This window comes from Myotis myotis, unplaced genomic scaffold, assembly GCF_014108235.1.
Source record: "Myotis myotis isolate mMyoMyo1 unplaced genomic scaffold, mMyoMyo1.p scaffold_m19_p_35, whole genome shotgun sequence".
NCBI classification, from domain to species: Eukaryota; Metazoa; Chordata; class Mammalia; order Chiroptera; family Vespertilionidae; genus Myotis; species Myotis myotis.
The window spans coordinates 399,922-460,869 of NW_023416341.1; the positions used below are offsets into that span (position 1 = coordinate 399,922).

The following is a 60,948-nucleotide window of genomic DNA, read 5'->3' on the forward strand; positions in this document are numbered from 1 at the left end:
CTTGGGCCGCGGGGGTCAGAGGTGGGGCTGTAAGGTCCAACCCTGCACTCATGCCTGGGTCCTTCTGGGCCCCGGCCCGGCCTGGAGCGTAGGAGCCCCTTGCTCCCCACTCATTGGCGCACAAGAGCCTCCCGTGCCCAGCGAGCCCGGGGCTTGAGGAGTGGGCGCCAGAACGGGACAAAGACCGAAAACATATTGTATCTACAGGCCCCTTCCCCGAACACCACGCTGCGTCTGTGAGAGCCGGTCCGTGCACACTGTGTATCTACGGGGGGAGCGTGCACCCCAACAGAGACGTGCGCAGACGCTCCGCCTGGAACTGCGGCCTGAGCCCCGCCACCTCCCAGCGCCCGGACCGCGTGGTGCGGCCTCTCCATCGCCCAAGGGTGGGCACCCTCGTTTCACAGAAGGGGCTCCTCGCAGAGTCAAACACAGACTCGCCACGTGGCCCAGCACGTCTGCTCCTGGGACCCGGGTGACACGCAGTCGCGTCCACCGCAACCGGGGTCACGGCACAGCAGCCGGGGTCACAGCATAGCAGCCGGGGTCACAGCACAGCAGCCGGGCGCCCCCCCGCACAGTGCGGGAGTCAGTCCCCACTGTGAGGAGAGGGGACCCCACACAGGCAGCACCGGGCTGACCCCTGAGGTGCTCGGGAAAACGAGCAGACACAGAGGAACAGCCCCGCAGGCTCCCTTCTGTGAGGTCCCTCGCGCAGTCAGATCCGCAGGGTCAGGGAGCAGATTGGAGGTCCCAGGGGCTGGCGGGGAGGGGGACTGCTAATGAACTTGGGGTTTCATGTGGGGGGTGAAATGTTCTGGAACTAGACATAGGGGCTGGTTGTACAACGTTGTGAGTGTAACATACAGGTGATGTGTTACAGGGTTGTACGCCTGAAACCTAAATACTTTTACGAATGTCACCCTGATAAACTCCATAGAAATGCAAAAATAAGTAAACAAACCAAAAAAGCACACTGTGAATGTACTAAACGCTGCTGAGAGAGACCGGCCCCCCCAGCCCGGACGGAGCCTCCCAGCAGACAGACAGGCTCCCCGGCCCGCGGCCCGCGCCCCCATCAGTGACCCCGCAGACCCCAGCCTCCTCCCATGCTGTGCCCTGCGCAGCCCGTTTACCTCTCTTCTTTTTTTAAAAGAAATTTTATTTTATTATTTTTGTTGTTGTTGTTCATCCTCAGCCGAGGGTGTTTTCCATTGATTTTTAGAGAGTGTGGAGGGGGTGGGGGAGACAGAGAGAAACATCCATGTGAGAGAGACACATGGATCGGCTGCCTCCTGCACATGCCCAACCGGGGCTGGGGATCCAGCCTGCAACCAAGGTCCATGCCTTTGACTGGACTCGAACCCAGGACCCTTCAGTCCACAGGGTGACGCTCTATCCACTGAGCCAACTGGCTAGGGCTCTTCTACTTTCCTTACACTCCCCTCCCCCCACTGCACACCCCAACTGGCACCATGTAAGGCTGGGCCTGGCCCCACCCCCGGGATGTGGAGTGCCAGCCCCTTCAGGTGAAAGATAAGGTCGCAGGCGCCAGGAACACCCAGGCCCCTTCCCTGCTCTCAGCCGGGGGCCGGGAAAGTGAATTCTGGATCCGTCTTATCCTAACGGTGCTGGCATTTAATCTGCCTTTTAAAGGCCTCCTGTGGGCAGGGGCCTCGCTCTGCACTTGAGCCAGGTTTTGGCTTCTGTCCCCTGAGCCCCTGGCATGTCACTCGTGGGGCATTAACGCATCTGGCTTTCCAGGCCGTGGGTGGGGCGCCGTGTGTTAGGGTCTCAGGCGAAAAGCAAGGTTTCCTCGAGGGACTGGAGGGGGTGCGGGAGAGGAGCCGGAGCCGGCCTTGGAGAGAAACGAAGCAAGTGCCCCACGCCCCGCCCCCACCCCGGCGCAGACCTCAAAGAGCGAAGGCAGGTGCCAGACAACGCCTTATGCCCCGTGTTCACCGCAGCGTGACCCGCAAAAGGCGCAGGCCACCCAGTGCCCATCGGCGGGCGACCAGTGAACAGACGTGCTCGTCCGCACGCTGCAGTGTCACTGCCATAAAAAGGAACGGATGACATCTTTTTAAAAAAGATGTCCTGGGTTTGAGTCCAGTCAAAGGCATGGACCTTGGTTGCAGGCTGGATCCCCAGCCCCGGTTGGGCATGTGCAGGAGGCAGCCGATCCATGTGTCTCTCTCACATGGATGTTTCTCTCTGTCTCCCCCACCCCCTCCACACTCTCTATTTAAAACTCTCTATTTAAAACGGATGACTCTTCCATTTAAAACAGGCAGAGGCCCTAAATGGATGTTTCTCCAAAGGGGACATTCCGTTACGCATGAAAAGAGGCTCCCCTCACTCATCACAGGGAAATGCACATCGAGACCACAGTGAGGGGAGGGGAGCGGCCTCCCCCTGCCCGACTCGCACCCTAACCAGCGGCTTCAGGGGCCCGCAGGACGAGGACGCAGCACCCGCTGTTCCCTGCCTCTCTCTCAGGGGTTTACCCGGAGCCAAAGGTGCGCAGCCTCAGCAGGGCCCTGAGCACCGGCCTCGGCCCCTCCTCTCTCAGGAGAGCTGGAGCTGGAGTGTGAAACGGACATTCCTATGGAGCCCAGGACCTTCTGGGGCGCCAGGTGACCCTCTCTTGGCGCCATAGCTGCAATTCCTTGTATGGAAAAAAGGCCAGATGCGGTATCACCTCACACCTGTCAGAATGGCCACCATCAGTGAGTCAGCAAACACGTGCTGCAGGCTGTGGGGGAAGGAGCCCCGGGCACTGTGGGTGGGACTGTAAATTGGTGCAGCCACCACGGAAAACAGTATGGAGGTCCTTCAAAAAATTAAAAATAGACCCAACTTATGATCCAGCCATTCCGCTTCTGGGTATTTATTCAAAGAAAATAAAAACACCGATTCGATAGATGCACCCTTATGTTCACTACTGCATCGCTAATAATAGCCAGGACAGGGAAGCAACCCAGGAGTCCATCGATAGATGAATGTCACACACACACACAATGGAATATGACTCAGCCATAAAAAAGAATGAAATCTTACCATTTGTGACGACGTGGATGGACCTAGAGCAGTGGTTCTCAACCTTCCTGATGCCGCGACCCTTTCATACAGCTCCTCATGTTGTGGTGACCCCCAACCATAAAATTATTTTCGCTGCTACTTCATAACTGTAATGTTGCTACTGTTATGAATTGTCATGTAAATATCTGATATGCAGGATGTATTTTCATTGTTCGCGACCCACAGGTTAAGAACCACTGACCTAGAGGGTATTAAGTGAAATAAGTCAGACAGAGAAAGACAAACACCATATGGCTTCACTTATATGTGGAATCTAAAAAAACAAAATGGAAACAGACACACAGATACAGTGAACAAGCTGCTGTTTGCCAAGGGGAGGGCGTGAACCACTGAAACACGCTACAACACAGATGCCCCCTGAACACGTGATGCTGAGCCACATAGCATGTGACTGACTCGTCCAGAACAGGCAAATCCGCCGACAGGGGGTGCACAGTGCTGGCTGGGGTGGGGGTTGGTGCTAATGCAGGGGTGGGCAAACTTTTTGACTCGAGGACCACAATGGGTTCTTAAACTGGACCGGAGGGCCGGAACAAAAGCATGGATGGAGTGTTTGTGTGAACTAATATAAATTCAAAGTAAACATCATTACATAAAAGGGTACGGTCTTTTTTTTTTTTTAGTTTTATTCATTTCAAACGGGCCGGATCCAGCCCGCGGTCGTAGTTTGCCCACGGCTGTGCTAATGGGTACGCAGTGTCTGGGGATGAGGAAAATATTCTGGAATTAGATGGTGGTGGTGGGTGCATCGCATTCTAAATGTGCTAAATGCCACTGGGTGGTTGAGTTTTAAATGGTTAATTTTACGGTGTGTGCATTTCATCTCAATTTTTTTTTTAAAGAGAAGAACCTGGTAAAATCCATTTGTTTTGAATCATGAAAAAGTGGCAGCAGAGGGAGGTGGGGGTGGCGCGGGGCTGGTGTGTCTCCCGTCCCCTCTTCGGTCCCCGTGCCGGGAAGGAGGCCCCGCGGGGGAAGGTGCCCTCGCCCCACACAGGTTCCCCCTCTGCGGGCAGGTTCTCAGGACATGCCTGACTCTGACCATCCGGACAGGGGCAGGCCCCTCTGCCCTGAGAGGCTGCAAGTCTCCCTCCCTGCCCCTCCCGGCACTGAGGCCTCCCTGCCCAGGCGTCCGTGGGAAGCCGGCCTGTCCTGACTGTGACGGGGCGGGACGGGCGAGCGAGGGTCCGGGGAAGGCACTCGGAGAGGAATGAAGGGCTCGGGGGCGCTCGGGTGTGGGTGTCTGTGCATGTGCTCACGGTGTGCATGTCTGTGTGTTCACATTCATGTGCACGTGTTTACGTGTGACTGTGTGCATGTGTGCTCCCAGAAGGTGGGCTCGTCCAGAGGAAATACGATGTGGGCCACAGTTCTCCTTCAAGTTTTCCAGTAGCCACACACTCAACGAGTAAAAGGGAACAGGTGAAATAACCCTAATAATGCATTTCATTTCAGCCGACGTACCTAAAGCGTCACCGTCCGCCCGTGAGGAAGAGAAAACGTATTAACTCGCTATTGTTTGGGGGCTCAGTCTTCTCGTCGGGTGTGTGATTTGCACTCAGGGCGCCTCCGTCCGCACCAGCTGCGTCTCTGGGGCTCGGTGGCCGGGAGCGGCCAGTGGTGCCGTGGGGGCAGCGTGGCTCCGGGAGGCAGCCCGCCACGCTCACTGCCGTGTGCCCAGCTCCTCCTGGCGTGCCTGGCACAGGGGAGAGTGAATCAGCAAGTCGACCGACAGCCCAACGAGTCAGCCCACGGCCAGCACTGGCCCCGAAGGTGACGGTGCCGTGAACGACAAATAACTGTGCAAACGGCCGCCATGGCTCTGGGCAGGCGTCCTCGTGAGCCACATCCTCTGAGCCCGTGTGGCAACCCCTGAGGCAGCAGGGAAGACAGGGCGACCTGGGAGTCCAATACGCCCTTAAGGGCACCCGGCTGCCAGGCGATGATCGAAATGCCTCCCTGTGGGGGCGCCAAGGCGGGCCCCAAGCAGGAGCCGCAGATCCGCACGCCCCGCGGGGAGGCTGTGGCGCTGATGGGCAGGACTCCGTGACGCCAAGGCCATCGAGGGCCCCGGGGAGCAGCGGCTCTGGAGGAGCTGCTGCCTCCTCCTCCCGGGAAGGCGGGCTGCGTGGCCACCAAGAGGACCTCACTGACGTCAGGGACACGCCGCCGGCCAATGAGGTGCCAGCTGCCGCCTGTGCTGGTGTCATCGCCCCGGGGAGTCCTGCGCAGCCCTGACACTGGACGGGCGGAGCAGGCTCCTTCTCGCAGGCCTTAGGGCACCATTGAAACCCCAGTGCCGTGCAGCTGATCACGCCTGGGGACGAAGCCACGCCACTGGCCGTGCTGAGCAGCGCCCCTCTCCTTGGGCGGATCATGACCATGGCGGGGTCACAGCCAGAAGAGCCTGGCATCTCAGGGGAATCCCCGCTTCCTGGAGGCATCCGCCACGTTGCCAGCGAGTCTGCCGATTGGTGACCCAGCTGTGGCATCGGTGCCCCATTCTATCGTCAGTGGGTACACGGGTCCTGGCTTTGTCTGTGGAGACGGATCACACCTTCCACTGGCGGCCGCGGTCAGGCCTTCCTGGCAGATCGTCTGCATCTGTGCAGCTGCTCGCGCTGCCGCCGCCGCCCCGGCCAAGGTTGAAGCAAAGGAAGAGTCGGAGGAGACGGACAAGGATAAGGGACTTGGCCTCTGACTAATCCCAGAAAGCAACCCGTTCAGCCAGCTTTACTTGTGAAACAAGGAAATAAAATGATTTCTCTTTAAAGTAAAAAAAAAAAAGAAGAAAGAAAGGAATGGCCGTCATGGTCTCACCCCGAGCCCCTGGGGCAGCCAGGCCGACCACACATCACTTGCCAAGTTCCTCGGTCCAGGCCTCTGCCCCTGGGACTTCCCTGGTGTCTCCTGCGCCCAAAAATGTCTACGGTATTTGGGCAGCAGCACCAAGAAACCAACGAAACTGCCCATTAACTTTCCTCCCGCTGCCAAGCGACACCCTTTGGGACATTAACGTTCGGGGAGGGGTGGAAGGAGCGCCTTCGCGGGGCATCTGTGTCTGCAGCCGCGGCCAGCCGCGCCGCAGGAAGAAGACGGCACAGAGAGAACCGACAGGGTCTCCATCCATGGGAAAGTCAGCTCGTTGTGACCAGGTCGTCTGGCCACGATGCGCCCCGACCACACATTCCTCTCGACTCCAGGGGACCATGCACTCAGATCTGCCTGCAGAGGCGTCTGCACCGTCCGAACAAAGCACAGAGACCGCCCTGCAGCCGCCGTCCGGACACAGCACAGAGACCGCCCTGCAGCCGGCTGTCCGCACACAGCACAGAGACCGCCCTGCAGCCGGCTGTCCGAACACAGCACAGAGACCGCCCTGCAGCCGGCTGTCCGGACACAGCACAGAGACCGCCCTGCAGCCGGCTGTCCGAACACAGCACAGAGACCGCCCTGCAGCCGGCTGTCCGAACACAGCACAGAGACCGCCCTGCAGCCGGCTGTCCGGACACAGCACAGAGACCGCCCTGCAGCCGGCTGTCCGGACACAGCACAGAGACCGCCCTGCAGCCGCCGTCCGAACACAGCACAGAGACCGCCCTGCAGCCGCCGTCCGGACACAGCACAGAGACCGCCCTGCAGCCGCCGTCCGAACACAGCACAGAGACCGCCCTGCAGCCGCCGTCCGCACACAGCACAGAGACCGCCCTGCAGCCGGCTGTCCGAACACAGCACAGAGACTGCCCTGCAGCCAGCTGTCCGGACACAGCACAGAGACCGCCCTGCAGCCGCTGTCCGAACACAGCACAGAGACCGCCCTGCAGCCGGCTGTCCGAACACAGCACAGAGACTGCCCTGCAGCCAGCTGTCCGGACACAGCACAGAGACCGCCCTGCAGCCGGCTGTCCGAACACAGCACAGAGACCGCCCTGCAGCCACCATCCGGACACAGCACAGAGACCGCCCTGCAGCCGGCTGTCCGTACACAGCACAGAGACCGCCCTGCAGCCGCCGTCCGAACACAGCACAGAGACTGCCCTGCAGCCGGCTGTCCGGACACAGCACAGAGACAGCCCTGCAGCCGGCTGTCCGGACACAGCACAGAGACCGCCCTGCAGCCGGCTGTCCGGACACAGCACAGAGACCGCCCTGCAGCCGGCTGTCCGGACACAGCACAGAGACCGCCCTGCAGCCAGCCGTCCGGACACAGCACAGAGACCGCCCTGCAGCCGCCGTCCGAACACAGCACAGAGACCGCCCTGCAGCCGGCTGTCCGAACACAGCACAGAGACCGCCCTGCAGCCGGCTGTCCGGACACAGCACAGAGACAGCCCTGCAGCCGGCTGTCCGGACACAGCACAGAGACCGCCCTGCAGCCGGCTGTCCGGACACAGCACAGAGACCGCCCTGCAGCCGGCTGTCTAGACACAGCACAGAGACCGCCCTGCAGCCGGCTTTCCGGACACAGCACAGAGACCACCCTGCAGCCGCCGTCCAAACACAGCACAGAGACCACCCTGCAGCCACCGGCTCCTCCTGCCTGTGGATGCTGAGCTTTAAACGCGATTCATCTAAGCTGCTGTGACATATGGGGGTGAGGCTGTCTGAAATTTGCTTACGGTTTCTGCTGCATTCCACATGGAAGTTAATTTAAAGACACGGCGGCTCTGGCACCCACTGCAGCCAGCGGTCTCCCCCAAGGGACCTGAGCCCGTTTTCACGCAGCGACATCTTTCCTCTCTTGCCGTGACGCAGTAAGAAGTAACAACTGCCTGCACAGCAAAGGAAACCATCAGCAACACAACTAGAGAGCCCGCTGCCTGGGAGACCATATCTGCCAATGTCATCTCCATAAGGGTTTAATCTCCAACATTCACAGGGAACTCATACAACTTAGCAAAAGGAAGATAAACAACCCAATCAAACATGGGCAACGAACCTAAATAGACACTTTTCAAAAGAGGACATACAGAAGGCTAAGAGACATATGAAAACATGCTCAAAGTCACTAATGCACATCAAAATGATAATGAGATACCACCTCACACCTGTCAGAATGGCTATCATCAACAAATTGACAAATGACAAGTGCTGGAGAGGATGTGGAGAAAAAGGAACCCTCATGCACTGCTGGTGGGAATGCAGACTGGTGCAGCCACTGTGGAAGACAGTATGGAGTTTCCTCAAAAAGTTAAAAATGGAACTTCCATTTGACCCAGTGATCCCACTCCTAGGACCATATCCCTAGAAATCAGAAATACCTATCGGAAAGGATATATGCTCCCCTAGGTTCATAGCAGCACAATTCACCATAGCTAAGATTTGGAAACAGCCTAAGTGCCCATCAGCAGATGAGTGGATTAAAAAACTGTTGCACATCTACACAATGGAATACTATGATGCTGTAAAAAAGAAGGAACTCTTACCATTCACAACAGCATGGATGGACCTGGAGAGCATCATGCTAAGCGAAATAAACCAGTGGGAGAAAGATAAATATCACATGATCTCACTCATTTGTGGAACATAACAAACAACATAAACCGATGAACAAAAATAGATCCAGAGACATAGAAGCATCGAATAGACCATCCAACCTCAGAGGGAAGGCCAGGGCCGGAGGGGCGGGGGGGTGCGGGGTGAGGGGGCGGGTGAGAGGGAAGGGGTAAGAGATCAACCAAAGGACTTGTGTGCCTACATATGAGCATAACCAATGGACACAGACAGTAGGGCGTGTGCTGGGGGTGGGGTTGGCCGGGAGAGGTCAATGGGGGGAGGGGGGAAGAGACATATGTAATACTTTAAACAATAAAGAATTTAAATTAAAAAAATCATAATAAATAAAAATTAAAAACAGGACTTTATTGTTTGCAAAAAAAAAAAAGAAGAAAAAGAAGCAATAACAACTGTTTTAAAATTCAGCATCCACGCACAGTGGCAGGAGACAGCCGCCTATCAAAACCAGGCTTTGCTAAAATGTGGCTGGTTGGAGACAAACTTAATTCTTATCTAGCTGCAAGGGACAGCCCGTTAACTCTGCGAAGAAGAGTGAGAACTTGGGAGGCACCAGAAGAGACAGATTCATGTCTTTTGTTCTACCAGCTTTACAGCCGCAAATCCTAACAAGCTCTGGGGAGAACAGAAAACCACACACCCAGACGCAGAGCCCGAGGCCCAAAGCTGTCGTGACTTGAAAGTGGGAGCGCAGTCACACGTGCAATCAGAGCAGAGGCTCAGGAGGCAGGAGCACATCACGGCCTTCAGCGCATGAGCAGCGCCGGCGCCGGTGCCGGGAGCGGGCCACGTGAGGCTGCGGAGCAGAGCAGGCGGGGTGGGCGGCGGGGCTGAGAGGCATCTAATGTTATCTGGCTCCTTTCCAGCAAGAAAATCGAATCCATCATTTTCTCCGGGTGAAAGCTCTTAATGAAAATGTAGAGCCTGTGACTGAAGTGTAGGCTTCCCCGGGGACTCTGCCGGGAAGATGTCTGCAGCCTCGCTGAGCTCACTCCAGCCGCACCCGCCGAGAGCAGGGCTGCGTGTGCCGCCGTGAGGTCGCAGGATGGCTCTTGTCGTCGCAAGAAACATCCCTGAAAAACAGGCCAAGATGCACTCACAGTTACGTCTCCCGGCATCCTCCTGGCCTGGGGAGGAGGGGGTCTCCTCCAAAACCCCACTTTGCAACTCTCAGTCCGAGGAGCCAGGTGGGAAGGGGGGACAGAGAGAGGCAAATTCTTGGCTTGGCCCCTCAAAGCCATACACTGTCACGGCGACACCACCGTCAGCATCCTCACTGGAAGGTGGGGAAGGAGGCTTGCTCCTCTCTGAGGTGTGAATACGTCTATCGAACCACCCCTTCTACCTAGTTCCAAACATTTCCACCCATTAGCCCATTAGCAGGCCCTCCATTCCCCTCCCCAGCCTCTGGGAACCACTGGCATACTTGCATCTCCATGGAGTGGCCTGTTCTGGACATTTCATATAAGTGGACTCAGACAAATATTGGCCCTTTGTGTCTGGATTATTTCACTTAAAATAATGTTTTCAAGGTCCGTCCACATCGTAGCATGTCAGTGCTTCTTCTTTCCCCGCTGAATAATATTCCACATCCTGCTCATCCATTCCTCCATCTAGAGACACTCGGGCTGTGTCTGCCTTTAGCAGCTGCCAACAATGCTGAAATGAACAGGGGCCCCCAAGTACCTGTTCAAGCCCCTGTCTTCAATCCTCTCGGGTGCACACCTACACGCGGAATTGCTGGATCATATGGTAACTCCCTGTTTAGCTTCTGTAGGAACTGCCAGACTGTGTTCCACCGAGCGGCTGTTTCGCATTCCCACACGGGGTTCACTTCTCCGTGTCCTCACCAGCACTTGTGATGTTGCATGTTGTGTTACAATCACCACAGTGGGTGTGAAGTGGTATCTTGTGATGGTCTTGATTTGCATTTGCTGAGTGTCTTTTTTTTTTTAATATGTTTTTATTGATTTCAGAGAGGACGGGAGAGGGAGAGAGATAGAAACATCAATGATGAGAGAGAATCACTGATCAGCTGCCTCCTGTACACCCCACACCGGGGACCACGCCCACAACCTGGGCATGTGCCCTTGACCGGAATCGAACCTGGGACCCCTCAGTTCACAGGCCAACGCTCTATCCACTGAGCCAAACCAGCCAGGGCAGCTGCGGAGTGTCTTTTCAGGTGCTTGTTGGCCATCTGTCTATCTTCTTCAGGGAAGTGTCTGTTCAAGTCCTTGGTGAAGTTTCTAACTGGGGTGCTGGTCTTTTTGTTGTTTCCACTCATCTTCCTTGAGCCCCTGAAAAGCACAGGCTCCGGCGGCCCCTCCAGGGTCCGGATGTGGGGGGACCTCAGAGTTCAGTGGGAGGCTCACAGGGCCCCCACACAGCCCACCCCTGGAGGACGGCCGGCTGCCTGAGGGCACCAACCTTTGGTGGGTGTTTGAAAACCGATGGGAGGGGCGACCTTAGCCTTTTCACGTTCTCTTGGGCACCCCCTTGTTAAGATCATTTGATCAAAGGACATTATTGTCCAGGACGTTTTATTTCTGAGAAAAGGGCCCCAGTCATCACAGAACGTAAGGAAGGACCTGGCGGCCAGGTCGAGACCTCGAGCCGGTAAAACGGCGTCAGCCAGTGCTTCCCACCCGTCAGAACGCAAGCCCACCGCAACCTTAAAACCCTGGGGAGGGTTTAAGAACCAACATGCACCCTCATGCGGAGGGAGGAAGGTCACGGCCTACGCCAGGCAATGGGGCGACACCAGACGTCACCAGTACACAAAACAGAGGCAAACGGCAAAAGCAAAAGACGCCTTCGCCCGTTTCAAGGTCGAGACACCACGTCTGTTCCCCGCACGGCGGGCTCACTGTTGCTTTAATTTTCTGCCCGGGGTTAAACAGGCCATTTTGGACTCATGACCACAAAAGCAGGGCCCACGTAATGCTCAACAGATGCCCTCTCGGCAGGCGAGACGTTAAAGAGCCGCGTCAAACACTTTGCATTTTATTTTTTAAAATATATTTTTATTGATTTCAGAGAGGGAGGAAGGAGAGACAGAAACATCATTGATGAGAGAGAATCATTAATCGGCTGCCTCCTGGACACCCCCTACTGGGGACTGAGCCCGCAACCCGGGCATGTGCCCTTGACTGGAATCAAACCTGGGACCTTTCAGTCCACAGGCCGACGCTCTATCCACTGAGCCAAACCAGCTGGGGCAAACACTTTTGCATTTTATTTTTATTTTTATTTTATTTTATTTTTTTTTTAAGGAAGGCAGACTGCCACGTGCAGCGCCTCATTTGGATGTGTCTGGAGTCTTGGAAGCTTGACTACCCTACGTTCTCCTACAAATGGACCTTGAGAGCTTGTTTGGAGGTTCTAGCAGGGGAGCGCAGCTACTCGTATACCCTTGACCGAAGACCGGTCCTCTCCTCGGGGGGGAAGGCCGTCCTCTTCGACCGAGCGCGCAGCTTCGGGAGGGACGCACATGGATCGGTGAGGGAGGAGGGGGACACCCGCCTAGCCAGCCAGATCAGCCGAATCAACCCTGGCGATCAATGGGGTGACAGATGTCGCAGCCAGATCGCCCTCACATCCCACTTTTGCATTTTAAATCTAAAGTGTCTCTCCCTGAAAAGCCAGCCTGATTTCCAAGGAGCACCCAAGATTCAGAAACCTTGTTGTTCTGTATCTACATGGAAATACGGGTTCCTCACCATAGCGACCTAAAAACCAAGTTTCTAATGCTAGAGCCCTGTCAGCACACCTCCATCCGTACAGAGTGCAGCCTGCGGCCAGCAGGAGGCGCAAGAGGCGGCCTGTGTGCAGGGCTCCAACCTGCAGCTCCCTGAGGCCTGGCCTCTCCGGGGGCCCAGGCAATGAAGCCCAGGTTCATGCTTCTCTCTGAGAACCAAGGAGCTGACAAGTGTGGATGCCGTCTGGCACACAGCACCCCCCCTTCATTTCCTGCGTGGGACATTTGAACCCAACTAATACCAAAAACAAGAAAAAACTAATAAAAAAAAACTTTTTGTCCTCTAGCTGGAGCGACGGAAGACCATGATGAGTCGCCTGCCCCAGGGCGGGTCCTGCCCCCCCTCCAGAGGCGCCCTCTCGCCTTCACTGGGGCCTCTTTCTCACTCACCGTCACATGACAATGCTTCTTTCCTGATGAAAAGCACCATTTCCTCTCCCGGGGACGCCCCCTGGAGGGAGAGCCTGGTTCCATCACGTCTCCTCAGGCCCTGTTAGTTCCAGGTTCCGTCAGGTTCTGTCCGGTTCCATCAGAGAACAGAACAATTGCATCAGCTGAAGAAATTTCCAAATTTCACCCTTCCCAACCTCCGCAGCCCTTGTGTATTTGGGACCCAGATTGTCCCTCCCACCCCAAATCCTCGCACGAGAAACACCTGCCCCTCCTCCCCACCCTCCGCAGCTCCCTAACCCTCAAGCACCTGGGGCCAGACCGCCGGCAGGAGGCAGGCAGCACCACCACTCATTCTGGTGAGTTTTACAAACACGATGTCACACACTGGGGAGCAGGGACAGATGGAGGGTGTGGAGGACCTCCAGCCCCACTCCCTCCACCCCCATCCCATCACCCACCCCATTTCTAGCAGGTCGGGAGCCTCCATGGTGAAAGAGGGCTATGGGGAAGAAAAATCTTTTCCTGTACCCTCTTAGGTTCAGTGACGGGGCCTGTGGATTAAGCAGACAAGCAACAAATTAACAGAAGAAAAAAGTTTATTCATAGGCACATGGTAGCCAACAAAAGTAGCTGGCTGAGTAAATGGTTTCAATTAGATGCTTATATACATTATCAGGGGGAGGGGAAGGGAGAAGAGGGTTCTTATGGGAAAAACAAATGCTTTTCTTTAGGAAAGACAAGTAAGTTTTAGGAGAACAACAGAGGCCTAAGAAAGTTGTGATCATGTTCGCCTGCACCGGTGTGAGGGGTCTTCCCACCTCCTTCAGGGCCACACGACTTCCCCAGAGGAGGGATCTGCGATGGGTTCCTTTCCGGCCCTCCACTGGGCGGGGACTTGCTGAGAAGGAACTTACACCAGCCTACTTCCCAGAAGGTCTGCTTTCCGTCACACAGCGAAGCTCCAAAAAGGTTTCTTTCTGCATCTGTTGATTTTCAATTGCCTTCAGCTCTAAATAACCCTCACGCCAAAGTGATGTATTTTGGGGCGTCAGATCCTGATGACACGTTCACCCCGCTACCCAGCGCTGTCACCAACTCCTCCTGGCCACCAGGAGTCGCTGTTGGGTGGACGTCCTCCACTCTTTCCTCCAAGACCAGACCCTCAGTGACAGTCACAGGAGCATCCCGTGATTGAAGCTGCTCCGCTGACGGCCTCCTGGAGCCCCAGCCCACGATGGCACTCAACATCCCGCCGCCGCGAGCTGCCTTCCCTCCCCAGCTCCCCGGCTCTCCTTGCTTCACTCTTTTTCTAATCTTCACCTGAGGATGTGTTTTATTGATTCTTAGAGAAAGGAAGAGAGAGAGAGAGAGAGAGACAGACAGACAGACAGACAGACAGACAGACATCATGGATCGGTTGCCTCCCATACACACCCCAACCGGGGCTCGAACCCACAACCTTTTGGTGCACTGGACAGCGCTCCAACCAACTGAGCCACCCGGCCAGGACTTGGTTCGCTCAGTGAAACCCTGGTTGTGTTTAGGGCACCTGACAAATTATCATGACATTAACAAGAGTCACTATTTCTGTCCTGACACACCCAGTTCTTCCACTTGGAAGAAGGTCAATAAATCCCCCCACCCCCACCCCGCCCCCCGCTTCCGAAAAATGCAGGCCCATCCCTGGAACACCAGACCGTTGGTGAGCCCCACTCCCAGGCACAGGAGGTGCACGGGTGCGTGGTGAGCAGGGGCATCCTGCTTCCTGCCTCTTACTCGCGCCCCACCCCGACCCCCGTGTGGGAGCTCAGAGCCCCGGGCAGAGCTCGCGGGCAGTGAAATGGAGGCCCAAGTCTTGTACAGAGAAGCTCCCGCCCCCACGGGGAGGAAGAAAGGAGGTTGGGGGTGGGGGTGAAATGGGAAGATCTGGCTATTCGTCCATAGATGAAGCAATCCACAAGACCCCCACTCAACATTTGGTTTGCTTTTCTGAAGACAAACCACAAAAGTTCGATTCCTGGGAGCAGGGCCCTGTTTCTGCTTTCAGTGTTCAGGAAACCTCCGCTGGGGAGGCCGTGGGGCACGGGGCGCAGGAAGGCGGAGTCTGGAGCAGGCTGTGACTTGACAGAAATGAAGGGTCAAGACACGCTCTCACCAAACGCAGCGAGAACGCTGTGCTCACAGCCCACCAGGCCCGCGAGGGCGCCTGGCTGTAGGTCCTGCAGACGGGGCTGTAAAGCCATCCGCCAGCCGCTGTCTGAGGGACAACAGGAAACAGGCTCGTTAGGAACATCTATTAAAAGCCAGGAACCTCCACCGTACTCGGCTGAAGATATGTCGGCGCAGCGGAACCAAACGGACTTTTTCTGGGAATAAAACAGCTTTTCACAAACCAGCGGCAGCAGCAGCAGGAGCAGCGAGATGTCAGGCCCAGGTGGCCAGAGGGTTCCAGGCTGCTCCCCGCCAAGTGCTAAGCAGACAAAGAGGCTGGCCGGGAAGTGGGTTCCAAAAGTGTCAGGTCTCCCAGCACCTCCCCTACCTCCAGGGCCAACTCAAGCCACTCAGCCCAGAGTGTCACTGGTCCCTGCACTACACGCCCCCCCTCCCGCCTCCTGCTCCTGCCGAGCCGGCCAGCAGGAGCCAGTGGCCCTGCGCAGCAGTGCCCGTGAGCAGAGCCCCCCTGAGCTGGTTCTGCACCAGCAGAATCAGGGTCCTCACCCTCACCTGGGTCCTGAGAGGTCGAGCAGGTGAAAGCCGCACCTCGAGGCCCTGAGAAACGCCCACAGCAAGCGTGAAGCCCCTAGAAAAGCCAAAGGGTTCTGGGGAGACGGGGGCCTGAACGCACATTCGCATGAGCTCAGCCGAAGAGCAAGCCCAGTGGGAGATGGCGGCTGGCGGGGAGCCTACTGGATCCCGGGGGACTGATGGGCTGAGGCCTGGCCGCAGGGCCTGGACAGTCCTTGCCAAAGCAGAGCCTCTGCTCCCCCTGAGATGAGGCCCCAGGCTGGCAGGGGCTACAGAGCTCCCCTCCAGGTGCTCCCTGCCAGGTGCTCCCACCAGCGGCTTCTAGCCAGGTTCGCTCCCGAGGCTCTGCCACCAGGGCTCCCACCAGGGGCTGAGGATGTCGTGCCCATTCCCCCAGCCTTACTTTGTCGTTGCTGCTTCTGTGCCACCACGTGCTCCCCCAGCCGGGCTGCTGGCCCTGCACCGGCTCCTCTACTCTCTTCTCCTCTCCAGGACAGAAAGGGCCACTGCCCCTGCCCAGCCCCGCTCCCGCTCAGGGGAGGGAAGCAGGACCTACAGAAAGGTCATGGTCCAGGAAGCAGTCACCATCCCCCCACTGACCTGGAGAAAACCACTTCACAAACCCAACCAAGGGGCAGCCTGCAGACACCCTGGCCAGCACACCCCAGAACAGGCAAGGCCGAGGGACATGGCCCCAGCCCGGAGGAGACGGGAGGGCCAAACATCCTGTGGGTCCTGGGACAGAGAGGACACTGGGTAAAAACTAAAGAGATCTGGACCAAGTGCCAGCTGTAGTTAGTAGCACCTCAGTGCCAGGTCATTCGTTGTGACAAATGTACCGCCGCCTGCACACGGTAAGCAGGGCAGGGAATTAGGGGAAACTGTCCTCGCTGTTCAGTTTTCCTGCAAACCTAAAACTTCTCTAAAAAATAAGTCTACTAATCATTTTTTAAAAGCAGTAAGATTCCCCATACTCATACCAGCGAGTATGAGTACACACTCTCACAGACCCCCACAGGTAAAAGGCCGAGACCTTGGTGACTGGTCCGAAAGTCTCTCTCTCTCACAGACGCTCTGCGGCCTGCCCCGGACTTCCTGCAGGACTCGAGGGCAGCTCCCAGGTCAGCCCAGCTCAGCCGCGTGCCTCCGGGGTTCCTCCAGTGTTTGCTGGGAGTCCCGAACAACCTGGGCCTCGGCAGACTGACGGGCAGCTTCGGAATGTAACCTTGATTACAAATCCCGTTTCCGCCAGCTCTTTCCCCCCACAAAATTATAGGAAATACTTTACATCTGACCCTCCATGTCTTCAGCAAAGGGCATCCCATCAGTGTGGACAGAACCACAAAAAAGGGCTCGAGACGGCCCCACTGGGTCTCCAGGTGGGTCTGGGAGAGGGAGGTCTGGGGGCCGCAATGGTCTTCAGAGGCTGCACTCCCCTCCTTCTGAAAGCGTCCCTGCTCCCAGGCAACGGGCAGCACCGGGCAGCGTAGTGACAGACCGAAGGCAGAACAGAGCGCAGAAGGCAGCCCTTCCTGTAAGAGGCCTGCACACGGCAAATGATGCCTCTACATGGGCTAAGGGAAAAGATGGCTGTTTGTGTTAAAATGTGATTTCATGTGGCGTGGACTTCTGATTCTGGCTTTAAGTGAAAAGTGGAAATGTAACAGGTTTCTCCATTTTCATTCCTAGCACAGTAAGTGCCCTTGATGTCACCGCATCACAGGAGCTTGAAATGTGTAGGAGAGTTAAGGGCCCGGAATTTCACAGCCAATGGCTGCAGCCCTTCCAACCCGGAGCCGTGCTGTGTGGGCCTGCGGCGCCACCTAGAGGCCAGAGCAGGCCTGGGGCACCAGTTGATAGCAGACAGCATCCATCACACCACCTCCCGGCTTCTGTTTTCCCCAAAGTAAATGAGCGCCCATAGAAAGTACTCAAGAAGTGCCTTTGGGGGTACAGATGAACCCAAATGCCGTCCTGACAGGGCTGCTGGGACCCTCCTCCAAGATCCAGCCCCGCACGCCTAGGCCCAAGGCCTTGCTCAGGGTCCTCCAGACATTGGGGAGAGCATTTTCCACCCTGCGCTGCTGTTGGCGCTTCTGCCCCTTACACAGGGACCCCCAGAAGATGGGACGTGCACATCCTGCCTCGCACAGGGCTGGGCCCGGGGATCAAGGAGGGAGGGAAGGCACGCTGACAGGTGGGGACAGCAGCCCAGCCTCCACCCACTGGATGCAGTAGCACCTCCGTCATGAGAGGCTCTGAGAGATGCATGCTGACATTGCCCAGGGTCCCCTGTGGGCCAGATCACCAGCGACGCCGTGGCAGACGGTGGTGGGGCAGGATGGGACGTGGGTTGGGGAGACCAGGCTACACGGTGCAAATGCCACAGCTCCCTTTCTTGTGCCTGACGAGGCCATTCTGTCTCCAAGCCGCCCCTCCCCGCCTGCCCCCAAACCTGCCCCCATACCCGCCTCCTCGGACCCTCAGGGACATCGCCTGGATCCTTGGATGGTGTCATGTTGGAAGACAAGCTTTGCCTTCTGCCACCCACCTTTCCAGCCTGGAATTGTGCACGGGGGGCCTGATGTCTCTGAGGCAGACCTCCCAAACATTGTGAGCAATAACTATGCAGCTCGCTTAGGTTTCTAGAACACTCCTTTAGGAGAACAGAGTGCTCATGGCTTTGCCGCTGGAGAGGCAGCATGGGGTGAGATTTGGGGTGAGGGATCCGAGTGAGGAGGCCTGGGGTGGGGACACCTGGGTGAGGAGACCTGAGACCTGGGGTGGAGGAACCTGGAGTGAGGGATTCTGAGTGAGGAGACCTGGTCTGAGGAGACCTGTGGTGGGAACCTGGGGTGGGGACACCTGAGTGAGGAGGAATGTGGTGGGAACCTGGGGTGGAGACATCTGAGTGAGGAGACCTGTGGTGGGAACCTGAGGTGGGGACACCTGAGCGGGAGAGCTGGGTGTGGCCTTGCCCAGCTGTCACCTTTCTCCAACACAGCCCTGTTTTATGTGGAGTCCCAGCCCAACTTGCCCACCAAGGCCACTAGTGGGAGTGTCTGGCCCCCTCAAAGGTCATTTGCCAAAATTTGCAGCGTGGGCGGAGCCACACAGACCCTTTGCCTCCCACTTCGCCAGCGTTGGCCCCTCTTTTTTCTAAATATCCTCTAGCTGGAGCGGGCTGGGCCTGTTGTAGTTCGGCCTGTGAGCTGGTTTTTACATCTGTAGAGGGTGGTGTTGACAGTAACTGGAGAAAGAAGATACCCACTAAAAAGGGCTCCCATGGCCAGCTGGGCTCACACTGTTTAAATGGAGCCTAGCAGCCATTTCTACACAGGAGCCTCTCGTGCAAACATGCAAACGGCAGGGCAGGGTTAAGCCCGCCCTGAACCGCCTGCCTGCCCTGCAGTTCTCCACCTGAGCCAGCCCTTACGAAGGAGTTCCTGGAATCCCACCTCAACCAACAGGATGGAGGCCCTCCCCATCCATCAGCGCTGTATAGCTGTATCTCCCCACCCCGCCCAATCAGCTTCTTCACCTACCAGAGTGGCTCCATTCGGCCAATCAGGACAGTGCCTTTTGGACACTGGTCAGTTTCATTCCCTCCTCTTTCAGACAGACCCACCTCTGGGAGATTTAAGTGGGGGAGGGTGCAGGGGGGGGGATGATGTCCAGATTCCTGTAAACCTAGTGTCTGCCTCTGAGACCAAGCTCTGCACCCAGGAAGGCAGCAAACAGGGTCCAGGCAGGCGGAGGGAGCCCCACACTGAACCCAGGCCCAGGCTGGGGTGGGGGTGAAAGTCCATGGTCCCCATAGAGACCCCTGTCCCCTGGCAGAGAACAGGAGTCCTGCACTTGGGGGACTAAGAGCTTAAACTGTTTTTGCAAATCATTTTCAAACTTTCAAAGATACTGTAGAAACTGTCTATAGGTTTTCATGAGCTGTTTAACCAGGTGGGGTGGCGCTCTTGCTGACGGCGCCTCACCTCTGCCCACCTCTGCCCGGCTGCCTGCCCTCAGTGGGGAGCCATGCGGAGGAGTCTCTGGAGAAGCCAGTGGCACTGTCCCACATGGAGCTGGAGCTGACAGCAGCCGGGGGTGGCACTGGGTAGCTCAGAGGTGACCTGGTGAGGGACAGGCCAAAGGTCGGAGCCACGCTGGGAGCAGGCAGGGACAGAACCCACCCGTGGTCCTGTCTGTTTGGGCACTTTCTCCCCTTCATCTCTGAGCCCTCCTCGGAGACACTGCCTGGAAGGTGTCAGAGCGGCCCACACACCATTTTTTATTCTTCCGAACACTGACAGCATCACCGCCAGTCTCGCCGCCCCTGCCCCCTACGCCTGCACGTCCCCTGGGCGGCCTGGCCTGGATCACGGTCCCATGAGGGGCCCCTGCAGGCGCGGGGCTCGGGCAGCAGTTTCTGGGCCAGGGAGGAGCTCTGTGGGCTCGCACCAGCAGCCGGTTAGTGCAGCTAATTTCAGAAAGGTGTTGGTCCCCTGGGGCCCACTCTGGGAGCCTGCGAGTCCGAGCTCAGCTGGAGGGCACGCTGCCACTGCCTCTCGAGTGTCCCCCTCCCGCCGTGACTCCGTGGGCCTCTGAGCGTCCTGGGCCTGCCGTCCCCCCAGGAGGACACTGGACAAGTTTGGGACCCAGGAAGGTGAGAAATAGGAGTCACAGGCTCCCCCACTCTCACCAAGGGGTGGCTTCACGGGCTCACACAGCAGACGCTCTTCAGCTTGGCCCCAAGCGCAGCTGTGGCCTTCATCCTACGGGCCTGGCTGAGGCAGCACAGTGACTGAGTCTGAGCCCCGAGTGTCCCCGCAGCCGCCCAGACACTTTCCGCACAGCACTGGGGGAGCGCGGAACCTGTGCCCACGGGCTCCCGCCTACAGGCCGGCCATGGGTGCCGAGGACGCCCAGGTGAGCCGGTTTGGGCCTGAGCCCTGCGGTGCTTCTTAGTGGATTTCAGCTGTGACTACATTGAGCTTTGATTCCACTGCGGAGAACTTCAAACAGCACCTGCAGCTCCTGGAGCCGCCCACGGCCCACACCCAGCCAGGCCACACCAGCGCTTCTCAGGAGATTCTTGGGGCCGTCGGGTCAGAGCCTGTCCTGGTGCCCGGTTCTACCCATGCCCTCTGAGGGGAAGGCATGACTGGGTAGTGGGGCTGGCCAGCCTGGGTCTCAGTCTCAACCTTGAGCCAGGCTTTGGGGGCCGACCAGGATCCCTGCCCGGAGCCTCCCACCAGTGTGAGCAAGGACCCCGCCCCAGGCAGCCCAGTCAGGGCACCTGAGGGGCCTGGCAGGCACATGAGCACAGGCCCTGGGGGGTGAGGAGGTGGGGGAGGGGTGGGGATGGACAGAGGCCAGCACTGAGGCCAGCCCTGTAGCCATCTGCCCGGAGAACACAGATGCCCTTGCTCTAAGCTCCCCACATCCCCAAATCCATAATAAAAATAATCCCTAATTTCCCTGCTTTGCCCCAGTTCCAGAGTGCCGCCTGAGCTGTCATCATGTGCCTGCTCCAGGGGCCGAGGCATCACTGACCCCTTTTACGGAATCACGACAGAAAGGACCAGGTTTCTGAAGGGGCAGGGGGCACCGCGTCCTGCCTTTCAGGGGGGTTGAGGGGGGGTAGAGTGGCCAGCCACAGGGGATCTGGCCCAGGAGAGGCCACAGGAGCACCTGCTAAAGGCCTGGGAGCCTCGGGCTCTGGCCTCCTTAAAGACCTTGGTTAGGGAGCTGGGCCCTGCCACCTGGGGGCACATCCAGGCTACGGCCTGGCGCCTGCATCCCAATGACCCCGGGGACACAACGTCCCTGAGAGTGGAGCAGAGCAGCAGGCCCCCTGGGCACACGCAGGGCACTGTCAGAGAAGGGGGCGGTCTTGGCCCTGATGGCGTCTGCCCTGAAGACTGAAAGGCAGGACAGGACTGCATCACCCAGGGCCAGGGCTGACCTGGAAATGCATCTCCCACCCTGGAGGCTGGCCAGGCTGGGCCAAGTCCCCAGGGCCAGCCCAGCCCTGAGGAGGGCGGGGGGAGGGTAGGGGCGGTGCCGGAGCCTGGCCCCAGGTGGCAGGAGTGGGCGGGCACCTGCTGGGCTCTGCCTGTGTGCCAGGCTCACTCGCCCATCACTTAGTCTTCACAGCCACTTTGTCATCATTTCTCCCTCGCCATCACCGCCCAAGGTAAGTCTGATGAACTGGTCCCTGAGGCTGAGCAGGGAACTGAAGCCCAGGGTTCTGAGACTTGCCCAGGTCCCACTGGGCTGACCTGGACAGACCCAAGCAGGAGAGGAGACATCCCTGCCTGTCTTCCAGCGGAGGACAGCCGCCCTGAGTGTCCCAAGGGACCAGGCCTGGTGGGGAGGACCCCTGTGCGCAGGCGGGTGGGGCAGAGCAGCTTACAGGAAGGGGAGCCAGGTCCCCCCCCCCCCCCCCCCCCGTGAGCGACACTTGCCGCCCCCCCAGTGCCCACCAAGCACTGTGTTGGGGGCAGGGTGGGCCGTGGGGTGGGCAGAGTGCGTGGGACTGAGGCCGGGCTCAGCAGCGGCTTCACATAGGTAGGGCCAGACGGAGAAGGGGCTGTGGACAGGGCCACTGCAGTCCCCCGACAGGGATGCCCCCCATGTCTGTCCGCATGAGAGCCTGCTGTGGGGGTTGGGGTGCTGGAATTTGGGGTCTCTGGGAGAGGAGCCTGCAAACCCCCTCCATGACTGCCCCTCAGAGATCCCCTGCTCCCCAGGCTCTCATCCTCACTCCTGGCTGACCACCCCCACGGCCCCCTCCCGGTCTGTGCACTCTCCCCAACCCCCACAAGGACCAGGACCCACCCCCTCTCACACACACACACACACACACACACACAGTCTCCATGGAGACAGCCTGAGGCCGCAGGGTCATACTACTGTCAGCCTGCGGATCCCCTGCCCCCTGCCCACCCTCCGTCAAGAAAGCCAGACCCTTGGCTCCTAGCCTCAGTGATGGGGGTAGTGGCGGGGGGAGTAGGGGCCCCTGGAGTGAGCTGGGTGGGGGGCTTACAGAGCAACTTGCCCTCATGTCCCCCCAACCGCTGGATCTCCTGAGGCCTCAGGCTGCGACTTTGCCAGGTTGACTCAAGCAGAAACTGGGCCGATGTTTGTTAAGTTCCAAGGGCGACACTGGGCAGCAGGAGGCTGCAGCTGTTCTGAGTCCTGACCTCCAAGATCCTCAGCACCCCAACCCCCAGCCTGAGATGCAAAATGCAGTCAAATCCTCCAGCCCCAGGATTAACGTGCCCTCATGGGGGGCTCTGTCCATGCAAAGTAGGGGAAGGCACAGGCAGGGTCCTGCCCTTTGCATGGTCTGGGCTCCACCTCTGCCACCAGGAGTGGGAAGCGGGCCTCACAGGAGGGTGGGGTTGGTGTGGCTCTTGGGAACCTGTCTTTGCTGTGTGCCGGTCCTGCTATCTCCCAGAAATGGTGAGGCTTTGATTGGGTGGGGAGGCAGAGCTACGGGTGGAAAGTTTCCTCTGCAGCTAATTAGCCCCTGGGGGCAGGGCAGTCTAATGGAACCTCATTAGTGGAGCCTCAGACCCAGGCCCTGCACCCCAGTACTGCCCGTGTGGATCTGGGGAAGCCTGTGGGGCTGGTGGTGCAGCCCCTGGGGACCTCCCCAGGCAGTGGGCTGTCAGTGTGCAAGGACGGGGCTCCCTCCTTTCCTGTGGGGGTCTCATTGGTGGGAGGGACCGCCTGGGGGCTACTGCAGGCTGGAATCTCCATTGCCTCTTCGTGTCCTCCAGCCCCAGGCTGGCCACTTCCGAAGCCCCCGACCCCATGGAGGAGTGGGACGTGCCCCAGATGAAGAAGGAGGTTGAGAGCCTCAAGTACCAGCTGGCCTTCAAAAGGGAGATGTCATCCAAGAGCATCCCTGAGTGAGTCCCCAGGACCCCAGAGCCTCAGCCTCACCCCACCCAGAGCCAGCTGTTGATTTGCATCTCATTTCCCTATCCTGTGCTCATTTGCATAAGCTATGATCAGACCCTCATGTGTAACACTGGGCAGCACTTGAGGGGCAAGGCGCCCACCTGCTCACCCCAATCTCCTCACCCACAGGCTCCTCAAGTGGATCGAGGAGGGGATCCCCAAAGACCCCTTCCTGAACCCTGACCTCATGAAGAACAACCCGTGGGTGGAGAAGGGCAAGTGTGCCATCCTGTGAGACCCTGGCCCCAGGCGCATGCCTTTGTGAAGAGGACAACTCGGTAAAGGTGTGACTTTCATAGACTTCCCGGTGCTCCCAGAACGCCTTTCCTTCCCCCTCTTCTCCTAAACTCAAAGGGGCCCCATGAGGCTCCCAACCAGGGGAACAATGGGCAGGGGCCCTGAGCCTGTCCCCAAGGCCCCTTTTCTTGGACTTTCCAGTGAGCTGACAGCAGCTGGGCCCTGGCTCCCTTCTGTCGCTGACTCCGTTCTCGGTGAGCCGAGAGCCCTGCCTAGGCTCCCTCCTGTTGCTTAAGTCCTACGCCATTCCTGTGTCACTGTCCCCAGCTTTAATAATGTCCTCTCAAAATCCAAATAAAAAATAACAGAGAAACCAACACCAAGGGGTCCAGTGTGGATCTGGGGACATCCAGCATGACCTTGGGGTGCCTGGTGTCGATCTGGGTGTCAGTCATGAACACTGGGGCATCTGGTGTGGATTCCGGGGCATCCGGTGTAAATCAGAGCATCCAGCACGGACCTGGGGTATCCATGGAGGAGTGGGGTGTCTGGTGTGACCCGGCTACAGCAGGTCCCTGATGTGCAGGTTGCGTCGCACAGCGTTGGAGACGCCCTCCTTGAAGCGGAACCAGACGTCGCTCCTGCCCACCGCAGTGCCCATGCGCTGCTCGACCGCGTCTGTCTCAGGGGCTGTGTTCTCTGTGGGGGCCACAGGGTTGGTCCTCTGCCCGACGCCAGCCCCGCCCTCCACAGCTCCCACACCCACCACACCTGCGCTCAGGGCTGCTGCTCTCCTGATGACCACACGGCCGAAGAAATCCCTCTCGGTCTGCAGAGGGTGGGTGGTCAGATTCACGGGGACAGACACATCGGGGACACTCCCTGCCGTGAGGGAAAACTCTCCCCGGGAGGATGGGCCTCGTGGCGCCTCCGAACCGTGGCCCACGGCCGAGAAGCACACACCTCTCCCAGCCCCTCCCCTCACCCTGTACTGACCCACTCAGCAAGTGTCCCCTCTGCCCCTTACCGCCCTCACAGCTGCCTGGTCCCTGTCAGGGCCAGGGCAGGAGGTGCCAACAGAACCCACCCTCCTGCCCAAGTGGGAACTGAGCCCAGGTGAGACCCGACCCTGCTGAGCAGCAGGGACTGGACCGTTAGGTGGGTCCCTCAGAGCTCAGAGGCAGCCTGTACCAAGGTAACAGCTCCACCCCCGTGCCCCCTTCCAGCCCCCAAACCTGGTCCTCCAGGGCTGCTTTCTTCAGGATGCGCTCCAGCCGCTGCTCGTGGCTGCGTGGGGTGGGTGGCTGTGCCCCTTTCCCCCCAGCAGCCCCCTGGGGGCCCTTGGCCTTGGGGGGACTGCCATCCACCTGCAGGAAGTGGATGTGATGAGAGCTGACTGGGCAGGGCCATTCCAAGGGCGGGATCCACCCTACGAGGCCCTGCTCTACCCCAAGCCAGAGGTGGGCTCACCTGGGGGCTGTCCCCATCTCGGGCCAAGGCCTCTGCCCGCCGCATCTTCTCCATTTCAATCTCACGGGCAATAAGCTGCTTGGCCTGGTAGGTGAGGGGCTTTCGGGCAGGCAGTTCAGGGAAGCGGCAGACCTCCTCCAAGTTCCTGCTCGGGGGTGGGGGGGGGGGGGGGTAAGGCAGCCAGGCACCTGCTCAGTAGTGATAGCAGCAGGGCACCCACCACAATGACTCCAAATGCCAGAACGAGAAAGCTGCAGGACAGGGACCTCCCTAGGGCTACAAAGGGAGGGAATGAGACATGGCAGGGCTGGGCTCAGGCTGGGCTTCGTGCTCAGAAACCGCCATTACTGCCTCCTTGCCATCGGCACAGAGAAACACCTGCATCCCAGACACTAGGGCCCTGACTGGGCAGCAGGACCCTAGGGCCAGCGCTCCATCCCCACAGCCATCTCAGGACAGGGGAACAGCCCTAGGGAGCTTGGGGGGGGGGGGGCTCCTGGGGAACACTGGGGCAGAGAGGTTCTGTAGTAAAAGCCTCAGGTCCTGGGGCTACCTATGCCCAACCTGGGGGCCCACATCACAGTCACATGTGGGCAGGAGCTGAGCTAGAACCGACACTCCCGCCAACCTCTGACAAATGGGAAACTGAGACTCACGCCTCACCAAGGCCATGCTTTTCCACTCCCGGCCCAGCCCCCCACTACCCTCATTCCAAGTGCTGCACAGACTCACGGCTCCAGCCTGTAGACATACTGCCCGTCAGGCGTGCGCTCCTGGCGGTAGGTTAGGCTGTAGGCAAGCATGGTGCCCACCAGGCTGCTCAACTGGAGCTTCTCACGCGTGCTGTACAGCTGCGTGCTCACCTGCCGGCAGGTAGGCGACAGGTAGGAACACTGAGCACAGCCAGGAACCCAGCCCGGCCAGAAGACGCACCCTCCTTCTGGGTGAGGCACTCACAGGGCGAAGCTTAGGCACGAGGATGTCCAGGAGCAGGCAGAGGGTGTCCAAGATGAGGGCCTGGGGCGCTGTTTGGTTGCGAGTGGACGGAGTAATACCTGACACCAGTGTCTGGATCAGGTTCTGCACCTGACTTGTCCGGTTCTGGGCCTGGGGTGGAGGGTAAACCAGGACCAGGTCAGCCAGGACCCCCAGGATCCCAGGCCTAGACAGGGGCGAGGGGCAGGGTGCAGGGCACACCTCCTGCTGGCTACTCGGGAAGGCGATCCTTGGCACATGGCTGGAGGCGAACAGCAAGTGGAAGGCCACAAGCAGGAAGGGCTGGTAGCGCAGCAACTGGAAGCTCTGGCTGTGGTGGGCGGCCTGGCCCAGCATGTCCTCAAAGGCTAGCCAGTCGAGGGCCGTACACACGGTACCCAGGCTGGAGTCCCGCAGCCGCAGTCGCAGGAAGTTGTCAAACAGGCCCTGTAAGTAGTGGGTCCCTGAGCCCCTCCAGCATCATGACCCCCCACAGCACAGGGGACCCTTCACTGCCCATCTGCCCTGCCAAGTCCGGGGACCAGGATAGCACCTGAGTGGCCACATGTGAGTGCGCACATGGCCCTGAGGGGGTGCCAGGAAGCCCACCTGCTGCCCCCACTCTGGTTTGACCAAGATCCTAGGATGTGCAGGAAAGAACCCCCCACCCCCACCCCTCCCTAAAGGGAGTCTATCCACCAGAACTAAGGGCAGAGCCCCACTCTCCTTCTACGTAGACGTCCCCTCCCCTCCCGCACTTGCTCTGCCCTCTGCAACCACGGGTTTCTGGATTTGCACCGGTCCCTAACCACTAACCCAAAGAGGCTTAGTTAGGGAGACAGCTTAGGCCGGCTTTCAGGGTTAGGGGTGCATCTCTGCCACCTGCTCAGGCCAAAATCCCTACCTGCTCTCTAATCCACATCCCCATTCCCGCAGCTCATGTCCAGAATCAAGCCCACCCAGCCCCCGCCACTGGATCAGGCTCCCCAGCTGCTGCCACACTACCCCTCACTTTGGTTCCCAACTGGTAGCCAGTGATCCCATCAATCAAAACGACCCCCCATCCCCACACCCAGCCCCCTGCCATGCTGGTGGCCATCCCCCTCCTAGCACCAGCCTCTCCTCTGGCCTCTGTGCTGCTCATATTCCCGAGGCCTCTCTGATGCCCTGTCTGCCCCACCTCATTCCCATCCCACCTGCTTCTTCTACAGCCTGGCACTATCTGAACTGTCTCCTGTTCATTGTCTGGGGACAAGGGAACACCCCCAACACGGCACCCTGGAAAAAGGTTCAGGGAGAGTACAGTTACCTGGACGACCTTCTCATGCTCGCCCGAGGAGGCAGCCACATGCAGGATATGGTAGAACCGCTGTGCAGCCATGGTCAGGGGTGCCTCGGCAGCCCGGTGCCCCAACCCCGTGAGCCCATCGCCCAGCAGGAGCGTGTGGGTGGGCAGAGCTGGGTCCTGGCCCACACGTCGCCTGCAGAAGGGTTGCTGAAGCTGGAGTGGAACCCCCACCCACTTTATTCCTGTGGGCAGCACCCTCCCGACTCGAGGCAGCCCCAAGGAGGCGGCAGTGAGGGAGGCTGAGGCACAGCCTTGAAAGCAGGGCCCAAGCAGCCTTGGGTTTCTGTTGGCAGAACGGGGGGTGGGGGGTGGGGGGGCTGCACACGCAGGGTTTATGTCCAGGGCTGGGGGCACCATAGGTATCCAGGCTGAGCCTGGCCCGCCCACTCTTTCTGCCCACCCCATCTACCTCTGGGCCCGGGGCAGCTGGAAGACCTCCTGCCACACAGAGAAGAGCCCCTTGCGCTGGTCCTTGAGGCCGACTCGCGTGGTCTGCACAGCCTGAACACTCAGCTCCCGCTGGCCTCGCCCATGCAGGAACTGGACACAGGGTGTGGGGTGTTGAGAGGTAGCTGCCCCTGTCCCACCCCCCCACAGCCACCTTCCGCCCGCCCACCTGCAGGGTGTTGATGCAGGCTCGGATGTCATGGTCTGTCTTCTCACAGAGGGCTGCTAGGGCACCTGGGTCGACCTGCAGGCCCTGCCGGAGGGAGATCTGCAGGAGGCAAGAGCATGGCTATCCATCCCCCTCTCAGAGCTCCACCCTGTAGCCTCCTCCTCCCTAGAAACAGGTGAGTAGCTGCTCTCATCCTACAGGAGACAAAAACTACAGATCCTGTAGTCTGATCTCGGTCCCCACTAGGGACCACCCACCGCCAGAGATCAAAGTGAACCATCACCCTCACCCCAGGACCTGGGATGGGGGGAAGGGAGTGGCAACAGCAGAGAGGGTGGTGCCCTGGATGGCAGAGGGGAGGGGTGTAGAGAGGTGGGGAGGGGAAGATGAGACCATGACAGGAGTCACGCCCACCCCGTTGTCAGCCATGCAGCCCCAGCCCTGTGCCCCACCTCCGCACCCCCACTGACCTCCTGCAGCCGCTGTGTGAGTCTGGAGGGCAGTATAGGTGGAAAGTGGAGCAGGAAAGCCCGCTGCTTCAGCTGCCGCAGAGAGGGCGCGAACCTGCCGATGGGCACAGGGGGTGGGGGGAAACCCTCAGGCCAAATCCCAGCCTCAAATCCACTGGGTGGCCAGGTGGGGCTAGGATGTGCCAGCCGAGGGGCCCTCTGCCCTCCTGTGAAAGCCCCGCCCAGTGGAGCACCCTCAGGCCCTCACCTTCAGAACCCTGCCCCACCCTACTCACTGGTCATTACAGATGCAGATGACTGGCCTCATCAAGAGACCCCCCTCTGCCCGCGGCCGCCGCCCCTCCCCCGCCAACGTGGCCTGGCCCCCCAGCTCTGCCTCCTTCGGGCCCTTGCGGTCAATGATGCTGAGGAGCACGTTGATGGCAGCCTGAGGGGACATGCGGCGGGTGCAATGAGCCACGGCCCAGATTGCCCACCTGCCTACCCACTGGCCAGGCACCCAGGAGGCCCACCGTGGGGGCCCCATCGATCTCATCAATAACCAGGCAGTTGGGCTTCCCACCAATGCCCAGCACCGACTCCATCTGCGTGGCCGCCTCAATGTGCGCGAGGAAGGCCTCGGGACTGCGGTCGTCACTGTAACCACAGAGCAGGGGAGGGGCGTCAGGGCAGCTGTGGCCGCGGCCAGGGCAGCAGCCAGTGTCCCTGGCAGGATGATCTCCCAGGCCAAGCTGCTGCACTGACACCTCGAGGCTACCCTGTGACATGACTGCTCCAAATCCCAATGCCCCAAGGACCCCAGTGTCCCAGATTCAACCAGACAGATCAGAACAGACAAGAGGCCCACAGGTCAGGCCTTCCCTTCCACTCACCTTGCATTCATTTCCACCACACAGTACCCCGCATGCCTTGCGATCACGTGGGCCAGAGTGGTCTTGCCCAGCCCAGGGGGTCCACATAGCAACGCTACCTACAACCAAGACACAGAGACAGGTTGCAACCTGCACCACGTTGGGGAGTATCTGACCCAACCACCAAGGCTGATAATCCTGTCCCATGAGGCGTGGTGCCAGGGAATGTCCATATCACCCCACACCCACCCTAGTCATCAAATGAGAACCCCAGCATGCCCATGGCTCAGAACGAGCATTTCAGAGAGAAAACCCTGAATAAAGAAAGTGATGGGGAGGACCTGATGGGCCACAGCCATTACTGACCCCTCAAAACCACTCACTGTCCACCACAATCATCCTTTGGGAGGTACTGGGCCCTCGAGGGACACTGACCTTACCTAAGTCATTAGAACAACCAACTCCCGTTCACATCACTGACTCCCCTCACCAACACGTCATCGTGCCCTCGGCCACGCTGAGGAGCACACTGCATGCCGTGTGGCCCCCGAGGTACAAAGGCACCAGCCAGTGCGTATAACCCCTGGGCTCAGAGATGCATGCCGTGCACAGGGGTGGGGCTCACTTTCTGCCGGGGCCGCCGGTTCAGGTCCAGCTCAGCCTCGAGCATCTCCTCCAACACCTGGTCGTGGCTTTTCCACTTGCTGGAAGCTGTGGCCTCCTTGCCAACCCGGGCCGGCTCCACACTGGGTCTGGGCTTCCGGGCCGGCCTCTCTCGGCCGAACACCACCAGGTCCCACAGCTTCAGCCACTTGAGGAGGCAGCGGTTGGTGAACTGCGGGAAGGGAGGTATTGCCGGGGAGGACCACCAGTGCCAAGGATTCCGTCCTGCCCCTCATGCTGTCCGAGGACACACAGGGATGCTGAGGCTGAGTACCAAGTGGCCCCCACTCATCCTCCTGGTGAGTGGCAGAGTGAGGCTCACACGGGGGCCGCATTCCCATAGCCCTGGCCCTGACCCCTCCAGGAGCCCCGGGGCACCCCGCCCAGGGGCATCAGTTGCTGAGAGCCCACGTCAGAGGTGACCAGCAGCATGCCGGCCCTGTACTTGCCTCAGTTTCCCCATCTACAACTCAGCAAGGCACACCAGAGCCCTGCTTTCCATTCCAACAGGGCTGTGGGCTGGTGATATGTTATCTGGCTGGATCCTGAATTCCCCCCTCCTGGCAACAAGACAGCCAGGCACACTTGAGCAAGTGCAAGGCCTCACATCGTCACTGAGCAGCTCCGTGTAGTGCTGGGGCGCAAATTCATCCACCCAGAGGCTGTGCTGGGCGTCCTCTTGGCGGTTAGCCGGCACCTCCTCGGGGGTCTCCTCTTCCATCTCCTCTGTCCTGAGGCTGAAGAGCATTGTGCCCTGAGCCGCCCGGCCTTCACCCCAGCAGGGATCACCCCCTGCCCAGAATTCAGGCGGGGGTTCCAGGAGCAAAAGGACCCACTACGTCACCTGTGCAGTGTCTCTGAGAGCCGCTGGGCCTCTTCGAGCAATCGCTGCCGCCGCTGGGCACAACAGGGCTTGGGATCAGGACGGCTCAGATGGCCAGTCGCCCCAGAGCTACCCCTCTCCTCCCAGCGAACCCCAGCAGGCCCCACCTCACTGTCAACCTGCTCCTTCAGAGAAGCGAAAGACACACCCAGCAGGTCCAGGCGGCCACGTCCACGCCACTGGGTGCCCAAGGAAGGGCTCTGTGGGGGAGAGAGAGCAGCAGTCACCTCCGGACACCCTCCTCGGTCACGGGGTTACCCATGACCCCCCCCAAACAATGCTCAGAGACCTAGGTGGCATCCCCCAGCCCCGGCCGGCCTAGAGATGGAGGAGTCCCCTCTCCCACTAAGGACGGGAGGAGCAAAAGCCACTAGGGAGGGGGCAGCTCTAGGAGGGAGGAGAAGAAAGTGGAGGGGGCAGAAGAAGGGAGAGAGAGGAAGAGTCCCTCCTGAACTGATGGCTGGAAGCCCGGTGAACTTCCCTAGGAGGAGCCCCCGGAGTCCTCGTGTGGACATGATTTCCGGGGCTGCACCAAGCCTGCCAACCCCACAGGGCGGCTGTGGCCAGCCTAGACACCCCCGTGGCCACACAGCACCCACCTGCACCCCCGTGCCCCCGGGGTCCGCCCGGAGCACCAGAAAGGCCCGGTCACCGCCCGTGGAGGTCACGTTGACGTAGTCCTCCAGGACAGGGGGTCGCCTCAGGACCGGATTGCGAGGGGCTGGCGGGGCCCCTTTGAGCCCCAGGTCCGCACCAGGGTCCACAGTCCTGGGAAAGGACCAGGCTGTCTTGCACTTTGCTTCCTGTTACCCTCAGGCAAGGAGCCAGGCTCCCGCTCTGCTGCCCACCCGCCCACAGGCCCACAGCCCAGGCCTTGGGACCTGGTCGGAAACACGAGACCCCTCCGATCCCAAGACTCTCGGACCCCCAGGCCACACACCCCTCGCCCCACAGCTCAGCGGGGACCTCAGGACTCGGTGGGGGGGTGATGTCCCGAGGAGGGGAGTCGGGAAGCGGCGGCTCTTCCATCTCATCCTGCCCGAAGTTCAGCCTCTTGACCGCCTCCAGCCTGGGCCGCTTGACCCCGGGAGCTGGGGAAACACACAGTCTGGGAAGAAACAGGTGCTTCCCCTGCCTTCCTCCCACCCCGGTGGGGGCCTCGACGGACGTACTGAGTAGGAGTCCGTCCCTCTCTGCGTCGGCGGCCAGCTGCCTCCTCCTGGCATCCCTGCGGTTCCTTGCGGGTCCACCTGGAGAACAGGGCGCCGCAGCGTCCCCTCCAGCAAGGGCCTCCTCGAACGTCGGCCGGACCCTGTCCCTGCAGGGTGACCGGGCCTCGGGCCCTGCAGGGAGAAACGATGCACAGCAACCGCCTCGGGTCGCGCTGCCTGCAGCCGGCGCTCCCGGTCCCCGAGCAGCCCTCCCGAACGCCCGGGGCAGGCAGGCCGGGGCCCTGCCCGGCTACAAGCGACAAGGCCGCGCCCGGACCCGCGCCCACCTTCCAGCTCCGCCAGCACCTCGAGCTCGTCCGCAAACTGGCTGTGGAAGTCGTCCTCGACGCCGTGCAGCTCCCGCTCGTAGTCCTCCATGGCCACGCGGGCCCGCCGAGCCAGCCGGAGTCACCGCCGGCTCCGAAGCTCCCGCGCTACAGCTGCGCGCCGCTCCCGCCCCCCGCGCCCAGGCGCCGCCAATGTACAGTCGGCGTGTCCTGCGGCGCTCAGCCATTGGTCGGAAGGCAGGGCAGGGCGGGGGCGGGGCTGCGCGCGCAGGTAGGGTGGGGCCGAGTCAAGGCTTGGAGTCCGAAAGGCAGGTCCCAAGAGCTCGCTATTGGTCCACACGGCTGCCCGTCTGGGGGCGTGGGCGGGGCTCTGCGGGCAGGCCGGACCTGGAAAGAAGTGGTTCCGTGGCCCGAATGAGAAGTCCCTGGGTCGTGGATCGCGAGGTGCGGGAACGCGGGAGCTGGATCGGAGCGGGTCAGCGGCATCGGGGACCTGGACGGCGCGGCCCGACTGCAGGTCGGTTCCAGAGTGGGCGGGGGCGGGCTCACCACCGGGATCCACCGAGAACCCCTTGGCCCATCGTACCCAGGAGGTGGGGGCTTCCGCGGAGGGGAGGTAGGGAATGGTGTCTGCATGGAGGGTAGGGGGGCGAGGGTGAACTCCGCCCCTGCACTCAGCGCCCCCCCCTTGCACCCGGCTGCCCTGTGCCGCCCCCGGCTGCGAGGGCCGTAGCAGCCCCTCTCCTCGACCCCTCCCCACTCAGGAAAAGGCCCCTATCGCGCGTTCCTGGTCTGTTGGGAAGGGTCGGTGGGAGTGGGTTGCAGAGCAAGACTGTTTCTTCCAAGGCCTGGGTCTGGCGGGGACTGTGGGACTGCCCCACGTCCAAGCAACACTGGCTCCCCTCACCTTGCCACACTCCCACCCCAGTTGCCACTCTCCTACGAGGTTCAGGGGTGAGAGTAGTCAGGAGCCCAGTGGGTGCAGGCACATAGCAGGTGCATGTGTTTGCCTGATACACAGCGTTTGTGGCATCGGACCCAGAGCTCTGGAGAGCAGGGGTTGTCTGCCCGAGCTGGGCGTGACCCTGACATGGGCTGGTCACCCTATGAACCACATGCTCGCCCTGCATGCAGGCCCCACCATGGAGCCAGGCAGTGTGGAGAACCTGTCCATCGTGTACCAGAGCCGTGACTTCCTGGTGGTGAACAAGCACTGGGACGTGCGCATTGATAGCAAGACGTGGAGGGAGACCCTGACCCTCCAAAAGCAGCTGCGGCACCGCTTCCCCGAGCTGGCTGACCCTGGCACCTGCTACGGGTTCAGGTACCTGGGAGTGCGGCAGAGGGAGCCCAAGGCGGCCTCCGCGGCAGGGAAGTGGCCGCCCCTGACCCGGCCTCTCCTGTCCCTTTGCTCGGTGCCAGGTTCTGCCACCAGCTAGATTTCTCCACCAGCGGAGCTCTCTGCGTGGCCCTGAACAAAGCAGCTGCAGGCAGCGCTTACAGGTGCTTCAAGGAGCGGCAGGTCACCAAGGCTTACCTGGCTCTGGTAAGGCCTGGCCAGGCCTGGGGCATGGGGGCTCCAGTGCTCAGCCCACATCAGCAGGCCCTGAGTTTCAGGTGGGCTCCCCTGACCCGCAGGTTCGGGGGCACGTCCAGGAGAGCCGGATAACCATCAGCTATGCCATCGGCAGGAACAGCACAGAGGGCCGGACCCACACCATGTGCATCGAGGGCACCCAGGGTACAGTGGGCAAGGGGGCAGGGGCCATGGCACATGTTTCATCTAAGGGGACCTTGTGCTGATGTGACCTGGGGCCCGGGGCTGACCCAGGCAACCCTCACAGCCTCCCTTCCTCCCCCGCAGGCTGTGAGAACCCGAAACCAAGCCTCACGGAGCTGGTGGTTCTAGAACATGGTCTCTATGCAGGCGACCCCGTCTCCAAAGTGCTGCTGCAGCCCCTCACAGGTACATTCAGGAGCGGGGCCAGGAAGCCTCCCAGGCTCCTCACTCCCCGCACCCTCCCCACACCCCCACAGTGTCCTGCCCCCGGCATGCTGGGTGCCTGGTGTCAGCATCTCCTCAAGCAGTGCACTGCAGTGTCCCCGTTAGATAGGAAAGGAAACAGGCACAGAGGCAGAGTAGCCTGACGGGGGCCACCCCAAACATTGCTGGCAAAGCGGATCCTCTCCCACACACTTCAACCTGCGGCTCTTGCCCTAGAGGTGGTCTTGCTGGTCTGGGTGTGAAGGCAGTGGGGAGGCGGGCCTGAGGTCTCCAATGTACCGAGTGCCACCCTGGCCCTGCCCTCGCCAGAGGTGACCCCAGAAGTTGACTTCCATTCTAAGCTCTTATGTCCTCGTCTGTAGCAGGAAGCAGGGAGGGTTATTGCATGTGCCGCTGAGTTGGCAGCTGGGGACAGTGACATGAACGGTGGGTGGTGGTCAGGGAGTGGCACCCCTGCCTCACTGGCCCTCTCTCCCCACACAGGCCGGACGCACCAGCTGCGTGTACACTGCAGTGCCCTCGGCCACCCCATTGTGGGGGACCTGACCTACGGGCAGGCCTCGGGACAGGAGGACCAACCGTTCCGCATGATGTTGCATGCCTTCTACCTGCGGATACCCACCCAGGCCGAGTGTGTGGAGGCCTGTACACCAGACCCTTTCGTGCCCACCCTTGACGCCTGCTGGAGCCCTCACACCCTGGTACAGCCGCTGGACCAGCTTGTCCAAGTCCTGCGGGCTTCCCAGGACCCTGAACCCACAGAAGGGGACCCTGGGCCCTGCAGCCCCTCCACGCACCTGCCCGGGCCAGGCCGGCCCCCACCGCCCCCTCCCCGTCCCCCGGAGACAGAGGCTCAGAGGGCCTCATATCTTCAGTGGCTGTCAGAGTGGACACTGGAGCCAGACAACTGAGAGTGTGGGCCTGATGTTTGGGTGAAGACTGGAACCTCCAGGTGGACGGGGACTGCGGGCCAGAACCCTAAGCCTATCCGGAGGCGGAGGTGTCCCAGCCACAGAGCACTGACCCCACCCCAACTATAGCAGCCAAACCTGAAGAGGGACCCATGGCCAGCAGGGGGAGCCAGGCCGCCACGATTATGGAAGGATGAACTCAGCGTGGTAGGACCAGCACCCCCAAAAGGAACCAAGGCCTGCCAGTCCTCCCCAGACACCTTTCAGACTCCAAAGCTTTACCCCCAGGGCTTGTCTGTAGTCATGCCCTGGGGTTGCCCTGGAAAAGGACCCGGGCCAGCCCTTGCTGGGCCCCTTGTTCACCCCCAGAGCACCTGGCTCCTTTACTCTGTTCAGACCCTCTGTGCCATCACCCCAGCTTGGCTGAGCCCTCTCTACCTGCAAACCCTGACTGGTCCCCTGCCCGGCCAGTCCTGCTTTGTGCCTTGGCTTCTGCCAAACTCTGCCCATGGGTCTCCCACCTCCACCCACATCCTAATCATCACACATGGGGGTGGGTCGGGGCCGTCCCTTCTGACCTGATGTAAGTGCTCTGGGGGGGCCTCCCACACAGCCCCTGGTTATCAGACCTTAGCCTAGGAGCAAGGGCAGCCCAGCTCCCACCTCCTCTGTCCCCTACAACACGCCTACATCATTCCAGCTGCCGCAGGGCTCCAGGACTTAGAATAAAGGCTCAGTGACTAACCCTGTGAACAGCCATGAATACTTCTGATGTGGGAGTTACAGGGGAGCCCAGACTCCTGCACCAGGTAGGCCTCTGTTCCCACCCCTCCTGCAGGACCCAGGACTGACCTCGAGGTCCTGGCTGCTACCCTGTACCCCTATGCAGTGGGTACACTCCTGCCCTGGTCAGAGGATCCCTGGCCCTCCCAACAGAAAACATTGGAACATCCAACTAGTCTCACCAGCGTCCCTGATAGAGCTACTACCGTGGCCACCATCATACTGGTCTTGGGGCCTTCCACCGTGTCAGAACGCCACGGGAGGGCTGTCGCCTGGGCCACCAACCAGCCTGAGGTCACATGCCACATCCCTGCACCCAGCTGGGCCAGACCCCTCCTCTCACCAGGTCCTGTCATGGGGTTCCTGGGCTGGACCCACCTGTGTCAGGATCTCAGTGGGATGGAGCCAGAAGCAGCCACCACAGGGTCTCTGCAGAGGTGCATCAGTTTCCTCATCTGTAACAGGAAGGGCTGGAGCAAACCAGAGGGGCCCACAGGATGCCCACAGTGGTCACCCAGACAGTCAGATGGTTACTGTGGTTACCCAGTGTGACTGGCGCGGTGCGGTGGGATAGCATCACCAGTCCCCATCCCAGCACACCTGCTTCCTCGTTTTCACACTTGCTGAACCTTCTACCTGAGGACACATCACCTTGCTGAGACCTGCCCCACCTTTCCCCTTCTGCCCCTGCCTCCACCCATACCCGCAGGCCCCCCTACAGCACACACAGGTTTTCAGCCTGGCCACAGGGTCTGGTCATGCTTCCCACTCACTGCTGTGTGGCCACAGGCAAGTTGCTCAGCCTCTCTGAGTCTGAGTTTCTTCCTCTGTGAAAGGGGCACGGAAGCTGGGCCATGAGCCGAGGCCGACTCACTGAGGGAGGCAGTGCTTGGAAGAGCCGGGCAGGCTGTGGCTCTACAGCCCAGCAGGTGCTCTGTTGCTGTGGTTATTTGGGCCTGGGGCTGCCCTGGAGGCTTAGCCTGCACAGGCCAGCATGTGGCCTCCTGTACTCGCTGGCTGCTTCCTGCTCCCACCCACTCTGAACTGTGGGAGTCTCCCGCCCTGGAAGCAGGAAGACCCCACCACTGTATGACATCCTACTCCCCCAAAATCCCTCACTGTGTAGAGCCCTCAGCCAAAACCTGGACTCCCATGGGGCCTGTGCAGGACCAAGAGCAATCCCCCCGGCTGTCAGCCCGCAGGCTCAGGCAGTGCCTCTGCTTGGCCGTGACGCTGGCTTGCTGGGCACAGGCGGCCTGTGACGCAGGTGGCGGTCATCAGGCCGCTGAACCCGGGCTGTAGGCAGGTCGGGAAGTCCCTCCTGTGATCACCCTCCTGTTCAGCCTTGGAGGTCTGCTTGGTGGACTGGCCCCAGAGCATGCGTGGCACACGCTCCACCATCCAGGCTGCCCACCTGGTGCCCACATGCCCTCCCTGCTCCTGGTACTCAGGGGTGTGTCTACGCCTGCCTGGCTCTGCTCCAGCACCCACAGAACAGAGACACTGCCACACACATCACCAAACCTCGGCACCACACTGAGTCCACGTGTGCCTAACGTCCCTGCAGGGGGCACACATGCACAAAGATGTGCATGCTCCCAGGCACACGCAGACAGGCACCTGTGTGCACACACAGACACGCACACACAATGAAGGCAGAGGTACCTGTGTACGAACGCACATACAGCCCTCGAGGCACAGCCCCTCATGGGAAGGGGTTATGCTGCGTGGCTGCCAACCATGCGCTCAACACCTCACTCTCCCGGGGCTGAGGAGCAGGTGCCACTGTGCTGGGGCCCCAGCGGCCAATATAGTAGCGTCACCTGGCACAGCTCCAGCCCCGCCCCTACGCCGCCCGGTGAGCGTCACCGCAGGAGGGGGTGGCTGCACAGACAGGGTGCTGGTGAGGCGTGGAGGTGAGCGGGGACCCTGGCGCTCCAACCCTGCACCACCCCGGTGCCCCAGGGCTCAGCTGCAAGGACGGACATGCTCAGCGGGCTGAGACAGCTAGGGTCTGCCACCTGGTTACAACCCTCCGCATCCAACCGCCGATGCCTGGCTCCAGAGCACCACCCTCCACCAGAAGTTCTTTGTGCTCAGGTGAGGGGTAGGGGCCAGGGTGGAGGCCATCACCAGCTGGACCCACAGGACCAGGCTTCTAGTCTGGTATCTGCAGGCATGGGCAGGTAGCTGAGCCTCTATTATGCCCCCTGCATGGGGAGTCACCTCCCTGTCTTGCTCCTGGTCCATGTGGAATCTGGAGGCTCCCTGGTACCCCAAACGGTGAGCCTGTGCAAGGCGGTGCCCAGGAGTGGACAGTGTGGGCCAGCCTCCCAGATGTCCGTCACCTCCCAGGACCTGAGTCCCCGAGCTTCACAGCTTTGGTCTCCCCCATAGACAGGCCTGCCTGGGGGGTGGGAGGGCGGCACTGTGGGCTGTGTCTGTGACCAGGACTTAGGCCCAGAGAAGGGTGGAGAGCTGCCTGGGCCGCCCAGATGTGGGAGTGAAGCCATGGCCGCTCCGGGCAGGTTGGGAAGCCACCAGGTCTCCCCCAGCGACCTGTGGGGACCCGCCGGGACTGCTGCCCCCTCCCCTGTAACTGTCAAGGGATCTGTTCATTGGCGACACCACAACCCAAGCCACAGCCGGTGGGTCCCCTGAGCCCCAACTTGCGATAGGAAAGGCCCGGCTCCCCCTAGAGCAGCTCCCTTTTGTTCCAAAGATGCTTGTTGGTGGGGCTGTACCCTCCCCAAAGGCAGAGAGACGCAGCTGTAGCCCGGCTCAGGTTGCCTGCCCTGCAAGGCGCCCAGCCTGCGTGACGCCGGACAGAAGCCCTTCTTGTCTGTGCCCCTCGGCCAGGGCTGGTGGGGGGAGGCGGTGGGGCCGCCCTCATCACTTCCTGTCTCCTCTCCAGCTTGTCCTGGACCCGCTGCTTGTGACCCCAGCGCCTTCCGTGCACCGCGCACAGCCATGGGCCCCAGAGCAGGTGATGACGCCCCTCAGGGCAGGGGCTCGGGCAGCAGGACGGCCGATGTGGAGAGTGTTCACACTCCGGCCACCGTGTCCTCCCAAGCCTGCGATCGGGGCCCTGCCCCAGGATGCCCCCCGGCCGGCTGGGGCTCAGGGAAGGGAAGGAGAAAGACAGGCAGGGCACTGGGCCTGGGGGGCCTCGAGGGGACAAGGAGAGGTCACAGCTAGAAGGGGCTCAGGTCGTGGTCGACCCCATTCCCTCTGTTTGAGGGTCTTGGGTCTCAAACTGTGAGGACAGAGCCACAAGGATAGAAAGTACAAGTGCATTGGTACATACAGTCCACACGTGCACATCTCATCACACATGTGTGAACATTGGTGGGCACATGTACAGCCCATCACATATGTTTGCACATGCTTCCAGACACAAAAATACACACACCACCAGCTGCACATAGGTACACATCATCACATACATGTACACTGCCATACCACCAAGTATGCATTGTATTGGAATACATGCCACCACGGACATGTATACGCCACCACACACATGTGCACATCACATGTACATGCCGTTGGGAACACACACATGCAGTGTCAGACAGACACATGTACAGTCAGACACACACCACGCTCAGGCCTAGGCCGCTACACACAGGTGACCAGGGCCACATGGCGTCCGAGGCCTCCATGTTGGACGCAGGATCCCTGGGCAGACCCGCGCTGGACCTCCCACGCTGGACCTCCCACGCGTGCTTGCCTTCAGCAGGGCTCAGCCTTCGAGGGGCCAGAGCAGCGGTTCTCAACCTGTGGGTCGCGACCCCTTTGGCGGTGGAACGACCCTATCACAGGGGTCGCCTAAGACCATCCTGCATATCAGATATTTACATGACAATTCCTAACAGTAGCAACATTACAGTTATGAAGTAGCAACGAAAATAAGTTTATGGTTGGGTCACATGAGGAACTGTATTAAAGGGCCAGAAGGCTGAGAACCACTGGGCTAGAGGCTGCTGACGGCCTGCTCTGTTCCAGGCGCCCTGGTGAGCCGGGGCCTCATCCTCTGCGTGTGGCTCACTACTCACCGCGCTGGTGCCCACGCTGAGGGCTTCTCCCAGGAAGGGCTGGATGCCAGCAGGGCCGACCTGTGGGCCAGGTGAGTGCCCTCCCCTCCTGCAGCTGATCCCCTGGCAGGCCTGGAGGACGGGGTGGGTGAGAAGGAGGGACCACCTCCAGGGGCTGCAGACAATGACCAGGCATGGCTGTGGCGGGGCCCCCCGACTTCTGGCTCTGAACCAGGGCCTGGCCATCACCCACCCAGGTCCAGGTCACTCATCCACCTTGCCCGCAAGTGGCCCAGAGTTCAGTGTCCTCCATCAGAGTCAGGCGGCCAGGCCATCAGAGCTGGCTGGGGCTAGGATCCCTCCTGAGCCCCCACTGCTCCCACTGCTCCCCTCGGCCTGGCAGGCGATCACGGCTCATCCTGAGTCCCCATACTTCCTTCCTTCTAGCCCGAGGCTTTGCTGCCCCCTCAGGCCCCAAACAGACACTGCATTGTTTCCGTGCACTTTGTGGGGGGGGCGGTTCATGCCTAGGCTGGCTGTCCTCTCCTTCCCTGGGGAGTTAGAGGTCAATGATTAGCCATCAGTTGACTGACCAGAAAAGGCTGGAGGCCCAGTTGGACCACTGGACCCAGGTTAAAGCCCCAGTGACCCCTTCCTGGTCACGAGATTTATTACTCACACCATGAGGAAGGCTCCGCCAGGAGAGGAACTGGCTGTGTTGCCCAGCAGGTGCCCAGGCTACATCTCCTCCAAACCCTCAGCCATCGCTGGGACCGGCCTTGGGAGGAAGCAAACACCCAGCCTGGGCCTCCCCTGCTCACAGCTCAGAACCTGAACTGGGCGCTCACAAGAGGGCGGGGGGGGGGGGGGAGATGCTGGAGTCCCGCCTGTGCCAAGGCCCTGCCTGCCACACTGCCTGTGTCTCACTCCTTCGGTGTTGCGAGTCTAACCCCCATCCTGCATGCTGCCGCCTGGGCTGCCACTCCCGCCCCCACCTCCTCCTTCACCACCTGCCTCCTCTGCTCAGTGCCAACACCTCCCTCCTGCAAGGCTTCCGCTGCCAGCCAGCCAGCCAGCTGTCCCGGGACCACCTTTCAGCTCTGATCAGGAGGATGGCATCGCAGCAGGTGCTCCTCAAAGCCTGGCAGGTAAGAAGCCCTGGTTGGCATGAGTGGACTGGCGTGTCCAGGGCAAGAACAGGCTCCCAGGAGAGGCCCTGGAGATGGGTAGGAGGGAGAGTGTCCCCGGCAGGGACACAGGCCAGCAAGGGCCAGGACCGTTCGGCCGGGACGGTCTCTATGCCAACCTGCCAATTTCACAGCCACCCACGAGGCATCTCTTAGGCCAGTGGTCGGCAAACTGTGGCTCGCGAGCCACATGCGGCTCTTTGGCCCCTTGAGTGTGGCTCTTCCACAAAATACCACGTGCGGGCGCGCATGTACAGTGCGATTGAAACTTCATGGCCCATGCGCAGAAGTCGGTATTTTGTGGAAGAGCCACACTCAAGGGGCTAAAGAGCCGCATGTGGCTCGCGAGCCGCAGTTTGCCTGCCACTGTCTTAGGCTGACTCCGAGGTGACAGAAGCCTGCCCACCCCCCGTAGGGCCCACTTTGGGTTGTTTCTAGGACTTCTCGGCCAGTTGCCCACAGACCCCAGCCTGTTTTCGGTTGGGTGAGGGCTTGTTCACCTGGCCTGCGCTGGCCTCTTTCTGACTCCCTTGGGGTAGATCTTCCAGCCTGCTGGCCTTCCCCCTGGGCCATGAGAGGGGGCCGGCTGAGCCCACCTCAGCTCACAGCTGACCTAAGCATGGCCTTCCCTGAGTGGAAGGAAGGAAGGAAGGAAGGAAGGAAGGAAGGAAGGAAGGAAGGAAGGAAGGAAGGAAGGAAGGAAGGAAAGAGGGAGGGAGGGAAAGAAGGAAGGGGGAAGGGAGGAAGGAGGGAGGGAGGGACGGACGGAAGGAAGGAGGGAGGGACGGACGGACGGAAGGAAGGAGGGAAGGGGGGAGGGAGGAAGGATATCCATCATTCTCATTACAAAGTTAATATAAATCTAGTAATAAAAGGAAGGAACACACACAAAAATAAAAGAAGAAAAACAACTACCAATAAATTTGAAACGACCTCAAAGGAGGCCAGGCCGGACAGGAAGTCGGGGCAGGGGTGGCACTGGGATGAGCCTCCATGGTGCAGGGGGCGGGGTGGACAGGGCCTGAATGCCAGCCCGGGATTGGGGGGGGCTAATGTTCAGGCTGGGCTTGCCCCTTCTGGGGCCATTCTGATGTGGCGGTGGAGGCAGGCAGAGGAAGACATCAAGTCCAGGTGACACAGAGCAGGCAGGTGGGAGGAGGGAACTGGATGGATATGGGGCCGGACATAGGGGTCTTGGGCCCAAAGGCCTAACTGAGGGGGAGTGTGACATGGCAGAGAGGAAGGGGCTGGCGAGGGGGTGAGGCATCATTCGCCCGACCCAGCTCAGCTGCCTGGCCAACCTGGCCGCCCTGCACGGCCTCCAGAGTGACTTTCCGCTGCACCCACCTGACCTGCTGCTCTTCTACAAGTGAGTGCACCCCTCCCCCAGCCCCTCCCAACATCCGGCAGACTGAGCATGCTTCCTCTGGGTCCTGGGGACCCCAGCTCCCCAGGGGCACCTGGGCCACCCCGGAGGACCCCTGGCGGGCCCCGCCCTCCCAACAGCCCCCCACCTGCCTGCAGCCTGGGGCACGTAAAGGAAGCCGACTGCCGGGCCTTCACCGGCCGTGCCGCCCAGGGGGACACCGAGCTGCTGGCCAACCTGCCTGACCAGAGGGCCGCCCTGCAGCACTCCGCCTTGGCCTGCCTGGTAGGCCCTGGGGCGGGACAGGAAGGGTGGAAGGGACCTGGGGCCGGGCCCTCGCTGACCTACTGTCCTGCAGGGGGTGTCCCACCCACCACGGCTCAGCGCCTCAGATCTGCTGCTTCTCGGGATCCTGGTGTGCGACATGGAGGCGTCCAGCATCGTGGCCTCGGACCCCCACGTGCTGCAGAACCTGCAGCGCTGCCCCCGGCTGACCCCTGCCCAGCAGGCTGCTCTCAACACACTGCTGACCAGCGGGAGGACCGTGCTTGGGTGGGTGGGGCCCATCCCCTCTGCGAGGCCTCCCTCCTGGAGCTGAGACGAGGACAGCCTGGGGTTTGGGCCTAAGAGCTCACTGAGCTCCACAGCCCCGCTGATCTCCCACTTCTAACGTCGCTCACAGCCTTTGGGGCATACAGGTTTGGGGTGCTGCCAACACCCACTGGGCGCCTCAATCCCCTGCCCTGAAGCCTGGTGGGAGAGAGTCTGGGCAGGCGAGGGGGCCCCAGCAGGGCAGGCTCTGGGAACTGCACACTCCAAGGGCTGGGTGCTGCTCCAGACCCAGCCCCCCCTTCCCGCACACCAGGCCCCCTATCTCCTGGAACCTGGAGGGGTTGCAGGCTCTGGGACCGCTGGCCACCTACATCAGCTCCAGCCTGTGGATGCAGGTGCAGGAGGTAGGATGGTGCCCTGGGGTGGGGAGCGGGAATCGAACTGGCCCTAGACACAGAGAGGGGTATCCAGCAGACCCTCTAGGCCTGAGGGCTGACCATACAGCCACCCAATGCCTGAGCGGTGCCCCCAGTTGCTGCCATCACAGAGTCCCTATCTGTGGGATGGGAGGAGGAACCAGGTGCCGGCGGTGGTGTCTTCAGCACCCACTGCCAGGCCGTGGGCCTGGACTTCTTTGGCAGCATGGTGGCTGCATGTCGAGCAGGGCGGCTCAGCCAGCGTGACATCAGGCACTTTGTCACCAGCTTCCTTGAGGCCAAGGCCAAGGCCAAGTTGATGTCCTCACGGCCCAAGCGGGGCACAGGTCAGTGTGGCCTCTGTGGCCTGGGGACACTACTCTGGACTCCTGATCCCTGGGTGGGGGCACCCAATACATGGCCACACCTGCCGCCCAACCTCCTGAGCTTGTGTCCAGCATAGGCCGACCGGTCAGAGGCAATGAGGCTGGACTTCTGGGCCAGGGCCGGGTTGGAGGACAAGGTCAAGGTCAGGTTGGACTTGGTTTACCCTGAGCCAAGTTCTTGGCTAGGGGTCAAGCTTGGGGAGAGAGCCCAGGGTGGGTGAGGGTTAGCAGTGAGGTGGAGCCTGCCGTCAACCCCGCCCCCAGCCACAGGGCGACCCTGCATCCAAGGCAACATCACGGCAGCCACGCTACAGGATGACCTCTTCCTGCTTCACTACGACTGCTCCCAGCTCGAGTCCTGCCTGGGCAGCCGCGTGCTCAGGGCCAACGTGGACCGCCTGCTGCAGCACCCACTGCCCACTGAGTGTCAGCGCGTCGTCAAGGCCAAGTTGGCTCGGGTACACTGAGACTGGGTGGAGGCAGGTGGGTGGTGGGCGCCAGGGCTGGGCCTGATCCGCTCGCCTGCCTCAGATCTACCCAAGTGGCATCCCGGAGGAGCAGCTCCGGCTCATCGCCTCGCTGGTCTACCTGTACTCTCTCGTGGAGATCCGCCAGTGGAACATCACGTCTAGGGACACCGTCATGGCCCTGCTGGCCTCGGACGTGGCCCTGGAGAACCAGACGGAGGTGAGGGCAGGGCGGGTGGGGGGAGGTGGTGCGGCTGGGAAGTGGGGGTACCCGCGGACCCTGACCCCAGCATTGCCCCCAGGCCATCCTGCAGAAGTTCCTGGACCACAAAGGCACCATCACTAGCGCCCTGCTTGTGGCCATTGGGGGCTCCCGCCTCTGCTGGATGAGCCCCCGCCAGATCCAGGCCATCCGGCCCTCGGAGTTCCGGTGAGCCGACCAGCGACGCGCGCTGCACCCTGGGTCAGCTCACCTCCTCACCCCGCAGAACTGGGGGGGAGACGGAGGCTCAGGAGGGGGCTGGGCCAGGCCAACGCAGGCGTGTTAGTTTCCTACAGCTGCCAAGCTGAGTTGTTGTTTTTTCATTTATTTTTGGTTAATCCTCACCCAAGGATACTTTTTCCATTCATTTTCAGAGAGTAGAAGGCAAGGAGGGAGCAGGAGGGAAAAGAGAGAGAGAGAGAGAGAGAGAGAGAGAGAGAGAAACATTAATGTGAGAGAGACATATCCATTGGTTGCCTCCTGCACTCACCCCACAACCCAGGTATGTGCCCTGGACAAGGAATGGAATCAGCAACGCTTCGGTGCGCAGGCCAGTGCTCCAACCACTGAGCCACACCCTCCAGAGCTCAAACTGAGTCTTACGAGAACAGAGATGTATTCTCTCACCGTCCGGAGGCCAGAAGTCTGGAATTAAGGTGTCAAGAGGGCCAGGCTCCCCTTGAAACTTCTGCCTCATCCAACTTCTAGTGTTGCTGCCAAACCTCGGCCTTTCTTGGCTTACGGCCTCATCACCCTCTCTCTGCCTCCGTCATCAGCATGTGGCTGTCTCCCGCCCGTGTCTGTGTCTACCTTTCCTTCTTTTATGGCACCAGTCGTTAGCTTTTGGGGCCCACCCTGATTCAGTAGGGCCTCGTCCTACTTTGATGGCATCTAGACGTAGGAAAGAGCCTCTTTCTGAAAGAGCCAAACAAGATCACATTCTGAGGTTTGGGGTGGAAAATAAATTCTGGGGAGACACTGTCAGCCCAGCAGAGAGGGCAAAAGGGTAGCTGCGGTTTAGGGAGCGAGGGCCAGGCCCAGCCCACCGTAGGAGGAGGGCTCCCAGCCTGCCCATCCGTCTCCCCTCCCCAGGCTGGCCGGGGCCCTGGATACCTCCTCCTGCCCTCAGAGCCGGAAGAACCAGCTCTTCTTCAAGGCCCGAGAGGCCTTCGGCAGCACCGGGCCCACCGCCGCCTACTACGACTTCGTGCGCCCCTACCTCGGTGAGACCCCGCCCTGTGTGCAGACCCCCGTCCTCCAGAAGCCCCCACCCCTCTCACCACCTCCCTCCTCAGGCGGTGCCCCCACAGAGGAGCTGCAGCGCCTGGCCCAGGCCAACGTCTCCATGGACATCCACACCTTCACCAACCTGAACCCCTGCGCGCTGCAGGTGGGTCCTGGGGGCTGGCCCTGGGGGGCGGGGGCAGGCTGGCCAACCCGGGGAGCCCTAGGCCACAGGTCCAAAGGCACCCCAGAGTGGGCCCCGGTCACTTCTCCAGGCTGGTTCTGCCACACCTCACCCCTGCTCACTCCCTGGGTAAGCGCTGCCCTGCCGGGTCTCCCCTTGGTCCTAAAGCTGGGCCCCCACTTCCCTTGAAGAACCTCAGTGTCAACAATGTGAGAACACTGCTGGGCCAGAACGTGGGGGACCTGCAGAAGGCACGCAGCCACCCAACCATCAGCTCCTGGCTCCGCAGCCTGAACAAGTCCCTGGACGAGCTGGGCCTGGACACGGACCCCGCCAGCCCCACCAGCCCCACCGGGACTCACAGCAACGCCCCCTGGACATCCCATCTGACTTCCCCAGGGGAAGGGCCTGGGAAGGACGCCCCCACCTCAGGTACAGCCCCACATCCAGCCCTCCCCTTGGCAGGCCTTCCCCTGCCTCTGCTTGGCCTTGTCTGCCCAGGGCCCCATGGACCCCAAACTGCTACTTGCGCCCAATCTCATACTCTGTTGGCCAACAGTTTTTCCATTTGCCCCTCAGTTGACATTTGGGTGGCACTGGCTTCACCCTGTATCACCCACTGAGTTACCGCAGGATACAATCACCTCCTCCAAAACCCACTGATCTGCAAGAAGTAGAGGCCAAAACCCAGGGAGGGGGAAGCTTTGAGATCTTTGTTGGGGCCCAGAAGAGTGGCCACACATGGTCTTCCCCGCCCAGAGGGATAGCGAGCCTGGATCCCAGAGGGAGGGGGTGCCCCAGAGCCGCGGGAGGGTCCCGGGTGTGGCTCTCAGCAAGGACTGATGCGTACTCTCTCCATGTTGCACCTACAGGCAGCCCACCAGCCCACCTGGGGTACCTGCTACTTGCTGTGGCCCTGCCCTCCAGCCTCCTGTGGCTGCTGTATTGGGGTGCCCTGGGGCCCTGTTGGGACTCACAATGTCCTCTGAAGACAGCGCTGTGCTGGTAGGTGGAGCCGGACAGACGCCAGCCCAGGCGAAGGTGCAAGCCCCAGGCACGGAAAACCTCAAACCTCGCCTAGGAGCCTGCCCACACCCGGCTCCCAGGACCTGCAGCTGCACTGAGGGCCTGGGCAGAGCTGTGACTACGGGGTCACCGGCCGTGCCCGCTGCGGGAGACATGCCCCTCCCTCTGGTCTTCTTCAGGACGAAGAACTGGGGCTGGGGAGCGGGCTCCATGGCACTTACTCTGCGGGTTTTATGCCTTTCTTCTTTTACTTTGCTGATTTTAATAAAGGACAAGGTGATCCTCCTGCGTGTGTCCCTTTGCCCTGCCCCCAGGAGGGGCACAGAGACCCTCTCCGCCATCTCCTGAGGAGTCACCAAGGCCACCCTGGGTTTGTTGGCCTGGCCTCGGGGGAGACGGGGCAGCGGAACAGCATCAGGAAAGCCCAACCCCCACCTCACACTCCCCTCCTCCTGCCTGGAGTCCCTGCTCTGCTTCCCCTCCTTTCCGTACAAACAGAAGGGCTGCAACTCAGGGCGTCACCGTCCACAGGTTCCAGCCCGCAGGCCCCCACCCCTGAGAATACCACCGCCAGCCAGCCCCTCCTCCTCAAAACACCACAGCCACTTGGGCCCAGGACACCACGGCTGTCAACCCCACCCTGCCCCTCCAAACACCCCGCCGCGCCCACCCCCCCATCCCCAGAGCACCACAGGTCACCTCTTTGGAGGGGGAAGGGGTTCTCTTTTATTGAGCCCCAACCCCCCGGGATGGAGCAGGGACCGCCCAGGCCGCCCCCACCAGTGGGAATCTCCACAGCAGGGCCCCGTTCAGCCTCCAGGGCAGGGAGCTCAGTTCAGCAGCAAAGCCAGGAGCAGAGCGGGGATCACAGTGAACGCAGATCCAGGTCCAAGGAGGTGGGAGCCCCCCAAGAGGGCCTCTGCACAGAGAGGGAGTGACTCAGACCCTCCACCTCATCTGCCCAGCCCTCCCCGCAGGCCTCCCCGCCCACCTCGAAAGTTGAGGTCTAGGACCAGGTAGCCGTTGGGGATGCCGTGGAGCCCCAGCCCCAGGCTGTCCAGGTCGCTCTGCCGCTGCCGGGAGATCCAGTCCCGCACAGGGCTGTTCTTCTGCTCCGCCTTCAGGCCCTCCAGGTTTGGACCCAGAAGCTTTCGCACCTCGGCAATGGTCAGCGGCTGCCGGAGTCCCCAGGCGACCGTCAGGGTCTCCCCACCTCTGTCCAGAGGCTGCTGGACTCTGCTGTGTCCAAACCACCCCATGCTTCCCCAGCCCACAGACCCTGCCTCAGCACCTCAGACTTTGGAGCTGGCCTTGGCTCAAGGGCCCCGCCCCTCCCAAGACCCCACCCTCTCAGTGGCCCCTGCCCTGAAAGGCCCCCCATCCTGGACAAGCCCTTCTCCGTGGTCCCTCCCTTCCCACGGCCCACCCTCCAACGGCCCCGCCCCTCTGGTGGCCATACCAGCAAGGCCTCTTTCCGCAGCTTCTTGAACGTGGCCATGTCCACGCTTATGTTCTGCCGAATGAGAGCCCGCAAGTCCTCCGTGGAGGCCCCACCTGTGCCCAGGGAGAGGGGCCCTGCGCATAAGACCTCACAACATTCCCCCCCCTCACCCTCTGACCACAAGCTAGCAGGAGCCCACTTCCTTTGCCGGGACTCCCTTTTCCTCAGGAATTTCTGGGCAAACCCTGGTGACCCCCTGCCTCTCCCAGTCAGGGTAGAGGCTGGAGGTGGTCAAGTGCCTGAGCAGGGGTCGGACGCACAGGGCCTCAGCCTATATACACTTAGCAGTGATTCTCAACCTTCCTAATGCCGTGACCCTTTCATTCAGTTCCTCATGCTGTGGTGACCCCCAACCATAAAATTATTTTCGTTGCTACTTCATAACTGTAATGTTGCTACTGTTATGAGTCGTAATGTAAGTATCTGATATGCAGGATGTATTTTCATTGCTCGCGACCCACAGGTTGAGAACCGCTGGCTTAGAGGGATGGAGGGCACCCTGACCCCTGATCACACCACCAGGGGGACGCCCAGGGAGGTGAGGAGCTGGCAGCACCGATGGGGACCTCAGGCACCCCCCCCCCACCCCCCATGTCCTCCTGGCTTACCCAGGAAGGGCTTGATCCTTGCAAAATATGCAGAACCGCTTATGTTCCGGAAAGCGACGCGTGCCTTGTGATAGAGGACCTCCATCTGCGGTGGACGGCACGCAGCCAGGTCCTGAGGCCTGACCACCCTGGGGAGGCAGTGTGGGGCCAAGTGAGCTTGGAGCACAGCACACCCTCCACACCAGCAGACCCCAGGGACTCACCAGACAACATCCTGTTGCACGTAGCCCAGCTGCTCGGGACTGAGGGAGCAGAGGTAGGCAGGATGGAAGCTGGCCAGCAGGTCCAGGGTGGCCTTGTCCAGCCGGCCCCCTCCCACCAGATAGCGGGCAATCAGGGCAGCCACCTGTGGGAGGACCCAGTGAGATGCCTCGGGGCAGGAAGAGACATATCCGCTCGCTCAGGCCTGCACAGCCCACCCCCTGTGCTCCCCTCCCAGCAGGTGGTCACCTGAGCATCCATTTTTCGCCCTGTGCTGACTTTAAGCAGAGATTTCACGGTCTCCAGGGAAGTGACATTCCACTTGTGGATGTCCTCGGGGGAGACCTCAAGGAAGAAGTAACTCAGGTGCTGGATCAGGGACTCAGGGTACCCCTGTGGGTAGACCTGCCAGGGAAACTGACCATGAGGGCCACAGCCACTCCCAGGGGGCTGGGAAAGGCTTTGGCACCGCAAGCGGGAACCCAAGTCAGGAAATACCTGGTCCAATTTGCGCTTTAAAATGTCAAGCTGCTGGTAGGTGAAGGGAATCGCATTCACCCGGTCCATCTGCTCAGCCAGCAGGGCCCCATCCACACAGGCCTCCAGCTCCCACTCCATGTACAAGACGAGGTTTTCATCCACCACATGGGCCTCTTTCCCCGGGGGACAGGCCTTCTCTACAGGGGCAGACAGGGGGTCAGGGGGCTGGGCTTTCCCAGTCAACCTCCTCTTCCTCCCGCACCCGTGCTGAGACCCTGGGCCACACATGACCCTCTCCAGGCCTCAGTTTAACCACTGGCTCAATGGGGTGATTCTGTCCATTCTCCAAAATTGAATGAGTAGAGCAGCCAGAACGGCCACAGCACCAGCAGGTGAGCCCACATGCCAGCCACCACCACCACCACCACCACCACCACCACCACCCCCAGGATCTCCTGACACTTGACGGGCTGGGCCCTGTGCTCACTCTCTGTGCCCTGCAGAGCCCTCCTCCGGAGAATGACAATCGGCTCAGACTGCTGCCAGGACAGGTCCTGGGAGGTACGTTGCAGCCATGGGGTCATGACACCCTGAGGACAGAGCAGGATTCTGGCTGAGCCACACGGCCCAGCATCTAAGGACACCTGCTTAGGGCCAGAAAACCCTCCCCTTATCCCAGAGTCCTTACCTGTCCTGTGTCTGCAGTCTGGGCCCAGGAAAGTTGCACCCACCCTGCAGGGCAGGGACACAAGGTTCGAGGGGATGGCCAGGGGCTTCTGGGTGTGCCTGCTACAGGCCCTACCCTGGGGAGGAAGGAGGCAAAGCCATCCCTTCCCTGACCCCCAGCCCCGAACACCCCACAGGTGTGGGCACGGAAGGTTAGGCTCCTGTACCCCATGATGGCGCAGCCACCACACCCCACCCCAGGCCAGGTCCGGCACCGCACCAGGGAGCCCAGGCCTCCCGCATCCTCTTCCTGGGACACCGCTGCTCAGTGCAGTCAGACACCTGTCCCCCAAACACCCTCACTTTGGCCTCAGTCCCCATATCACTGCCCTGGTTCAGCCTCCAACCCTGTGGGGCACCACAGGAAGAGACATGGCTGACAGCCTGCCGGGAACTCGGCACCGCTGAGGTTCAGGACGCCGCCTGAACTCAGAACACTGAGATTTGAGACATCTGCCTGGGACTGGAGGCACCTGCCAAGGATGGGGGGCAGGGGCAGGGGGGGGCAGAGGAGGCACTGTCCAGAGACTGGGGAGGAGGCACGCGACAGAGAGAGCCTTTCCTGAGATCCCGCTCCCCTAAGAATCCTTGGCTGCCCTCCAGCCCTCTCCCATCCCAACCCTTCGCAGCAGCCCGCCCCCAGTACTCACTGAGGCTGAGAAGCAGGAGCAGGAGGCCGTGGGTGGGGGTCCTGAGGAGCCCCAGGGTGGGGCGAGCACTCTGCAAGGCCATGGTCTGTGGAGGACAGCCCCTCTGATGTCCCCACCGCTCACCCACCCATGCCCATGCCCACAGCCAGTGAAGGGGTCTCAGAGCCCCTGGGGCTCCGGGTGGAACCTTCTCAGGCCCCTGCAGCAGTGTCTGGGCTGCCTCCGGGCCCACTCTAAGGACCAAGCAGCCACCTGGCCCGCCTGGCCCGCCCCCTCCGGGAAACTGGCCCCTCCTGCCAGGGGTGTGGGGTCTGAGTCAACCCTGCTGCCAGCTGTAACACTGCTCCAGGGGCAGGCAAACAGCTGGCCCATCCTCTCACCCTGCAGCGCAGGGCAGGCAGGAGGCAGGGCCGCCTCTGGCTCAGGCTGACCTCAGTTTCCCCATTTGCACCAGGGGGACGAAGCAGTTCAGGTAGTCCTGCTGATTACCCCCTCCACCTGGGGTATGGCCATGTGCCCCCTCCACACCCTGCCACACCCACAGCCACAGGTGCTGGGCTTTGTGCAAACCCAGGGCCCAGACAGGTGGACAAAGCTGGTGGTTTCCCTTCTGAAGTCCCTCTCAAAACAGAGGCCTGGGTGGGCGCCAAAGGGCGAGGCCGCCTCCCACCTTCCAGCCCCTTGGGTGGGGCAGTGAGTGGGGAGGCATTCCCGTGGGGGTGGGAGGTCCCCTTGCAGTTTCTAGAGTGAGAGGTGGGTGAGGAGGGTTGTCCCGGGCTGGGGTGGGGCCTGAAGGAGCCAGACCACCTTCTGCACTTGCCCAGGGAGGCCCAGGGCTGGAGGCTGCCTGTGGCCGGTGGAGTGGAGCCCCCCTCCCCCAAGCCTTTGCCTAGGCCTGTGTCAGCCCCACCCCTGGCTCATAAATGGGGGTGTGGGGGGGGGGCACATTCATGCTTCAGCAACCCCTTTCAGCTGTGCAAAGAGCCAGCCTGCAGGGAGTGTCCTCAGGAGCGGCAAGGCCCCAGGGAATCCCTCTGCCTCCCGCACCAGGCCCCAGAGCAGATGGGGGAAAACGGGCAGTGGGTGGGACCAGGCAAGAGCTGCACCTCCCCCTGCTTCTCCCCTCAGCCCCCACCCAACCCCACATAACCAGGGGCCCCCAGCACCCCGGCTGCGCCACCCTGGGAGCCTCTGCCAGCCACCATCGGCCCTGGAATCAGCACCCTGCCCTCCCCACCCAAGGTCGGGTTGGGGCCACAGAGACACCTCAGCTGTCTTAAGGCTGCAGCTTCCAAGCTGGCCAGGGTGCCACAGGCAGGAATCATGGTGTGGCAGCCAGTCCAGGGCGTGGGTACTTGTGTGTGACATGGGTCCCAGTGGGGGCAGGACAGGGTAGAACCAAACATGGTCCGATGAGTCCTGTTACTCAAGAGCCACCTGCATACTCGCTTGGTACCCCCTGCATGTGAGCCCTGGTCAGAGGCTGGAGCAAGGAAGATCCAGGCTCTGTCCAGGACCCTGGGTGCGGGACCTGGCCACAGAGAGGGCTGGCTCTGCCCTTGCCCTCCAGCCCCTGCCCCTGCTACCAGAGCAGCCTCCATCTGGGGTCTGAGTGGACCACAAGCTCCTGAGAATTGCGTGTGAGGTGGAGGTGACTGTGAGGGAGGAGTGGCCAACTCCTCCCCGCATCCTGAGAGTCACGGCTCACAGCGCAGGCAGGTGCTTGGCTGCAGGACACTGGCAGAGGCTCTCTCCGCCCTGCCCCGCCTGCCCCACCTGTCCCCCCGCCCCCACCCCTCCTGCAGAATCTCCCACCTCAGCCCAGCCTCAGTCCCCTAGGTCTGGCCCTTAAGTGATGGGATATGAAGTCAGACCACATTCCAGGGAGAGGGTGGCAGGAGAGCAGCTTACAGGCTTAGGACAGGTCTCCGATGGAGATGCTGTGCAGCAGCCCAGGTCACACAGTGTGTCGGGCGCCGCTGGTGCAGGACAGAGCTGACCCTCAGGGTACCACCCTGGAGCATGGCGGGGGGGGCCTTGCGCTGCTCCCCAAGGGCAATGAGGACTAGGGAGGGGCATTCGCGGTGGCAGAGGCAGAGGCTGCCCCACCTCCCCCAGCCTGTTTGTTTGGGGCTGGCAGGTGCCCCTGCTGGGTGGGTCCCAGTACCAGCCTCTGCCTAATCCCTGCTCCCACCCAGAGCAGCTTGGCTGGATTTCCAGGAGGCTCTCCCCCCCCAGGCCTGCCCACACACGACCCACACCCTGACAGAGCCGCTGTCCGCCCCCAGCCCCCACGCGTGAGGCTGTGGCCAGCCCCTCCTGAGCCTGAACACTGAGCTGGGTACCAGGTGACCCTGGCACAACCCCATGCCCCTGCCCAGGGTCCGGGTAGGGCCTGCCCGTAGTGACTCTGGAGTCCAGAGTGATGGACCAAACCTGAGCCTCCTTTGCCGTGGTTTCCTCAGCTGCGAAGTGGGTGGTCAGGAGGCCAGCAGCCTTTGGGTCTGTCCGGGAAGCAAATGAGGCATTGACGGGGCAGCGGGGAGCAGCGCGGCTCATGCTCCAGGAATGTGTGGGTGGGGACCCTGCGGAGGGGCCGCCCAGGAGGAGAGGTGCGGGTGGAGAGCTGCCTGGGCCCTTCCCTTGGTGGGTGTGGGTGGCGCTCCGGGCTGACCTCCATGTACCAGGCACCTGTCGGAGCCAAGGCCCTGCGCCATGGGCTCTCACTCTCCTGCTGCTCAGGTGGAGAAACTGAGGCTCAGTGGATGGCCCAAACTGCACCGCATGGCCAGGGTGTGATCACTGTCCTGGGGGCCCTGGCGGCGTCTCCACAGGGCACGACCAAGACATGCCAGGTGGTGGCCACTCAGCCGGGATGTGACTCCCAGAGTATTGGCCGCACTGTGGCTTCTTTCTAATGAGTTCTGGGCTCTTGGGAGTGCAGTGAAGTGGTTGGGTGGGGGGCTGCAAGGGTCCAGGGGTCGGGGGAGACAAATCCAACCCGACCAGCTCCAGCGAGCACACAGCACTGCTCTCCAGCACAGTGGGCCCTGGGAGCCCACCTGCCCGGCACTGGCTGTCGCCGGATGGGAGGAGGAAGGCGCCTTCCTGGTGCTGTGGCTGCTGGCCATTGGGCATGGACAACGCGCACCTCTGTGCTGGCTGGACTCCAGTGACGGCTCACAGATCCCTGACTTTAGAGCACAGCCTCGGGCGTGTGGCCTTGAGGCCGAAGTCACTGGCGACTCCCTCACTCCCCCGCCAGCCCCTCGGATGGTGCTGTGAACAGCAATTCCCTGTGTGGGACTTCTCTGAGTTACAGACCTGCAGAGGTTTCCTTTTGCTGCGCTGAGTATGTGCCGCTGCCCCGACCCTGACCGGCTCCATGGGCTGGGTGTTCTACATGTGCAGTTAAACCGAATGCTAACTGAACGGGCATGCCTCGTTTCATTTGGCTTCACAGATGCTGCTATTTCTTTTTTACAAACTGAAGGCAAGATCCTTCCCCAGCAAAAATATGATGACTTGCTTTATTGGGGTGGTCTGGAACGGAACCCTCAATATCTCCACGGTACGCCTGTACAAAATTCAACCGGGCTGCCCGGGACAAGAATCAACTTACGAAGTCCATAGAGGAGCAAGTGCCTTAAAGTCTTGTCCGCAGACAACAACTGAAAAGTTCTGGCAAAATGTGAAAAAAACAGCTTCCCACGGGCCCTCCGGAGAGAACAGAAGTCAGATCCTGAGGGGGATTGATATTTGGGAAAGATGGCAGCTTGGGGCGGTTCTCTGTGCGAGGCGCGGCTCTGCCGTGGAGACAGCCCGGGGTGTGGCCACCGGGTATGAGGGCTCAGACTTTACCGGAGCCTCTTGCCGACCCCCGAGTCATGCGTGTGCAGGCGGACTGGAAACAGCTCAGGCAAGATGGAAAATGGGCCGAGACTGACCTCTGCCCACCTCGGGAGCAGCAGAATTCACAGTGAAAGAGACGGCCCACCAGAACAAAGCAAAAGCAGGAATGGTCTTCACAGGAATATAACAATTCAGTGTCTAAACAACATCATAGTCACATTGTTCATGAGAAAACCCAAAAGTACTCGGCACAGGAAAAGCCAGGAGGTTGTGACCCAGCCTCAAGGGAAAAGGATCGGCTGGGGCCCATAGCAAGGTGAGTCAGCTATTAGAACTACAGACAAGGATTTTAAAGAAGCTATTGCAACTACCCCCATTGCAACCACACCCAAAGAGACCATGGAAAACAAGCTTTTGTGAACCGAGAGGTAGGGGAAATGGAAAATATTTTTGTAAAGAACCAAATAGGAAATTTTAGGAATCAAAAATTCAAACTCTGGAAATTTAAAAATTCACTGGATGGTCTTAATAACAGGATTAATCACTTCTAATTGAGGGTTAGGTGGGAGCTTCTCAACTGCACCGTTAAATGGATTTTAAAGTGTGGAAATTTCCTTTGTGTTTGCATCAAGAACAACTGTTTGAGCTCAAAAGATACAGCCTCTGCAGACGGGCATGGGAATGAGGAGTTCGCTTCTTGTTTTAACTCTGACAGCTCAGGAAGTGTATAAAGCGTGTTACTGGTGATTCACAGAGCACTCGTTGTTAATATGACGGTAGTACATTACAGTTTTGCATATAAGTGCTGTTTTCCATTGTAATTTTAGGTTGACTTCATTAAAAACCATTATCAAGTCTGAAGCAAATGTTAAATCCCAAAGATAGTCAGTGTTCGATAATTCAGGTTAAAGGAGGGTCTTCTCTGTGAATATACTGACAAACATTGAATTGTACACTTTAAGTGGGTGAGTTGTATATTATGAGAATATCTCAGTAAAGCTGTTTGTTTGTTTGTTTGTTTAATATATTTTTATTGATTTCAGAGAGGAAGGGAGAGGGAGAGAGAAACATCAATGATGAGAGAGTATCATTGATCAGCTACCTCCTGCACACCCCCTACTGGGGATCGAGCCCACAACTCGGGCATGTGACCTTGGCCGGAATCGAACCTGGGACCCTTCAGTCCACAGGCCAACGCTCTATCCACTGAGCCAAACTGGCTAGGGCTCAGTAAAGCTGTTTTTAAAAACAGGCCAAAGATCAATCAGCACATGAAAAGATGCCCAACATCATCATCACTCGTTAGGGACATGCAAATCAAATCCACGGTGAAATACCACTACACCCCCACCAAAATGACTAAATTTAAAAGGACTGACAATGACAAGTGCTGACACGGATATGGAACAACTGGAACTCTCAAATACAGCTGGTGGAAGTACAAATTAATATGATCACTTTTGTGTGGCATTTTCTTTTTTTTCTTTTTAGTTTTCATTCAATATTATTTTGTATTAGTTTCAGGTGTACAGCATACTGGTTAGACCAAGGGTGGGCAAACTTTTTGACTCGAGGGCCACAATGGGTTCTTAAACTGGACCAGAGGGCCGGAACAAAAGCATGGATGGAGTGTTTGTGTGAACTAATATAAATTCAAAGTAAACATCATTACATAAAAGGGTATGGTCTTTTTTTTCAATAGTTTTATTCATTTCAAACGGGCTGGATCCGGCCCGCGGGCCGTAGTTTGCCCACGGCTGGGTTAGACAATCATACACTTTACAAAGCGGTCCCCCCAATACTTCAAGTACCTACCTGGCACCATACATATTTATTACATTATTGACAATATTCCCTATGCTGTGCTTTACAGACCCTGACTATTTTGTGCCTTCCAATTTGTACACCTTAATCCCTTTACCTTTTTCACCCAGCTCCTCCATCTCCCCTCCCCTCTGGCAACTATCAGTCTGATCTCTGTGTCTATGAGTTGGTTTCTATTTTGTTCATTTACTTTGCTCTTTAGTCTCCACATATAAGTGAAACCAAATAATATTTCTTTTTCTCTGACTTATTTCACTTAGCATAATACCCTCTAGGTCCATCCATGCTGCTGCAAATGGTAAGATTTCTTTTTTTCTTGGCCGAGTAATATTCCATTGTATATATGAACCACGGCTCTTTTATCCACCAGTCTATTTATGGGAACTCGGGTTGCTTCCATTTCTTGGCTGTTGTGAATAACACTGCAATGAACACAGGGTTGCATATATTGTTTTGAATTTGTGTTTTGGGTTTCTTCAGATACATTACCCAGAAGTGGAATTGCTGGGTCATAAAGTACTTCCAATTTCAATTTATTTAGCAACCTCCATACTGTTTTCCATGGTGGCTGCACCAATGTGCATTCCCACCAACAGTGCACAAGGGTTCCCTTTTCTCCATATCCTTTCCAACACTTATTGATGACGGCCATTCTAACCAGGTGTGAGGCGATATCTCATTGTGGTTTTAATTTACATCTCTCTGATGATAGTGGCATTGAGCATCTTTTCATGTCTGTTGGCCATCTGTATGTCCTCTTTGGAGAAGTATCTATTCAGATCTTCTGCCCATTTTTTAATTAGATTGTTTGGGGGGGGGGGTGTTGAATTGTATTATTACTGAATGGGGTCTGGGCCCAGGGCAGTCTGCCTAGGGTCTGATGGTAGTCTATGCGTTCCTGACATTGTGTAGGAAAGATTTCACAACACAAATCCAGGTGATTTTGTGAGAATGTTTACAGCCAGGGGTGTGAAACAAAGGAAGGGCCTAACGTAGAAGAAGCAACAGAAGAGAGAAAGTCAGAGAAACGGGAGCCTTGGAGACATGTTCAAGGGTTAGCCCGGGTTGAGCAACTGCTGCCCACTGCTCCCCTGGCTGCAAGTCTCGTAGGGTCCCCTAGAGTTTGGAAGATGCATGCCTGTGGGGGAAGAAGTGAGGGGAGGGAAAGATGTGGGAGTGCTCCCAGAAGGGAGATCAAGCTGCGGATCTTTTGTCTTGAGGCTCTTTTATCTTTTGTTGGCAGCTGGAATCCTATAGGAGGGCTCACAAGAAGGTCTTAACAGAATATTCATTAGCTTTTCAGATGTGTCCTTCAATATGTTGATTCATCAACATGTGTAGGGGTAATGATGGATGTTTCATTCTCACACTGATGTTTCTCTCTGTCTCTCCCTCTCCCTTCCTCTCTCTCTAAACTATCAATTAGAGAGAGAAGGGAGAGGGAAAGACAGAAACACCAATGTGAGAGAGACACTTCGACTGGTTGTCTCCCGCATACCCCTATTGAGGGCCAAGGCGCCTACAACCGAGGTATGTGCCCTTGACTGGAATTGAACCCGGGACCCTTCAGTCTATAGGTCGACGCTCTATCCACTGAACCAAACCGGCCAGGGCAGAAAATATTTTTTAAAATATAATGTCAGCTCATAAGCCCAGCTTAAATGCACTAAATAATGCCAGAGGCCAGGAAGAACCACACAGCAGTCTTGGGTTTCCCATCGCCCTGACTCATTCGTTTAATTCACAGCCACTGTGTGCCGATCCCAGGAGTTTTCATCACTTATTTTACAATGTTTATAAAACAAATCTTTTGAGGTGTTCCGGGGGCCCTTCGGAAACACTGCCGTTATTCATACATACATTGAGATTTTTAATCCTTAAAACCTCAATGTCTAATGAAAACTAAGAAATAATCGATTAGCATTCTTTAGCTTGTCAGATTTATAGAGGCATTTTATAACCTCTAGAAACATGTTAGTAACATCAAAGTCAGTTATTAACATGGGTTATTTCTGTAAAACCTAAGCAAAATAAAGACAAGTCTGGTTTATTTAAACCAACAAACTTAAGCTAGCTTTTATTTACTAAGGATTAATCTTAGGTCACTTGAACTTGAAAAACATCTGAGTTATTTTCTATATTTCTGAGAATTTTAGAATATTCAATCCTTAGAAATGCTTGCCTTTAAATTAATTTTAACAATACCATCTACAGGTAGAAAATTATCTCATATTTACAACACACATTAATAAACACATACAGATAGACACAAACAGAATAGCTGGGTCCAAATTTTGTTTTGCAGGCATATACAATTTATATCTGTCCTTGATAAGTCGAGTACCAAATGACCTTCCCCCTTTTAAAATAAGGACAGTGGCCCGACCCGAATGGCTCAGTGGTTGAGCTTTGACCAGTGAACGAGGAGGTCATGGTTTGATTCCCGATCAGGGGGTGTGCAGGATGCAGCCCATCAATGATGTTCCTCTCTCATCGATGTTTCTCTCTCTCTCTCTCCCTTCCTCTCTCTCTGCAAATTAATAAAAAACACATTTTTAAAAAATCAATGGGAAAAATATCCTTGGGTGAGGAATAAATAAATAAATAAATAAATAAATAAATAAGGGCAGCCATTTTTAATACCTCAAAGAATTGGGTTGACACCTAAAGGACATCATAGGTTGATCCATGTATCTAATCCTCTTTTTGAAGCTTTGCGAGACCAATTGAATATGTTTTCCAGTCATTATGCCTAATTTTATAGCTGGCCTTTTCTAATTGTGTGCACAAAAGATTAACGGAGAAGTATCGAAGGATCCTCATCGTGGCCAGCTTAACATTAACGGGAGGCTGGCTTGGGGGCCTTGTTGACCTGGGAGGCACGACTCCCCATGAGATCCGTGGAGTCTGAATAAACTACTAGGGAAAACCAGCCCTTACGTGCACATCTCCGGATGAGCCAATGCAATGAACATCCCCATAGGACTGCTCTACGCCCTAGAGGAAATTTTCCCTCAGACAACTCACAGTGATTCTTAGTGACCTAAGAATACCCAAGCAAGAGCTTACCAACTCCTAGCCCCCATTCTGCCACCCCGGATTTTGGGGTCTAAACAGTTACCATCACCCCATTGGCTATCTGGGTTGGGGAAGCAAGTGTCCTTTCTCTTTCTGAGCTAAAAAGAGTTCAGTCTCTCATTTACCAGCAAAGATTTTGTTTAGATTCTTAGTGAGTAATTCAATTAAAAAGCCAAAATTAAAGTCCTGGCTGGTTTGGCTCAGGGTATGGAGCGCCAGCCTGTGGATTGAAGGGTCCCGTGTTTGATTCTGGTCAGGGGCACATGCCCAGGTTGTGGGCTCTATCCCCAGTAGGGGGCGTGCAGGAGGCAGCCAACCGGTGATTCTCTCTCATCATTGATGTTTCTATCTCTCTCTCTCCCTCTCCCTTCCTCTCTGAAATCAATAAAAAATATAAAAGCCAAAATTAAAAGCAGCTACCCATTTTTTTTCCTTTCCCTGGGTTATTTCAACCCTACCCACCTCAAGGATTTTCTAAGAACAGCTCGCATAAAGTCGTGGCCTGCTGGTTGAAGCAAAGGCTACAATTCCAAGAGAAAATCAGCCCAGTTCACTTGATGCAAAGCAGGGAACCAGTGGAGCACAATGGGCCCTCGCTGGTCCCTAGCACCAGGTCCAGGTCCACAGGGTGGTCCCGGGTGGGCTACTTCCAAACCCTGCTGTACTACGCCAAGTACACTGCGACGTAAGAAACATTCAAACCTGTCGGGGATTTTTACAAGAGTTTAT

General features: G+C 59.1%; 5 protein-coding genes across 7 annotated transcripts; 3 read left to right on the forward strand and 2 right to left on the reverse strand.

Annotated features, from left to right (window-relative positions):
* The first annotated feature begins 23,332 nt into the window (after positions 1-23,332).
* On the forward strand, positions 23,333-23,717 carry GNG13 (G protein subunit gamma 13). Its single transcript, XM_036303220.1, has 2 exons — positions 23,333-23,430; positions 23,612-23,717. Exons 1-2 carry the CDS (start codon positions 23,333-23,335, stop codon positions 23,715-23,717), a joined length of 204 nt encoding a protein of 67 aa, XP_036159113.1.
* Positions 23,718-24,031: 314 nt separating this feature from the next.
* On the reverse strand, positions 24,032-32,647 carry CHTF18 (chromosome transmission fidelity factor 18). The gene is made up of 22 exons (XM_036303219.1): positions 32,494-32,647; positions 32,168-32,338; positions 31,936-32,086; positions 31,595-31,763; positions 31,103-31,195; positions 30,957-31,009; positions 30,720-30,849; positions 30,075-30,284; positions 29,471-29,568; positions 29,111-29,234; positions 28,874-29,025; positions 28,599-28,692; positions 28,129-28,227; positions 27,922-28,052; positions 27,474-27,645; positions 26,387-26,611; positions 26,147-26,296; positions 25,922-26,052; positions 25,190-25,334; positions 24,955-25,086; positions 24,491-24,548; positions 24,032-24,418 (listed from the first exon to the last, which is right to left on the reverse strand). Exons 1-22 carry the CDS (start codon positions 32,582-32,584, stop codon positions 24,282-24,284), a joined length of 2,916 nt encoding a protein of 971 aa, XP_036159112.1. The 5' UTR covers positions 32,585-32,647; the 3' UTR covers positions 24,032-24,281.
* A 213-nt stretch (positions 32,648-32,860) lies between these two features.
* On the forward strand, positions 32,861-36,254 carry RPUSD1 (RNA pseudouridine synthase domain containing 1). 2 transcript variants are annotated; one of them, XM_036303226.1, is made up of 6 exons: positions 32,861-33,010; positions 33,628-33,817; positions 33,916-34,039; positions 34,132-34,234; positions 34,358-34,459; positions 34,982-36,245. In XM_036303226.1, exons 1-6 carry the CDS (start codon positions 32,908-32,910, stop codon positions 35,407-35,409), a joined length of 1,050 nt encoding a protein of 349 aa, XP_036159119.1. In that variant the 5' UTR covers positions 32,861-32,907; the 3' UTR covers positions 35,410-36,245. The 2 variants fall into 2 exon arrangements, with proteins under 2 accessions (XP_036159119.1, XP_036159120.1); XM_036303227.1 differs by lacking the exons at positions 33,628-33,817; positions 33,916-34,039; positions 34,132-34,234 and having other exon boundaries at positions 34,982-36,254.
* Positions 36,255-38,056: 1,802 nt separating this feature from the next.
* On the forward strand, positions 38,057-47,576 carry LOC118652900 (mesothelin-like protein). Its single transcript, XM_036303154.1, has 16 exons — positions 38,057-38,292; positions 39,107-39,178; positions 40,201-40,321; positions 41,257-41,377; positions 42,700-42,785; positions 42,941-43,067; positions 43,141-43,334; positions 43,648-43,738; positions 43,950-44,097; positions 44,401-44,594; positions 44,668-44,823; positions 44,906-45,033; positions 45,958-46,088; positions 46,161-46,255; positions 46,465-46,705; positions 47,146-47,576. Exons 1-16 carry the CDS (start codon positions 38,244-38,246, stop codon positions 47,280-47,282), a joined length of 2,091 nt encoding a protein of 696 aa, XP_036159047.1. The 5' UTR covers positions 38,057-38,243; the 3' UTR covers positions 47,283-47,576.
* A 425-nt stretch (positions 47,577-48,001) lies between these two features.
* On the reverse strand, positions 48,002-54,047 carry LOC118652887 (mesothelin-like). Of its 2 annotated transcripts, none has more exons than XM_036303118.1 (11): positions 53,902-54,047; positions 51,466-51,550; positions 50,778-50,821; positions 50,577-50,679; positions 50,108-50,286; positions 49,859-49,954; positions 49,612-49,754; positions 49,409-49,536; positions 48,759-48,853; positions 48,291-48,474; positions 48,002-48,218 (listed from the first exon to the last, which is right to left on the reverse strand). In XM_036303118.1, exons 1-11 carry the CDS (start codon positions 54,022-54,024, stop codon positions 48,130-48,132), a joined length of 1,269 nt encoding a protein of 422 aa, XP_036159011.1. In that variant the 5' UTR covers positions 54,025-54,047; the 3' UTR covers positions 48,002-48,129. The 2 variants fall into 2 exon arrangements, with proteins under 2 accessions (XP_036159011.1, XP_036159010.1); XM_036303117.1 differs by having other exon boundaries at positions 49,859-50,014.
* Positions 54,048-60,948: the final 6,901 nt, after the last annotated feature.

Coding starts and splice junctions, on each gene's coding strand:
- GNG13 (XM_036303220.1), top strand. CDS start 23,333: ATGGAGGAGTGGGACGTGCCCCAGATGAAGAAGGAGGTTGAGAGCCTC. Junction 23,431..23,611: donor TCATCCAAGAGCATCCCTGA/GTGAGTCCCCAG, acceptor CCTCACCCACAG/GCTCCTCAAGTGGATCGAGG.
- CHTF18 (XM_036303219.1), bottom strand. CDS start 32,584: ATGGAGGACTACGAGCGGGAGCTGCACGGCGTCGAGGACGACTTCCAC. Junction 26,053..26,146: donor TCGTGCCTAAGCTTCGCCCT/GTGAGTGCCTCA, acceptor ACCTGCCGGCAG/GTGAGCACGCAGCTGTACAG. Junction 25,335..25,921: donor TATGTCTACAGGCTGGAGCC/GTGAGTCTGTGC, acceptor ACCCCCGAGCAG/GAACTTGGAGGAGGTCTGCC.
- RPUSD1 (XM_036303226.1), top strand. CDS start 32,908: ATGAGAAGTCCCTGGGTCGTGGATCGCGAGGTGCGGGAACGCGGGAGC. Junction 33,818..33,915: donor GGCACCTGCTACGGGTTCAG/GTACCTGGGAGT, acceptor GCTCGGTGCCAG/GTTCTGCCACCAGCTAGATT. Junction 34,235..34,357: donor GTGCATCGAGGGCACCCAGG/GTACAGTGGGCA, acceptor CCTCCCCCGCAG/GCTGTGAGAACCCGAAACCA.
- LOC118652900 (XM_036303154.1), top strand. CDS start 38,244: ATGCCTGGCTCCAGAGCACCACCCTCCACCAGAAGTTCTTTGTGCTCA. Junction 40,322..41,256: donor AGGGCCGACCTGTGGGCCAG/GTGAGTGCCCTC, acceptor TCCTCTGCTCAG/TGCCAACACCTCCCTCCTGC. Junction 46,706..47,145: donor GAAGGACGCCCCCACCTCAG/GTACAGCCCCAC, acceptor TTGCACCTACAG/GCAGCCCACCAGCCCACCTG.
- LOC118652887 (XM_036303117.1), bottom strand. CDS start 54,024: ATGAGCCGCGCTGCTCCCCGCTGCCCCGTCAATGCCTCATTTGCTTCC. Junction 48,854..49,408: donor AAGGATCAAGCCCTTCCTGG/GTAAGCCAGGAG, acceptor CCCTGGGCACAG/GTGGGGCCTCCACGGAGGAC. Junction 48,219..48,290: donor CCTAGACCTCAACTTTCGAG/GTGGGCGGGGAG, acceptor CTCTCTGTGCAG/AGGCCCTCTTGGGGGGCTCC.